The sequence below is a fragment of the Pelophylax lessonae genome, assembly GCF_965119305.1.
Source record: "Pelophylax lessonae genome assembly, chromosome: 1".
NCBI lineage: Eukaryota > Metazoa > Chordata > Amphibia > Anura > Ranidae > Pelophylax > Pelophylax lessonae.
Genome location: NC_138768.1, coordinates 700903408 through 700975496, shown reverse-complemented (window position 1 = coordinate 700975496; position 72089 = coordinate 700903408). Strand labels below are relative to the sequence as shown.

Below are 72089 nucleotides of genomic sequence, written 5' to 3'. Positions count from 1 at the left end.
ACTTGTACTTTTACTTTCAGTACTTGAGTAGCAAAATTTAAAAAAAAAAATACTTGCAATACTTAAATACAAAAAATGTTGAATACTTCTACTCAAGTCACTTTTTGATCGAGCACTTCCACTTCTACTCAAGTCACTTTTTGATCGAGCACTTGTACTTTTACTCAAGTATGGGTTTCGAGTACTTTATACAACTCTGAGCATAGCAGTAAGTGTACAAGAAAACCCCAAAAGAGGGGCGGGGGCGGCGACTGTCGGAGGACTCAGAGAAAGGAATTTTACAGTAAGATTTTACAAAAATTCAGTTTTCTCATACGTCCTCCGACAGTCGCCGCCCACTCATACAGTCTTCACCAATGGAATGTCCCAAAGCAGTGTAGACATGAGGGGTGGGAGACGCAACCGTATAAAAGGCAACGCAGTACCCACATCAGAGAAAGGAACCTTACACACACAGTAAGTGAACCTTCTGGGCAACAGAAAAGGCTCAACAGGAGCAACAGCCCAGGAAAGCAAATAACCCAGGAGAAAAAAACAACCCCAACAGCCAGGGACCCTTAAAAAAAAAAAAAAAAGGGTCTACTATGGCACTGCTGCACAGAGAACTTTGCGGCCAAAGGAGGCATCAGCTGATGCCAGAACATCAACCTTATAGAATTTGGAAAAGGTGTGCACCGACGACCAAGTCGCAGCCTTGCACACCTGGGTCACCGAAGCTTGATGCTGGTAGGCCCAGGACGTACACACCGATCTGGTAGAGTGCTCCTTAACAGGGAAGGGCGGAACCCGTTCCTTCAAAGCATAGGCCTGGACAATCGTCTGTCTGATCCATTTGGCAATGGTCGCCGCAGACGCAGCCATGCCCTTCCGAGGTCCCTCAGGAAGGACAAAGAGGGAATCTGATTTCCGAAAAGGTTCAGTGGACGACAGGTAAACCCTGATCATCCTCACAACATCCAAGGAATGCAATGCAACCTCCTCGGGATGTTTAGTCTTCGCACAGAGCGAAGGCAACACAATGTCCTCATTTAAGTGAAAATCAGACACCACTTTTGGGAGAAAAGATGGTTTAGGTCGCAAGACCACCTTATCCTTATGAACCACCAGGTAAGGAGAGCGGCAAGACAACGCCGCTAACTCAGACACCCTGCAAGCCGAAGTGATCGTCACCAGAAAGGCAACCTTCTTAGACAGCAGAGGCAAGGATATCTCCCAGATGTTTTCAAAGGGAGAACGCTGTAACACTGACAGAACCAAGTTCAAGTCCCATGGAGGTAAAGGCTCCCTCCTGGGAGGGGCCAAATGTCGCACACCTTGAATGAAGGTGCGAATTAAGGAATGAGACGCCACAGGGCATTGAAAAAGAACAGCCAGTGCAGATACCTGGCCCTTTATTGTGGCCAGCGCCAGGCACTGGTCCACACCAGACTGGAGGAAGCCAACACTCTAGTCACCGAGTATGAGCAAGGAGAAAACCCCCTGGACTCACACCAGGCAAAATAAGCTTTCCAGGTACGGTAATAAATTTTACCAGCCGAGGCTTTTCTAGCCTTGATTAAGTTAGGAATGACCTCTGGAGAGAGACCATTGTCCCTCAGGACCTGGCTCTCAACAGCCAGACCGTTAAAGCCAGCGACTAAAGCAGGATGGAAGATCGGTCCCTGAGACAACAGATCTTCTCGCAGTGGCAGCCGCCAAGGAAGTGCGACTGCCAGGTGAACGATGTCCGCTTACCAGGACCGGTGTGGCCAGTCCGGTGCCACCAGAATCACCAAGTTCGGTTCCAAGGCCAACCTGCGAAGGAACCTGGATAACAACTGAATCGGAGGAAAGGCCTACATCAGACAAAAGAGTGAAAATACAAGAGTCCAATTGCCCCCCGAAACAATGCCAGAACAGGTCAGAAGCACAGAGGTTAAGAAATGATAAGCTCAGAGTCCTGTCTACAAATGCTCGCAGTTTAGGTAAAAAAATCAATGAACTTGGGTCAATAATGGAATCTGAGAATGTAGATTTAGTGGCTGTTACGGAGACATGGTTTAATGAAAGAAATGACTGGGACATAACCATACCAGGGTACTCTTTATACAGAAGAGACAGAGTAGGCAAGAAAGGAGGAGGAGTGGCCCTGTATGTGAAAGATAGCATTAAATCTAACCTAATACAAGTTGGTGAGGCCAACATAGAGTCAGTTTGGGTTACGTTGCAGTTTGCTAATCATGCAGTAACTCGTGTAGGTGTGATATATAGACCACCTGGTCAAGTTAAAGAACTAGATGATCTACTAGTTGAAGAAATAGCTAAAATGACAATGAAAGGAGAAGTTATCATTATGGGAGATTTCAATCTTCCAGATATAAACTGGAAAACCAAAATAGCAAGTTCTACCAGGAGTACAGATATTCTAAATTCCCTACTGGGGTTGTCTCTGCAACAAGTGGTTGAGGAGCCAACCCGGAGGGAGGCCATTTTGGATCTGGTATTCACAAATGGGGATTCGGTATATGATGTCATTGTAGGCGAAACCTTGGGATCTAGTGATCACCAGTCAGTGTGGTTTAAAATAAGAACTGTGAAAGAGTCACACCACACAAAAACAAAAGTTTTAGATTTTAGAAAAACAGACTTTTCAAAAATGAAATTAGTCATAAATGAGTCCTTATCAGACTGGAACGGATTACATGGAGTCCAGGAGAAATGGGACTACTTAAAAGGTGCATTATTGAAGGCAACAGAAAATTGCATTAGACTTGTCAGTAAAAGCAAAAAAAGGAAGAGACCACTGTGGTACTCAGCAGAAGTGGCCCAAATCATTAAAAATAAAAAGCTAGCATTTTGTAATTATAAAAAAACCCAGAGCAATGAAGATAAGGAAATCTACAAGATTAGGCAGAAAGAGGCCAAGCAAGTTATAAGAACTTCTAAAGCGCAGGCAGAAGAAAAACTAGCTCAGTCTATGAAAAAGGGGGATAAGACATTCTTCAGATATATAAATGAAAAAAGGAAATAAAAACAAGGAATAACTAAATTAAAAACAAAGGACGGAAGGTATGTAGAAGAAAATAAAGGGCTAGCTGACTGCCTTAATGAATACTTCTGTTCAGTTTTTACAGAAGAAAAAGAAGGAGAAGGACCTCCACTTGAAAGGATGACTAATGAATCATTTGATGCATGTGTCTTTACAGAGGAAGACATTCTAAGATTGCTGTCTAAAGTGAAGACAAATAAGTCACAGGGTCCTGATGGGATACACCCAAGATTATTAAAAGAGCTTAGTGGTGAGCTGGCAAAACCATTAACAGATCTATTTAACCAATCATTAGTAACAGGAGTCGTCCCGGAAGATTGGAAATTGGCAAATGTCGTGCCCATTCACAAGAAAGGTAGTAGGGAGGAATCGAGAAACTATAGACCAGTGAGTCTGACATCAATAGTAGGCAAATTAATGGAAACCCTATTAAAGGATAGGATTGTGGAACATCTTAAATCCCATGGATTGCAAGATGAAAAACAACATGGGTTTACTTCAGGGAGATCATGTCAAACAAATCTTATAGATTTTTTTGACTGGGTGACTAAAATAATAGACGGTGGAGGTGCAGTAGACATTGCATATCTAGATTTTAGTAAGGCTTTTGACACTGTCCCACATAGAAGACTTATCAATAAACTGCAGTCATTGAGCATGGACTCCCATATTGTTGAGTGGATTAGGCAGTGGCTGAGTGACAGACAACAGAGGGTTGTAGTCAATGGAGAACATTCAGAACAAGGTCATGTTACCAGTGGGGTACCTCAGGGATCTGTACTGGGACCAATTTTGTTTAATATCTTCATAAGTGATATTGCAAAAGGCCTCGATGGTAAGGTTTGTCTTTTTGCTGATGACACAAAGATATGTAACAGGGTTGATGTTCCTGGAGGGAAACGCCAAATGGAAAAGGATTTAGGAAAACTAGAAGAATGGTCAGAACTCTGGCAACTGAAATTTAATGTGGATAAGTGCAAGATAATGCACCTGGGGCGTAAAAACCCAAGGGCAGAATATAGAATATTTGACACAGTCCTGACCTCAGTATCTGAGGAAAGGGATTTAGGAGTAATTATTTCAGAAGACTTAAAGGTGGGAAGACAATGTAATAGAGCAGCACGAAATGCCAGCAGAATGCTTGGATGTATAGGGAGAGGTATAAGCAGTAGAAAGAGAGAAGTGCTTATGCCGCTGTACAGAACACTGGTGAGACCTCACTTGGAGTATTGTGCGCAGTACTGGAGGCCATATCTCCAGAAGGATATAGATACTCTAGAGAGAGTTCAGAGAAGAGCTACTAAACTAGTACATGGATTGCAGGAAAAAACTTACCAGGAAAGGATAAAGGACCTTAACATGTATAGCTTGGAAGAAAGAAGAGACAGAGGGGATATGATAGAAACATTTAAATACATAAAGGGAATCAACTCGGTAAAGGAGGAGAGCATATTTAAAAGAAGAAAAACTACCACAAGAGGACACAGTTTTAAATTAGAGGGGCAAAGGTTTAAAAGTAATATGAGGAAGTATTACTTTACTGAGAGAGTAGTGGATGCATGGAATAACCTTCCTGCAGAAGTGGTAGCTGCAAATACAGTGAAGGAGTTTAAGCATGCATGGGATAGGCATAAGGCTATCCTTCATACAAGATAGGGCCAGGGACTATTCATAGGATTCAGATATATTGGGCAGACTAGATGGGCCAAATGGTTCTTATCTGCCGACACATTCTATGTTTCTATGTTTTCTATACTGATGCCAAGGGACCACCAGCGCATCCGAGGCGTCCGACAGAGGATCGCGCATTCTTGCCACAAACCTTTACACCTTGTGGTTTAGCCGAGACGCGAACAGATCCACGTCCGGGGATCCCCACTTCGCACACAACATTTGGAAGACCTCCGGGTGTAGGGACCATTCCCCCTGATCCAGGGTCTGGCGGCTCAGATAATCTGCCTGCCAATTCTCCACACCCGGAATGTGAACTGCCGAAATCGCCGGGACAGGAGTCTCGGCCCAAGACAGAATGTCGGTCACCTCCCGGGCCGCTCGGGCACTCCTGGTGCCCCCTTGGTGGTTGATGTAAGCCACCACGGTAGCATTGTCTGTCTGTACCCGTACAGGACGGCCCCGAAGTCGACCCGACCACTGGAAGAGACACAGTTTGATCACTCTCAATTCCAAGATTTTGATCGGAAGGGAGGATTTCTCCTCCGACCAAGTGCCCTGGGCAGACAGGTTACCCAGGACTCCACCCCAGCCCGACAGGCTGGCATCCGTGGTAATCACTGTCCACAGCAACGGACGGAAGGTTTTCCCATCCGACACAGTCGGGGACTGAAGCCACCACAGAAGATCCATTCTGGTCTGGCGACTCAACGAGACACTCAGATCCAAGGACTGAGGCAGTCTGTCCCACCTGGCCAGGATCTCCGCTTGGAGAGACCGTGTGTGAAACTGAGCAAATGGTATCGCCTCGAAGGCTGATACCATCAACCCCAGGCACCGCATACAGGTCCGGAGTGACGAGGATTTGTTGTCCCTGGAGGGACCTGATCTCGTTCTGACGGGTCCGGAGCCTGTCCTCCGGCAGAAAAACCTTTGCTTGAGCTGAGTCCAGAACCATCCCCAAATAGGGAAGACAAACCGAAGGAGACAAGGTCGACTTCTGAACGTTGATGATCCAACCAAACTCCTGGAGCGTCCGAACCGTAGTGGACAGATCGCGTAACAGGCCCTGACTGGCACTCGATCTTAACAGGAGATCGTCCAGATATCCCAAGACCGCAATGCCCTGTGCCCTCAACAGGCGCCAGCACTTTGGTAAAGACCCTTGGAGCCGAAGCGAGACCGAAAGTTAACGCTACAAACTGATAGTGGTCCTCCGCTATGGCGAACCGGAGGTACCTCTAATGACCCTTGAAAATGGCAATGTGCAGGTATGCATCCTTTAGGTCGATCGAGGCCAGGAATTCCCCTGGACTCAGGGAGGCCACCACTGAGCGGAGGGATTCCATATGGAACTGTCGAACTCGCACTAAGCGGTTCAGAGCTTTCAAGTCCAGGATCGGACGTACCTTGCCCTCCTTTCTGGGCACAGTGAACAGATTTGAGTAAAATCCCCGAAACCTGTCCCGATGAGGCACCGGGACAATCACCCCCTGGGCAAGGAGATCCTGCACCGCTTGATGCAGGTCCTGTAACCGCCCTGGGGTCAAACAAAGATTTGAGGGAAAGAATCTGTCTGCCGGGCGCGAAAGGAATTCGATCTTGTATCCTGATCAAATGATTTCCTGAACCCACCTGTCCGGAATTCGGAGCAGCCAAGGTTGGAGGAAACCGCGAAAAGTCAACCCACCCCTGAAACGGGTGAGGGTGTCCCTTCAGGCAGAGGCGCATTGAGCCGCCGCACCGGCGTGTCTGGTCTTTTGCTTGCCCACCCAGGGCTTTTTCTGGCCACCTTGGCCCTTGAAGGGCTTGCCCTTGTTTTGTGTCTTGAAGGCACGAAAGGACCCCTGATTGGGTCTAAAGGCGGGACCCCGCTTACCGTAAAACAGTGTTAATTTCGTTGACTAAAACGTTTTCGTCGACTAAATTAACACAATTTTAGTCGACTAAAATACGACTAAAACTAAAATGGCATTTTAGTCATAAGACTATAACTAAAACTAAATTGAAAATTGACATCATCAAAATTAACACTCCTCTGCTGGCCATTTTTAAATCGGCAACGCAATTCCATCCAGAGCCTGGAATAATAGCACATTAAAGTTTTAACATGTATTGCACCACCGCATAAGCATAAGTAAGGGGCATCTACTAAGCTGCTGAAAACTAAACAATTAAGAAAAAGGCTTTTCTTATATTTTGCCCTAAAATTTAATGTTGGTAATATATTCAGGTAATATGTGCAATGACATTACAGCCAATGGAGTTTACAGCAGTGTTAATTTCGTCAACGAAAACATTTTCGTCACCGGCATTTTTCAACTGACAAAAAACGAGACGCAAAGTATAACACATTTTCGTCAAATGATGACAACTATGACGAAAATCAAATCCGTTTTCGTTAACGAACGAAAACGAGAATGTGAGGCAGGGACGTTTACCCAACTTCCGGTTTTCATGGAGCTCCGCCTGTGTGGCGTCTGGCGTGCCCCGTGACGTCCAACGTGAGGAGTGGACTACTACAAGAGAGTCGACTCGAGACCAGTCACCTGACCTCACCAGAGCACTGCAGCTGCAGCACTACAGCCAGACGCGCCAGGCCTGACTCATCACACTGCACTGGCACCCGGCCACCACCACATCCAGAGCAGAGCACCCACTGTGAGTTAACAGCCAGGCCAGCTATTACTGCCTCCCTGAGTTCCCTCAGACCACTCGCCAGTCACCACTGGCATCCGATTCCGCCATCCATTCAGGACTGTGTGCGTGCATATAGGCCGGTGAGGCCCGCCCGGCCCATCCTGTTCAACAACTTAGGTTCAGAGTCAGACCAGAGACCACCCTTAAACCTGAGACCCCATCCAGCACTCTGAGCAGCACTGTGTGCACTCACTGCACTGACTGCAGGCAGCAGCATTACAGGCCTCCTCTCTGACCTGACCATTTAGATGACTAAAATGAGTTTTAGTCGACTAAAATGTAAGATGTTTTAGTCGACTAAAATGTACTGGAGTTTTAGTCGACTAAATACGACTAAAACAAACACTTGCAGAAGACTAAAATGGGACTAAAACTAAAATGCCATTTTAGTCCCAAGACTAAGACTAAAACTAAATTGAAATTTGCTGCCAAAATTAACACTGCTGCAAAAAGGCTTGTTCTTCGGATTCTGGGGCAGCAGAGTGCTTTTGCCCCCAGTGACTCCTTTCACCAAAGTATCTAAGGCCTCGCCAAAAAGGCGAGACTCTGCATAAGGAAAATCAGCCATGGTTTTCCGTGACGTCTGGTCAGCTGACCACCTCTTCAACCAGACCAGTCGACGGGTAAGTACCGCGACACTAGACAGGCGCGCGGCCAAAGGGCCTTATTCAAGGCCGCATCGCACAAATACATGACCCCTTGATGAATTTGGTCCACCATGTCCAGCGTGGCAGAAGCAGACGCGAGAGTGCGTCTAAGCACCTTAGTCCAATCCGCCACCATGACAGAAGCGAAGATAGATTTGAGCATGGAACCCGCCACCATGTAGGCATGGCGGGCCAGAGACTCCAACCTCCTGTCCGTAGGATCCCGGAACACCGGGGTATCCTCAGTGGGAACCAAAGTAGCCTTGTTTAGTACGGCCACAGTGTGATCCACCCTGGGAGCCACACACAGGAGCGAATCCGTAGAAGGCGCAAAGGGGTAGAGCAGTTGAAACGGTTTAGGCAGTGTGAAGGGGCGTTTCAAACTGCGCCATTGTTCATTCACTGAGTGATGAAACTCAGCGGGGCAGGGAAAAACCTGCGCCAACTTGCAGGACCTATGTGTATACCAAAGGAGGACACAATGCCTGGAGGATTGGGCTCATCCTCCAGATGTAGTGTTTCTTTAACAGAAGAAATCAATGCATCCGGGGGAGAATCTACCCCCTCCACCTCTGCCTCCCCCTCAGACCCCAGCGGGTCCTGAGAAAAGCGAGACCCTGAAAAGGGCACGCCACCCACAGCAGCCATATCACCATCTAAATCAGAAGAGAATGATATCCTAGGCCTCTTTCTAGCAGCACGTTCAGCCATCAGCACCTCCATTTTGGACACTAAAGTCGCCACCACATCGGCCAAATTAGGTAGAACGGGGGGTTCAGCAGAACTGGGATCCCCCACCAAGGCTGGGGGGAATTTGCTGTCCTGAGAATCCATTGCAGAAAACACAATGTAAAAGGTACTGGCCCTTTAAGAGCGCTGCGGACCATGCAGCCCACCGCTATATATACTGTGTACACAGACCCCCTACAGGGACAAAACTGAGCCAGAAGGGTTAAAACAGAGTTAAAATAGAAAGGACAGTCTGCAGAGCCCCACAGAGTGTTACCACACCGATTGTTGCTCCAGAGGAAAAGGAAGGGAGGTCGCCAGAGGCTGAACTATATGCTGCAGGCTAAGGGAAAATGGCTGCCCATAGGAAGTAATGGGAGGCTTCGGCAAGATGGCCGCCGACATGGGCTGAGAACGATCGTTCTACCACACATAAGATGGTGCCAAAACCACTACATAGCAAGCTGTTGAAAAAGCCCATAGTGAAGCCAGACATGCTGCCCACACCTAAAATGGCGGACCACGCAGTTTTTACCCGCAGCGGCCGCCGCACACATAGTCTGCATCTCCAAACACCGAAGTGACACAGGAGAGGGGCCCCCAAACCCACACAGCGCCAGCAGTGCAATAAAAAAGACCCCCACAGGGATCACATCAGGGAGCCCCAAAAACGCACAGACATGAGGGGACACACAACACACAGGACTGCCACCCCAGACAGAGGCCCCACACAAAGTACTTACCTGAACCGGATGGCGTGGGGTGCCTCTATTAAACGGAAAGCCTCTGTCCTCAGATGACAGGGAATGCCATCAGCCAAAACGCAGGACACTGCAGCACTCGCAGATGCGTCCAGTGAGGTAGCCACCTCACAGGCTGCATCCCTGCTGTGAACAGGGATGGGTCATTCTTAGTGCCAGGGTGAACACATAGCTGAACGCTCGATGGCGGCCTGGGGATCCATCTGACCCTCTGCCCTGGAGAGCCAGGGAGGCCAGTCCGATTCCCAGCTCCGCAAAATCCATCTTTGTCCTACGATCCGACTAAACTAAAGCTGACAAAACAGCTAGTAAAGCAAAGAAAAAAAAAATGACATTCTTGCAAATAAAAACCATAAGCAAAGATTTGAAGGCTGAGACTGTAGCCCCAGCACAGGGAAGCCTATCTACTCCTAACGCTAGGCCGAAGACAAACTGAGTTGGGATGCCTTACTGCAGGGGAGTATTGACCAGTGGGACAGCCCCCATGGGTGTGTCTATGTTAAATGCTTTTGTTTTTAACAAGTCTTATGCCTAGCTACTCCTGTGGAGAGGAAGTCAATACCCATTGGTGAAGACTGTATGAGTGGGCGGCGACTGTCGAATGACGTAAGAGAAATAATTATTAGTTGCAGCCTTTGTGTCCTGTGATATACTCAAAAAAAAAAAAAAAAAGGAACTTTACAGGTAACTTAAAAACTTCCTTTTTTAACCACATCCATACCGGCGCATAGTAATATGACGCCGGCAGGATGGCTTTACCGTTCCGGGCGGCCGTCATATGACGTCCGCCCGCTCTAGCTGCTACTGCGCGCCCCCGGGGGCGCGCAGCGCGGCGATCGGGGGTGAGGCTCGTCCCTCGGACATAGCCCATCCCTGATCAAGGTAAACAGCCAATAGAAATTGGCTGTTTACCATGTGATCGGCTGTGTCAGTCACAGCCGATCACATGAGCGGCTCCTGCACGAGCCGCTCGTTCTCTCTGCAATGCGCGCCCCCGGGGGCGCGCAGAGCAGCGATCGGGGACGAGGCTCGTCCCTCGGACAGAGTCGATCCCCGATCTAGGTAAAGAGCCAATGAAATTGGCTCTTTACCACGTGACCGGCTGTGTCCAATCACAGCCGGTCACAAATGTCAACAGAGAACACGGTAACTAGCTGTCACCGTGTTCTCCTCCTCACACACTGATCCTGTGTGAGGAAGAGATTGTGGTAACAGCTAGTTACCAAGTACAGTGCACCCCAAACACACTGATTGCCCCCCCCCCCCAATAAAGAGTACCTGTCACTAGCCCATCAAAGTACCCGAGTACCTGTCACCAGCCCATCAGGTACTCTGATGACAGGTACTCGGGTACTCTGATGGGCTGGTGACGGGTACTCGGGTACTCTGATGACAGGTACTCGGGTACTCTGATGACAGGTACTCGGGTACTCTGATGACGGGTACTCGGGTACTCTGATGACGGGTACTCTGATGACAGATACTCGGGTACTCTGATGACGGGTACTCGGGTACTCTGATGATGGGTACGCAGGTACTCTGATGACAGGTACTCGGGTACTCTGATGACAGGTACTCGGGTACTCTGATGACAGGTACTCGGGTACTCTGATGACAGGTACTCGGGTACTCTGATGACAGGTACTCGGGTACTCTGATGACGGGTACTCGGGTACTCTGATGACGGATACTCGGGTACTCTGATGACGGATACTCGGGTACTCTGATGACAGGTACTCGGATACTTTGATTACCTGTCAACGGAGTACCCGTCATCAGAGTACCTGAGTACCTGTCACCTACCCATCAGAGTACCCGAGTACCTTCCACCTGCTCATCAGAGTACCTGACGCCTGAAGTACCCGAGTACTTGCCGCCTGCTCATCAGTACCCATCACTACTCATCAGTACTCATCAGTACCTATCACGTATCAGTACTGATCATCAGTACCCATCAGTACAGTATCGCCTATCAGTATCAGTACTATTCATCAGTACCTATCACCTGCCTGTCACCTGCCCATCAGAGTACCCGAGTACCTGTCACCTGCCTATCGGAGTACCCGAGTACCTGCCACCTGCTCATCAGTATCAGAGTACCTGTCACCTGCCCAACAAAGTACCCGAGTACCTGTCACCCTTCATACAGCCACCATGTCCAAGTCCAAAAAGGTTTATATACGTCCTCCGTTTAAACCTAAATACCGGTGTTATGGCAGCAGATAGCTGCCATAACCCTGGTATTTTTTTAAACGGTGGACGGTTGGCTTTCCGATAAGGGTGGTCCCAGCGGCGGATTCGCCGTGGGTTCACCCTTCCGGGATGGCAGAAGAGGTGCCCCCCCCCCTCCCCCCGCGTCCGGTCCTTTTCCCCGCTTACCGGACCCGCCGGCAGCGGGGAAAACGATCCGGTCCCGGATCCTCACAGACAGGATGTCGAGTGAGGGCAAGCTTGCCCTCACTTGACTCTATGGTCTTGGAGGACCGGAGCTACGGAAAATGTTGTTGCCTAGCAACCGGTTTAAATGTCCTTTTTTTTTTTTTTTTTCATTTTATATAATAATTTTTTTTTTTTTTTTTTTCTATCTTTTAGTGTACTTGTGAGATCTGAGGACTTTTTGACCCCAGATCTCACAAAAAAGAGGTCCTGTCGTGCCTTTTTCTATTACTAGTAATGTTTACATTTCTTGTAATAGAAATAAAAATGATCAATTTTTTTTTTTTTTTTTGTTAAACGGTGTAAAAATAAAAAATAATAAATAAAATAAATAGTAAAAAAAAAAAAAAAAAAATTAAAGCGCCCTGTCCCCGTTAGCTCGCGCGCAGAAGCGACGCATATGGAAACCCCGCCCACATATGTAAACGGTGTTCAAACCACACATGTGAGGTATCGCCGCGATCGTTAGAGCAAGGGGAATAATTTGAGCCCTAGACCTCCTCTGTAACTCAAAGATGGCAACCTGTAGAAATTTTTAAATTGTCGCCTATGGGGATTTTTAGGTACCAAAGTTTGTCGCCATTCCGTGAGCGTGCGCAATTTTGAAACATGACATGTTGGGTATCTATTTACTCGGCGTAACATTATCTTTCACATTATGGAAAAAAATTGGGCTAACTTTACTGGTTTCTTATTTTTTAATTAAAAAAAGTGAATTTTTTCCAAAAAAATTGCGTTTGGAAGACCGCTGCGCAAATACGGTGTGATAAAAAATATTGCAATAATCTCCACTTTAATCTCTAGGGTCTCTGCTAAAAAAAAATATATAATGTTTGGGGGTTCTAAGCAGTTTTCTAGCAAAACAACTGATTTTAGCTTGTAAACACCAAATGTCAAAAATAGGCCTAGGCAAGTGGCTAGGATGCATGATGATGCGCCTTGGATGTTAGGCCCCTCTATATGGCTAGGCTGTGAAAAAGTCTCACACATGTGGTATTGCCATACTCAGGAGGAGTGGCAGAATGTATTTTGGGGTGTCATTTTTGCTGTGTACATGCTATGTGTTAGGAATATCCTATAAATTGACAACTTTGTGTAAAAAAAAAAAAAAGTTTTTATTTTTTTCCCACATTTTCCAAAAACTTGTGGAAAAAAATGACATGTTCAAAAGACCCATAATGCCTCATAGAATATACGTTGGAGTGTTTGCTTTCCAAAATGGGGTCATTTTGTGGACTTTTCCATTGTATTGGTGCTCTAGGGCCTTGAAAAGTGTGATAGGTAGTAAGAAAGTTTTATGTGTATTTATGCTCCTAAAACGCCTTATGGTGCTACTTGGACGTGGAGTCTCTTTTTGTGGCCAGGCTGTGTAAAAGGCTCACACATGTGGTATCACCATACTCAGAAGGAGTAACAGAATGAATTTCGGGGTGTCATTTTTGCTGTGTACATGCTATGTGTTAGAAATAGCTTATAAATTGACAACGTTTTGGGAAAAAAAAGAAAAAAAAAATTTTTTTCTTCATTTTCCCAAGAATTGTGGGAAAAAATTATAACTTCAAAAAACTCACCATGCCTCTTACTAAATACCTTGGACTTTCTACTTTACAAAAATGGGTCATTTGGGGGGTATTTGTACTGTCCTGACATTTCAGGGCCTCAAGAAAGGAGATAGGCAGTCAGTACATCTGGTGTGATCAATTTTCAGTAATTGGTACCATCGCTTCTAGACTCAATAACTTTCACACAGACTAAATAATATACACTAATTTGGGTTAATTTTACCAGAGATATGTAGCAGTATAAATTTTGGCCCAAATGTATGAAGAAAAATTAATTTTTTGCAAAATTGTATAATAGAAACTAAAAAAAAGTGTTTTTTTTTCAAAATTTTTGCTCTTTTTTTGCTTATATCACGAAGAAAAAAAAACCCAGTTGTGATCAAATACCACCAAAAGAAAGCTCTATTTGTGTGAAAAAAATGATAAAAATTTTGTTTGGTTACAGTGTAGCATGACTGAGCAATTGTCATTCAAAGTGTGAGAGTGCTGAAAGCTGAAAATTGGTCTGGGAAGGAAGGGGGTCTAACTGCTCTGTATGGAAGTGGTTAATCACAGGACATAGGAGAGTGCGCCGGACAGGGCCCTGCAACAGCAGATCATCTCTGCCCAGTAGCTTCCAAAGGGGCCCTGCTGAAAGACTGCTTAAGACCAATAACCAAGCCCCCCTGGGCCAACGAGGAGCTACGAGGATTAATGAGGTTCTCTCCTAAACCTTCAACAGTGCCACTGGCACAAAAAAAAAAAAAGTGGCACCTTGGTGTTTTCTTTTGTCCCAAAAAGGTCTATCTGGAGAGTACCCCCCCTCTGTTTGACCTCCTAATTTAGCACCCACTCCGCAGCTGCCTCCTGATGAATTTTGCAAATTGATTTAATTCTCCAAGTGTACTGTCGATATGAAATCTACATTCAATTTCGATTCAATTACCCATCTAAGCAGTTCCTCTGCCACCAACCACAAAATCCTGCTTCAGCTGCCCCCCGTTTGTTGACATACGATACCGTGGCGGCCATGTCTAGAAGAACCTCAGAATGCAATTCTCTCCAGTTGGAAGACCTCTTCACCTTTCTGTACGCTCACCTGCTTTGGGTAAACCTTGACCTCAGTTGAGCTTCCCACCCCCAAGTCCTCGAGACAGTAGTTATTTGCCTAGTGACAGGAAGAACCCAAAGGAACCCCTGCAACCACCAGATTGCTCTTTTTACCTGGACCAGGATCCTCAACAGTAAGTCTAGTAACTCCTGCCTATGATCCCATAACTTGAAGATAAAAAGCTGCAAAGGTCCACAAATGCAGACCTGCTCACTGGACCGCAGGGATGGAGGATGTCAGCAGCCCCAGGGAAGACATGGGTGTCCTTATGGACATGCAATGATTACTTTGAAGCAACCCAACTTCTGTGTCCACCTTTAATAATTTTTCCTGTGGTAACATTACCTACTGTTGTGTAGAGTCAAACACATATCCTAGAAAGGTCACTATTTGGGCTAGTTGACTACTGCAGTTTGAAGAGCCAACCTAGGCTTTCCCACTATTCCTGCACTAATTTCAAATCTAGAGCCAGCTGCCTCCCAGAGCAGGTTGTCCAAGTAGGTCACCACCGCAACTCCCTTAAAAGGCATAAAATGCGAACACCTCCGCCATCACATTGGTGAATATTCTGGGTACGAGGAAAGGCCAAAAGGGAAGTGCTTGGAACTGCCAATGAGTTATTCCCTCTTGTCCTGAACACCAGCTTTTGCCACTCTCGACAGAGATTATCTATAGACACCATATAGCAACCTGGATGAAGTATATTTTTGACTGAGAAAATGGAGTTCATCCTGAACTGCCAAGGAGGCTAATGTCACTCGCATTCCCCCTTCAGTACAGCCTCTACCTGGGCAACGAAAAGAGCAGATCCCCAGAACTTCCTCCACATGTCAGCTGGGGTGGCGGCATACCAAAATACAGGTAACCCTTATCCTCCTTGAGGGACCAGCGAATAAGGTATACCAACCACAGTTAGGCTAGGTCTTCTCTGAAGCTCCACTTGCAATCAACCAACTTAGACATTGGTAATAAGCCAGACTGCCCAGAAGAGCAGCCACACAACAGGTTTCTTTGCAGTGTCTCCCCACGAGGAAACACTAGAACTGCTTTTAAAGTTTGATGTGGCAGTGTTTCCTGGAAAAGGGGGAGAAGCCCTTCTCCGAAGTGCTGTCTGGAAAGATGTCTTTGGGAAATTTACCTTCATATTTTTTCTGTCGCAGGTGTATCACAATGCACAGCAGTGTGTAACTGTGTGTTGTGGTGCTTTGTGAAGGTGCACTGAAAATAAAATAGCACCCCAATGTGCATTATGCAGTAGTGTGAAAGGTCCCTTTCTTTAGGTAAAACGTTTTAAATAATTTAGTATCACAAAACAAAAGGTTGATATAACATTTTTTTAAATTAAAGCCATCACAATATTATACATTCAGGTTGATCCAGAGACTTAAATCACTAACATTAACCAACACATGCCAACAATATTTAAGAGACAAAAATCCCCAGAAAAGGAAAGTGCAAATTCTAAAAGCTAATCATGATAGGAGGGCTGTGCAACCTATAGCATTATTACATGCTATTAACCAAATGAAGTTCTAACCTAAGGAAAGCAAATTTAAAGTGGGATTTGTTCAAACGAGTCATGGAATAACATCAATAGGATATGCAAGAGTATCCGTTAACGGTATATTTTGTCAGCATTTGAAACACATAGTGCAGTGTTTGTTGTCGTAAATTTTTGCCAACTTATATATTTGTACATGTATAAAGAAATCATATTCAAACATGTTGACTTAAAGAAGTCTTGCCAGTGCCAATCTTGGCAGTTTAGATGCAGCACATGCTGCATTTAAAACACATAAAATAGTTTATTAAGGCAGTGCAAAGAGCAGCAATTATGAAATCACAATATTTCATTTTGCAGTGGTCAGATAAGCAAGAACACCCGATTGGCTGCTGTAGGTAACTGCACATGACACACACCATCATTATTCTCATTTAAGTGCCTTACAGAGTATGCTAGAAATATTATAGTATAATGAGCAAACTAGGATGTGCTGTTTCCCAGAGCAACCAGTAGGATTTCAGCAGTTAAGTGCTGTCGAATAAATGAAAGATGAGGTCTCATTGGTTGCTATGGGTTACTGCTCCTTGCCTTGTTGAAGGAAGACCACACCAGGTGGCATAATCTCATTCATCAATGAGGTTAAAACAAGTTATACTTTCCATTGTACATAGCTATCCCTTTCCAAAGAAATAGCTGGCCACACTATTAGGTGAGAGTCAGCACTACAATAACCATTGCACGACATCCCTACCACCCAAGTGGATACTGTAGGGTCAACTCTCAGCTGAGAGTATGGTCATCTGGTTCTTGGAAAATAAGCATTTTTGGTCAAATAAAGTTTAATAGAAAATCTAATCATTTATATTAAACCAACTGAAAATATTATATTTCAAAAGGTTCTTTTGAAAATACCATTATAATACATCTTTATACATCTGTATTCCCTCTTCCAACGTGCCGGTCTGGGCATAGCCTTTTACTGCTGTATATACTGTAGAATATAGTGGGCCTAATGTATAAAAGTGCTAAAAGGTCAAAAAATTAAATGAAAAACCTGTTTTAAAATGTCCTTTAGTATTCTTTTTTGTTGTTCAGTATTACAGTACCTGTGCACAGGGGCTGTTGTAGGTTTCTTATTGCTCCTTTTTTTCCTGTCACAACTCCCTGGAACCCTTCACATATGGCACTTTTCCACTGCAAGTACCGGCTCGGCTCCACTCGGCCCTGCTTGGCTTGGTTTGGTTTTCCACTGCTTGGTACCGCATGGTACGGTGTTGGAACGGTTTGGTACGGTATGCTTTTCCACTAAAGTAAAGTGGGTTGGATAACAATGATTCTCTGACAAATCAGTGGCTAGTAGTGACAAACAGTCAAGGCTGCATGCAAAGGATTGTGGGATATGGTACCGGTACGGCCCTCTTGGAACCACAACTGAGGTGGTACTGTTTAAGCGAGCCGTACCATTCGGTTCCATGTAGTGGAAAAGCGCCACCGTACGGTACCGAACCGTTCCAACACCATACCATGCAGTGGAAAAGCACAAAAGCCAGCCGAACCGTTCGGTTCCATGCAGTGGAAGAGAGCCAATAGCTGTGCACCTTTGGTCATTTTTTTTTTGCAGCGTTCATACATTGAGCATTTATACATTTTGGGCATTTTTGAACGGGTTTTAGGCTTTAGCGTTTAATATTTATTATTATTTTATTTTTAGTCAATGAAAAGCTAGTTCCTAGGTAAAACGCCTGCAAAATACGTTATGCACATTTTTCAAGTGTTCCCATTGAAGTGTATTGGGGCCAAAATACATGACTCTGCCCAAGAGAAGTTTTGAGTGATGAGCTTCAAGACACACTACACTCAGGTGTAAACAGGAACCATTAAATATAATGGAAATCCTAGTCTCAAGCGTTGAAGTACTTTTGGTGAAGCTTCCAATGATGCTTCAGAATGCTCAGGTGTGAAAGGGTTCTCTAGAACTCTCTAGATGGCAGATAAAATCTTCTCAGTCAATTGGCTGAAGTTATTTTTTCTTTTGGCTCACAGTTTAGATTTATGCTATAAAAGTAAACTGTCAGTAATAAAAAATATAATTCTGGCCTATAGAAAAAGAAGAGATTTCTTTGTATTTAGGGTATATTTGTTAGACAGGCCTTGTATTTCGGACTTCTGAAGTAAAGTTAATTTTTTACAGTCTCCCAGTTGCTATCTAATTACTAGACAGCTGTGGTATGAGAGAGGGAGCTATAAAAACTGACTGCAACAGCCTCTAAGCACAAGTAGTGTTAGATGGAATAGCAAGAGAAATGGCATGATGGCACAGATACTGTTCCTACAGGAGGTCCAACAACATATATGTTCCAGATGTAAATTTACAAGTTTTGGAAGTCAAAATATAACTAAAGGCAAAACTTTTTTTTTTTTGGAGAGTGGAAAAGGATTAGAACAACTATTAGGTTTTCATTGCCATCTGTGCCACCGTTGGGAACATTCAGCCTCCCCATTTGTCGCATTTACTATTATCATTCAAATTGAAAGTAAAAGAAAATTTCAAATTTGAGTTGTCCCCAGAAACATAATAGAGGGAAAATGTTCCAATGGGGACACCATTCCTGGTGACCTGGGGTGCCCCCAAAAGGTTTCCCTTAATTTGCAGGGGTTTTTTTTATTACTTCCTGTTTTGGCTATGGGACATGAACTCAAGGTAAATCTCTCCAATGGGACACAGATGATAAAAAAAAAAAATAAAAATAAAATATCTGACAGGGGTTAGAACCCTCGATTATTCTATCCAAAATTAAAAAAATATAAAGTTTTGTCTATAGTTCTACTTTATCTTCCACCTTAATATTGTACTTAAATTACTGCCTACCAGGTCAATGATAGATTATATGTCATGAAAAGTGACATTTCTCAACTACAGGCTTAGGAAGTAGAGATACATTTTTAGATGCAACAACGAATAACCTTTTCACAGAAATCACTAAAATAACACTGAATTTTATTTACAACTGTCCTTCCATTCCAAGGCCTCAAGCAAAACGGCAAAACTGTCCATAAAATGGCAGATTTTCTCTAGTGGAGTCCCCCATCAGATTTGTGATCTGCTTTGTTTTTTTCGTTCTTCACCGAGCAGATGAAATATGTTAGTGTGTCCTTTTCATTTACTGGGAGTGTTCTGAAATGGCCTCCAATTATCTAAACCACAAAAACAGCAAGATATAGAAAATATGAAACAAGAGTATATTTGACCCTGGGAAAAGTAGTCAGATGAAACAAATAGCATTGGCAAGAGGTTTTTTTTTTTCGTATTCCACAATAAGCCAAATGATACCAATACAATTAAACTCATTTTTTCTACAAAGTATTTATCTACAATAAACCTATTCTTTGTGCCCTATTAAAGCCCCACTCCAGTCTGAACATTTTTTTTTTTTAGTTTTAGAATGAAAAGGTTTGTCCTGTTCATCTGTAACCACATTGGGGAGAGCTCCCCTCACTAAATCCGGGCATGGATGGTGCAACTTTCTTTCCTGCAATCACGGCTGCTATACCTGTGTAGCTATTGTATAGTCTCTGGCAGGAGGAGCCATCCCTGCCAGGAGAACACACAGTGGTTATTGCCAGTGGTTATAGCTGTTGGCAATATTTGCATGTAAAATCCAACAGGCTGGTTGATTGATCATATAGAGTTTGAATCTCAGACGGTCCCTGCTGAACCGCCGGAGATTTGAACAGTCTATGGCCAGCTTTAATTATCATTGTGACACCAAGACAAGGAAGGCACATGGAGCAATTAAACTGGACACATTTGCTACGTTTTTCATTTTTATCAGAGGAATTCTTGAATTAAGATATTAAGGAATTCTTGCTCAGTGAGTGCACCTATAGCTGTACAGTAGTGCATCAACTTTTGAGTACATGTTAGAAAGCTTTCAATTAAAGCATAAATAATGTTCCATACACATTTCTTTTTTATCCCCTGCACTCTACTATTAAATTATTTTTAGTAATGGTCTTGAAATAAAATGAATGATAACAGAAAAGAAACACTGGCTGTGAATATATATATATATACATACATACATACACACACACACATACATATATACACACACATACACACAAACATTTAATATTCCTAATATGTGCCTGCTGTATCATGTACTTGTATGAAAAAGTATCCTGTTCTCTTTGTATTGCTTCCTTTGTTTTAAATACATGTTGTTCCTGCCAGTCCCCCTGATCTTCTATTGCCGGTCAGGAGCTTGGTTCCTTCCCTATACGGTCCTTTGTCTCGGTAAAGGATCTCTAGCCAATCTTGAACTCCAGTTGTCCGCATTTGGAGACACACAGCCGGGCAATCATCTGGTGAATATCAGCTATTCCCCTCCTTTTCAGGCCACGCATCACCAGTCAGGTTCTAATCTAACCTGTTTGATTTTAAAGTCTAGCAAGCACCTCATTTTTACAAACAGCAAACCATAAAACCACCTAAAGTTACCCCTGAAGAAGAAGCTGCTCAGTCACTTTGAAACGCGTTGGGTACTTACCTTTGTGCTGTGTGGTTGGTTTCTGTAACAGTGGAATGTTTTTTGCTTGCTTATGTTTTAATTGTTCCCATGTATTTATTCAATAAAATGTATGTTTTCTATACCTTTTTGAACCATACTTTTATGTGCCTTTAAAGTCCCACCCCCAGGGGAACCCCATACTTTTTTTGTTCCATTAAAAACTGACCACACTATGCAGGACAGTACAGGGGTGGTCAGTGTCCTAGCTATGCTGGGAACTCAGCCTGCTCTCCTCCAATGATCAAAGTTGTGCAGACATGCCCCCCGCACAGCCATTCACTGGGAAGGCTAGTGTGCCGCTTTTTTCCTCCATCAGTTTCTTATGCAGCTGAGAACACAGGTTGTGTGATACACAAATGTTTTACATTTCATTTCTATTTTAAAAATGGCATGGGTTGTTTTACAAGGAGAGGATTTATACTTAAAATCCATAGTCAGTGTAGAAGTGCCCCTTGCACTGTTGGTTAGTGTAGGCAGGAGATCAGCTTGTTATTGCTCTCTGATAAAGGAACCCCTAACTACCTGATGAGGAACCCTGGCTGAGAAAGGCTGGCCTACCCACAATAAAACTGCCTAAAGACAGTTAACATTTTAATTCGTAACCTACGTTTAAAAAATGGGTAATAAAAAAGGTCTACTTAGACCTTCAAACTTCAGCTGGGATTTCTAAATGTATGCATGTTCAAACCAACCCCTGAGCACAAGCTAAATTACATTTAGAATGTAAATGATATAATATACATCTAAAAACTTTATAACATACAGGCAGGGCCGGTGATCTGGCAATACAGCCAGCACTCCTGTACTGGGCCCTGGTCCTATCAGTTCAAAAGGGGGGCCCAGGCACCTGCTAAGCAGGAAGGCCAACTGTACTGCCTTACTGCTGACACTTGTGGATCCAGTGCAGCTGAGGGTGCAGAGAAAGGTACTGATGAATCTCTGTCCTCTGTCAAATGTGAGACATCAGGGGTCTGTTTAGACAGGGCAGGGCAGATAAAAAAAAAAAAAAAAAAAAAATTCTAAAAACAATTTAAAAAAAAAAAAAAAGATTCCAAATGTTTTATATTGCTTCCTCACCGCCTGTTTTAACCCCAAATTAGCACACCATAACTGCATGCTTTGCACGTAGTTGCGGGGCACTTGCAGAGCAGCACTATTCAATTCAATGGGTATTTATTGATGAGGGTATATTTTCTGCCACGGGTGCGAAGTATAGCATCATAACATCGCAGCCATGGCATTTTAGCAAAAATATCATTTTAGATTTTCGGAGGTGAGGGCGCCTGTTAGGCAGGCTGTTAGCCCTGCACACAGGTATAAAGTGGTGTCTTTAGCGCTAATCAAGTTTGTAGAGTCAAAATTGAGCAAGAGATGCTTGTTCTCAAATCTGTATAGTATAAAAATAAGATGGAGTATAAAAGATGTTATGCAACGTTCATCTCCTGTATTTATCACGAGCAGATCTTTGTGTGCTCCTGATAAGACCAGCTCTGTGCACACACTTGGGAACTTTGCTCAGGAAGAAGAGAAGGTGGTGGAATTTTTTTATGAGTGATGACCTCCCATTATGGTGACCGCCTTTTTCATGAACAGGTCAATGGGTCTTCAGGCACTATTTAAGGTTTTTTATAACACAGTGCTTTAAGAAAGGTATTTTTTTTTTTTAAAGTGGCTGCTTCTCATAGCAGGATAAATATAATTTCACAGAAAAGGCACATATCCTTTCTGCTTCCCCTTAAAATAAAGTAGCTGCCCCTTGCATGATGCAAATGTATATTTACCCCATCCCACAGCCTTCTGCAATGTTAACATCTCATGGGGAAATCATCTCTGTGCTAGATGCACCTGCCCAGTCAATTCCCATAGACATCTATGGGGCCGTCTTCCTCTCCTTTTAACTTTGGGAGCTGGCCCCATAGAAGTCTATAGGGAGCAAGCGCACAGACACTGCCCTAGCAAAAATCATTTCACCAGCTGATGTAAACACTGCAGCAGGCCATGACATATAATTAAGTACACATCTGGAGCAGGCGAGGGTGGGCTACTTTACGTCAGGGGGCACTCATCCTTTAATCCATTCTTAGACTGGCTTATATGGGTTACTTCACATTTTTACAGCATTTTTGCTTTTGTTAAAAAAAAAAAAAAAAAAAAACCTGTAATGTCATAAGGACAAATGCCATTAAAAATGTGACGACCATTCTTTCAGTAATACAAATATACTATGCATTTCCATAGCACAAACAGTACACTCACTTCAACAAGCTGTGCTTTATTCAGTCCAGGCCTTGCTTGTAGTTTGAAATGCCTCTTATATCTTCTTAATGTGTTTACTTGCAACTGGAAAAGGTCCACCTAGAACAATTTAAAAGCTATATAAAAATCAAGGTTGCTGCAAGGATTATTTTTACAACTTCTGACTACGATACCATCTGAATTTTTTTTTCAGTTTCTGAAATGGCCTTCAAAACAGTTACCTACAAAATTGCTTTCTTTAGCACAGACATTCTTGTCACAACAGGAGATAAGATGTTCGAGACTCTATCTTGTAATTTATGCTTTATTTTATAGGACTATAAAACAATATTGGAAAATATAGGTCTAGAGAGGCTGTTTTAGATCATTTATTTGTTATGACTGAAAAGCCATTGAGTACACGCAAAATTATTTCCTAAAGACTTTTTGTACACATAAATGCCATAAGAGAATGTTCAGGACTTTCTGCTGGGCGAGACCATGAACGTGAGACACCAACACCGAGAACAGGTTTAGTCTGAAGCTCAACTGCCAGTAGGAGCAGACATGTTTGATCCCACATTTCTTACAAAAAAATGGGATTTTGTACTTACCGTAAAATTAATTTCTCTTTCTTTAATCGACGGACACAGCGCTCCATAAAAACTACAGGGACTGGGCAGAACAAAAAACACCTGGCTACACCCATGGGCTGTCCTCAGCTTGGTATATAACTCTCCCTCTGCTCTAGGTGATCAGTTTAGTAGAAAGCAGTATTAGAAGAAGTATCAGAACTCCATAGACGGGTGGGTGCGGTGTCCGGCAAACTCAGAGAAAATAGATTTTACGGTAAGTACAAAAATCCAATTTTCTCTTTTGTTCATCAAAGGACACAGCCCTCCAAAAATGATAACTACTGGGACATCCAAAAGAAGTGTCAAAAGAAAAATGAGGGGTGGGGAGAACCCAAGGCTAATCATAAGTGCCCTTAACCAGGACACATGAGCCTTAACCTGGTCACAGGAGACCCATCTGAAAAATAAAAGTTTAAAGAAAGAAGATTGTCAAAGCAGACACCTGGCCCTTGATGGTACTCAAGGTCAACTTCTGATCAACGCCCCGTTGAAGAACGGTTAAGATCCGAGCCACAGAAAAGGATCGAGGATGAGCGCCTATCGACTCACACCAAGAAATGTACACTTTCCATCTACGATGGTATATCTTGCTGGAAGACTACTTCCTAGTTTTTACCATAGTAGGGAATCACTGATACAGACAAACCTTTATCCCTCATTACCTGGCTTTTAATAGCTAGGCTATTAAAACCAGCGACTGTAAAGTAGGATGGTAGTATTGACCCTTGGGACAACTGGTCTTCTCTGAGAGGAAGCCCACAAGGGACGTTTTAAGGCCACCGGGATTATTGGAAGATCGATCCTCGCACTTGATTCCTTGCAGGAACTACGGAAGAAGCCTGAGCCGAGGATGATACAGCCCTTGGCCTTACCGTGGCCCTTGGACACCTGCGGTGTCTGCCAGAGGAACCTGTGGTCTCCCACGCACTTCGGTATCCTTCAGTGGAGCCGAACCTGCTAAAGGAGCTGCATGTAGGACTGTTCAAACAGAACTGTCTTAAAGGTGGATACCACCAGACTCAGAACCTGTATGCAAAAATCGGGAGAGAGAACTATCTGTGTGCCGTTGTATCACGGCCTGTGGTTCCTGAAATGTGCCCAGAGGAAGAACCTTGGGGACCTTAGGTAGTTCGGACATCACCTGACCCTTTGCAGGAATTAAATCCGCACAAGGAGGCTCAGGACCTAAAAAACCTGAAAAGAACAAACTTCCCCCAAATGAAACCCCCAAAAGAAAAATTTTGCGGATCTCCTTGACGCTCCCAAAAGAAGTCCACGGGGCCGGAAACCAGCGAAGATGTTCCCCCACCCCAAAAATGGGTGAGTGCACACCTTTATGCTGAAGGGGTCTTGTCTGGGGGTCCAGAGCAAATAGCTCTAGGTTTACCAGACCAAGGTTGCTTGGAACCTCCCGGGGAAGATTTAAAAGTTCTATTTCCCTTATTCTCCGTCCCAGAAGAACAAAATAATTTTCTTTGGGCTGAGAAGGAGGGCCCCGATCTGCAACGAGGCTCCTTCCCTTTCCTTGACTGTAGCAGGAAGGTACTCTTCCCCCCCCCCCCCGTGATACCCTTAATGATGTCACCCAGGGTAGCCCCAAACAGGTGATCGCCTTAAAAGGGCAGATCAATAGAAGCTTTCTTAGAGGTTAGTCTGCAGACCAAATCTTAAGCCAGAGCACGTGCCTAATTACCATCACTGAAACATAGTTTGGACAGCACAGGAGCTGTATTCAAAACTGCATCACAAATAAAGTGCAGCCCATGGTTAAACTGGTCCATTAAATGAACATAAGCAGTGGGGACCTGCTCACTCCCCAGGCCCTGGCGAAAAAGCTTGGCCCATTCAGTTAGGGTCTGAGACACCAGGGCTGAGGCAAAGACTGGCTGCAATGCTGAACCAGCTAGTAAACATGCTGCGTGCCACAGCCTTTGCTTTCCTGTTAGCCGGGTCCTTAAATGACGGAGATTCCTCTACTGAGATTATGGTTGCTTTATTTAACTTGAAAACAGAAGGGTCCACCACTGGTGAACTAGTCCACTTTTTTTTTTTTTTTTTTTTTTTTTTTTTAAAGGGACTCCTCAAAAGGGTAAGGTACAGCAAAACGTTTTGGGACCACCAATGGTTATTTTGGTTGTTCCCATTCCTTACAGGAAAACCTGTCAAAATAAGGCACATAAAAAAGGAAAAACCTTTGGAGTATGAGGCGACTTACCCATACTAAAACGACACAGTCACGTCAGTGGCTACATCAGCCGCATCCTTCATTTTTAAAGTCTCACGCACTGCAGTGAGAAGTGCGTCTACCAGCGCTTTTTCATTCGCTGCTGGGACCATGTTGGAATCATCCTCACTACCGAATGGATCTGGGGAGGTTTTATTAAGTCCATCAGGCTCAGAATCAGATGAGACAGACTGAGCAGGGGAAGGTGGGGGACACTTCCTCCTGGGCCTTTTCCACCCGGGACACTAAGGACTGCAGGGCCGCTGTCAGTGCAACAATGGTATGCTGGGGTTCCGAGGGACGTGCCACCTCCATAAAGGGGGTCAGTGGGGGAGATGTGATCATGAGGTTCAATAGGGAAAGGAAGACCTTGCAGTACAAAAACAATCTTTTGGCACCACTAAAGGTTCCCCTCAAGGCTCAGGGTACCTATCAGCAGAAAGAGAGATAACAGGGACCCCCAAGGACACCCTACTGACCGGAGGAGTGCCGAGAATTCGAACCTAGCATTATGGACACCATCCATATGTCCCAGGCACAGGAAGAGCAAACTGAGGAAGGAAGAGCTTCGCCATCCCCACGAAGCTTCGGTCGTTTCCGTCTGCCGTACAAAGGGATAATGGCTCCCCCACCCCCCCCCCCGTGACGTAATCGGGCTACACAAACATGGCCACCAGCCAGACGAAGGGAAAATGGCCCCCATGACATCGGACTACACAAACCTGGCCACCAACCATAGACCAGCCAGACTAAGGGAAAATGGCTGCCATCAGCTACACATTCTGCCAGGATCTTCCCTCCGCCCTCTGCAACGCTGCACCCTCAGGAAGGTGACCCCCTCCTAAAAGGTAAGACATACGTTAGGGGAGTCTCCGCTGCACACTCTGCACTGGGACCCCCCTGTACTATACCCACACTGCAAATAGTGCGGCATGCTCCTAGGGGTCTCCTACACTGGGACCCCTCCAGACTACCAGGGCAAGACACACTATCCAAGGACCCTCACAGAGTGTGGGGATAGCGGGGGAGACCCCAAGGGTCCCCGCCCAGACTCCAGGTCCAGACAGGGGGGGGGGGGGAAAGCGAGTGGGGGAAGCCCAGCTCACTGAGGGATTTTAAAGATAGGAGGAGGGAACTTGTAGGCAGGTCCGACCGACCCTGGAAGTTACCAGCGTCCACCCCAAAAAAAACACCAAAAGGGGAGAGGGGGGGGCTGTACTTACCCTTCCATGATGGAAGTAACGCTCCAGACAGAATCCTCACCACTGAAGTGCGGGAGCTGTCGGCCAAGGGACCACTGCGACTCGGACCCAAGTCCGGTCATATGCGACCCTGCAAGACATTTAACTCATGGGCCAGCCTCTGTCCGTGAGGCTATGTCGCGGCCGACCTAGCGTGTAGCTGCAGTCTGTACGCGCTTTCTGGCTGGGCGGACCACTGGATCTAGATTATCCAGCTCGTCGTCCAGGACGGCGATTGATTGTAGATCTCCCGAGAGAAAAAAAAAAAAAAGATGTAAGGAGAAAGGAGAAAAACAAATTGCTAGGACCAGAGATCCCAGCTGGGAGCCTAGGTCCTTACTCCTGACTAGACAGAATAAGCATAGCCAGGTGTTTTTTGTTCTGCCTAGTCCTACTCCTTGAGGAGGCAATATAACCCAGTTATGATTTATGGAGCGCTGTGTCTGTCGATGAACGAAAGGGAAATCACAATTGATGGAGGGTAATAAGCGAGTGTATGACTCCGATACTCAGTGTTGTTGTTTGCACTTTCACCAGTGTATTCAAAGCATTGATTCTCAAACTGGGGTGTGCCGTGGCACATGTACATGGATGCCACACTGTCCCCTTTCCAGCAGCACCATCCTCCAGTGTCTCAATGATCTGATAGGAAGTTGGTTATGTGACACGGCTTTGTCCACTGGAGAGTCGCAGTAGGAAGAAAAAGAAAAAATATTGGATAGACCAATTGTCTAAGCAGCTATGGACTCTGCTGTCTATTTTGGGGGAGTCCACCTACTGTTTCAACATAGTGCTTTTGAGGCAGACTTAGGGAGCCCAAACATATCCATTAGCATTGTACTGATAATGGTTATAGTATTGCTTCCTTAGATAATAAATTCACCTTTCATAACATGTTACAGGCTACACCCATATTAAAAGGGTGTAACATGTAATCAATGCACCAGCCCTTGTAGGATCACCTAATCCCCATGGTGACAGCAGACCGGGGTATCTTCTCCCAATGCCTGCTGCCACAATTTAAAACAGACACGCCAGAGCGGGGCTCTGCCCACGCCACTCATTCACAGTCCTCTGTGAATGGAAAACTACAAGGTCCAGCAGTCTTTGCAGCTGTCGGCTTGTAATTGTCAACTACCACGGCACTCTGAGCGCTGATCACTGGAGCAATGCTTTCAAAGCTCCCGAAACAAAAAAATATAAATGCACATTTTTTACCTGCAAAAAAAAAAACAAAAAAACAAAAAAAAATGTTAAAAAAGGTGAACTTATCCTTTTAAAGGGTAACTCCACTTTCATGGAGTAAAAAATAGCAAATAAAAAAATAAATAGCATATACAATTGTAACACAAGTCATATTGTAATTTAATGTTTTTAAAAATTACCTTTCCTTTTCAATCTGCAGCTCTGTCATTTTTGTAAAGTGCAATGCAATATGGCTACCTGGAGGGGTTTTGTGCACAGAATGTGTACAGAACATCCCCAAGAAATATAATTTCCTGCTTGTGTGATTGGCTTATGGATTTTTCCAGAAGGCTACACTAAGATACAAGTCAGATTTTTGGCATCCCCTGCAACAAAAATGTTGTTGTTTTGGTGATACTTCCAAAGGTCTAAAAAGATGCAGACCCAGCAATTTTCCTTATTAGAGCCCTAATTCTGCAGCAGCTGGTTGATAATTACAAAACCACTCCCATCGGCACAAAGGAGCAAACAGTTTTTTCTTCAGAATAACAAAAAGGTAGGAATCTCCCACAAAGTTTGTTAAAATCCTTAACACAGATCTTAGTGGAGTGGAGTTACGCTTTAAGATGTATGTCCTGTAGGGTGGGGGAAAATAAATGGAAAAACAAAAAAGGACAGTTTTTTTTTAACCTAAAAGGAGAAATTTTGCCTTACGAAAAAATAAACCTACATATTCACCTCCATGCTGCAGCATGGGTGTGATGCTACAGCTGTCCCACCTTGGCACTAAGACCAAAAACGGAGAAATCACATGACTGCTGATCACTCAGTGATCAGTCTATACTCCAAGCAGGCAACAGTCACCGCTCAGCTCTGCCACTTAAGCGTTCACTGGAGCACAGGCTGGCAAGGGGATGGGCACAGCAGGCTCTGGCTCTCAGCCATGTACCAGCTGTCAATCAGGCAGCCGGGTGGATCCCAACAATATTGTCAAGATCCTTTCAGAGCCTGGCATAGCAGTGCCCCTTCAACTGATAGCAGACAACAGCCCCCTATTAGCCGACTCTGGGTCACAGGAGACCAAACGTAAGTGTACTTCTGTGACAAACAAAAGGCGTATGGCCAAAAAATTTGGGCCTGAAAAAGAAGTTTGAGAACCAATGATTTTTAACATGTTACTAATCACAATGAAAGCAACCATATTGTCAATATTTTTGATGAGACACTGCTAAATGCTGATGGATGGTTTTACAGCTTAATGATCTAATGCAGCTTATTAGAAAGCCTTGCTGCGTGTCAATAGACGCAGATAGCCTGGCTCTGGGTTGAGCATGCATGGATCCTGCATAGCAAGCAGCAGAAGTGAGGAGCCAGGAGCACTGACAGGGGACCCCAGAATAAGAGGTTCTGGGCTGCTCTGTGCAAAACCATTGCACAAAGCAGGTAAGTATAACTTGTTTATTAGGTTATTAAAAATCACTGTAATAGATAGCGAGATCAAACACAATACCAAATCAGTCAAATTTAAATAAACAGGTAATCATTAACTGTATTTTTTTGCTTTTTACATAGTTGAGAAGGGATAGACCTTTGATCAGGTTTTTAGGCCTGTTTGTACCCCAATGGGAGAGGTTTTGCCATTTCCTGCATGGTTGACGCTCAACACATTGCTGTTAGTGGAATTCCTCTTAAGCCCTTTCTCTTTATATTGCTATGGAGAGCCAGTAAGCATGAATGTTTACCACTGTACTCGCTGATATTTAATTTACAAAGTTAACAAAAAAAATATAGAAGGCGTTTTTGAGGGGTGGGTAGGGGTGAAGAACAGAAAGTTGGGCTCAAGGCAATGCCCAGGCTGGCAAGCAGACAAGAAGTAATAATGTATTTAGTCACACTTCAGATGGGAACAGAGAAATTTCAAAATCGACAACATTCTGACCGTAAGAACAATGGCTACGTATTGCACTTAAGATTCTGTGCTATGACCAGCAACTTATAATAAATCACAAGACTACTCAATAAAATGGGAATGCTCTACAAATTTGAATTGCTGTTTGTGTAGTATGTGCATTTACCAAAGGATATGTATAATTATGGAGGGAGTACACGTGGTAAGGGCAATATGCTAAGAACTTGATTTACCAAAGTGTGATTTGCTTTGAAGAGATATACTATAGCCAAAAGTATTGGGACACCTGCCTCTACACACACATATTATATATATGAACTTTAATGGCATCCCAGTCTTAGTCCGTAGTTTTCAATATTGAGTTGGCCCACCCTTTGCAGCTATAACAGCTTCAACTCTTCTGGGAAGGCTGTCCACATGGTTTAGGTGTGTGTCTATAGAACATTCCTATGACCATTCCTCCAGAAGCACATTTGTGAGGTCAGGTACTGATGTGGACGAGAAGGCCTGGCTCGCAGTCCCTGCTCTAATTTATCCCAAAGGTGTTCTATTGGGTTGAGGTCAGGGCTCTGTGCAGGCCAGTCAAGTTCCTCCACACCAAACCGACTCATCCATGTCTTTATAGACCTTGCTTTGTGTACTGGTCCAAATCATTTGGTAAAGGGGAGATTATAGTGTGGGGTTGTTTTTCATGAGTTGGGTTTGGCCCCTTAGTTCCAGTGAAGAGAACTCCTAAAGCGTCAGCATACCAAGACATTTTGGACAATTTCACACTCCCTACTTTGTGGGAACAGTTTGGGGACGGCCCCTTCCTGTTCCAACATGACTGCGCACCAGTGCACAAACAAGGTCCATAAAGACATGGATGAGCGAGTTTGGGATGGAGGAACTTGACTGACCTGCACAAAGTCCTGACCTCAACCTGACAGAACACCTTTAGGATGAATTAGAGTGGATACTGCGAGCCAGGCCTTCTGCTCCAACATCAGTGCCTGACCTCACAAATGTGCCTCTGGAAGAATGGTCAAACATTCCTCCGGATTAAGACTGGGATTCCATTAAAGTTCATGTGTGTGTAAAAGGCAGGTGCCACAATACTTTTGACAATATAGCCTATAAAGTGAGCCTGGATCTGATTCACTAATGTGGAAAGGGAGCTAAAGTAAGCCTGTATTCACTGCACACATCCAGTCATGTGAAGGGGATTTATTTTTCAAGTCCACAGAATCACTTTAAACTGAACAAATCAGGCCACAGAAGGACATTAAACTAAGTGCCCAGCAGCCAGCCCTCATTAGTACAGAGTGGCCTAGTTACAGCACCTTAGTAAAAACAGATTATACAGTAAGTGGAAGCAATGCAGCACATCAATCTACCTCTGCAAAGTGTGCTGAAATAAGAAACCCTACATAGGTTAGAAATGCTGTAAGTTCTTGGATAGTCTATGAATTTAAGGAACACACGCTGATGTCTGCTCAGTGATGATTAATGACTGGTTACATAGTTAGTGAGGTTGAAAAAAAAGACATCCGTCCATCCAGTTCAACCTATGAGGTGTGTGTGTGTGTGTTTGCTGTTAACCGTACATTGAATACCCCTGTATGTTGTGGTCTTTAAGGTGCCCATCTAATAGTTTTTTGAAACTATCGATGCTCCCTGCTGATACCACTGCTTGTGGAAGAGAATTCCACATCCTTACTGCTCTGACAGTGAAGAACCCCCTACGTACTTTAAGGTTAAACCGCCTTTCCTCTAGTTTTAGTGAGTGGCCACGTGTCTTATTGTATTCCCTTTCTCTGAATAGTTTGTTTCTTATGCTAGGGTCGCCAGTACAGTATTTGTACATTGATATCATATCCCCTTTCAAGCGTCTCTTCTCCAGAGAGAATAAGTTCAGTGCTTGTAGTCTTTCCTCATAGCTGATGCCCTCCATTCCCCTAATTATTTTTGTTGCCCTTCTCTGGACTCTCTCCAGTTCCAGTACATCCTTTCTGAGGACCGGTGCCCAGAACTGGACAGCATTAATGTATGCCGGTGATTAATAAGACCAGTGATTAATTTATCTTTGGGTGAATGAGAAGGCTCTTTTCGATCAGGAGATAGATTGGGGACTGTGGAAGACAGGGAGGATCAGAAAAAAAAAAAAAAAGGATCAAACAGCCTTTTTACACAATGCGGAGGATAACCTACAATGAGTATAACAAGCATGCCTTACTGCAGATACAGACTGATTTTACTGTTGTGGGTTTAGTAACACTTTAATGTTCTACATGTGCCATTTGCCTGTGAAAAATCGGCTTAGACTTAAACAAGACCATCACTCAAAATTGAGTGTACCGCTCATTTCCCCCCTCCACTCCCTACTGCATTTGAAGTTTCATTTTTGGGAGGGGGGCGGGTATACCTTTTCTTGACATGTACTCACTCCCACTGCCTCAATTCTTGTCTAGATGAGAATATGGCCCCTAGCATTCAGTGGGGGTACCATGGGGCAGAACATGGGGCGTTCTGCTGTCTTTGTCTTCCCCCTTCCCTCTATTGGCAGGTTTCTATGGGCAATAGCACTGAAGAACTGCACAGCAACTGCGCTCCTATTGGGGACTTTTGGCAGCTACAGCAGCAGCCGCTGGAGGGTATAAGTAGCGCCGCTCCTGCTTCTGCAGCCACCTGAGGGGAGCATCAATCTGCAGCTCCCCCCTATTTATATTATTACCTTATGTATGTCTGTCATGGTGTTGTTTAGTGGGGGGGTTGTCATCCAGTCTAGTTCTGGGTGGACAAGGTCATATTATCTGAAAGTGGTCTGTGCCCATAATGTTAGATCTATTCCGTTGTGAAAGGACACAATAATTGTATAATTTGGGTCACCCCTTAAAATTAACGTTGTGGCCAATTCTAGCCCATTAAACTCATTTGTGTAGGCCTCACAGGGATGCAGTTTGTTCCACACTCCTGTGACCCGTTTTCAGCAGACAGTAGCCTGAAGCCTGCTGTCGGCTGACATCACAGAGCCAGTCCAGGCTCCCAGAAGATCGCGACAATGAAGTTGGGATCTGCCCACATGCCTGGACCGGCACTCAGCTCCACCTCTCAGTGAGCCGCTGAGAGCCTGAGCCGGCCACTCCCGCCCCATCCATAGCCCCGCCATCCAGTGAGCGGGGGTTGGGGTGGCGTGGGGCAGAGCAGACAGACAGTGACTGACAGTCACCAGCTCTCTGCTCAGAAAGCCCTGAGAACCGAGTGAGCAGCGGTGTTTGATCTCTCAGTTGAGTCTTAAGAGCCAGCGGGGGACAGATGCAACATCTGACCCAGGTAAGTAGGATTCTGAAAAAAAAAAAAACACATACTTCTCTTTTAATGTTCATATTACATTGCTCTTTTGTGCTGTCCCATGAGGTCTGCTTGGGCCATCGGTGAATTGACAACACTGTACTCCATGGTCTGGTAAGGGTTTGTTTCTTAAAAGTCAGCAGCTACAGAAAGATTGAAAATTTATTTCAAAAACGTGCAACCTCAGATTGCCCAAAATTGTGTCTTCATGGCTACAGAGGTTGTCAGAAGAATAACAGGAAACATTCCCGACACATCCTCATAGAAAACAAAGGATGAGTCAAAGAAATCATCACCAACCACTATTGCCCCAACACTGGGTGGCCAAGAAAGTCTTTTCCATTCAGTTGTATGCTCTGGTAAAATGATTCCATTATTTCACACACAGAAAAAAAATCCCCAAGTAACCTAGTGTTTGGAAACAGGAGAATAAAGGAGATATACTGAGAAAAATATTCCCTGGCTGCCTTTGGCCTCAATGAATGGTAAGTAGTAAATCCCCAAAAAATCTGCATACTTGCTCCTGGTCTATGACAAAGCAGGGCTTGACAAATTTTCTTTAAATCTAGGAGCCATTTTTTTTACCTAAAAAATCTTACGAGTGGAACATGTAACATGTTCCCAAAGGTGAGCTTATCCTTTAACAAGCCAGAGCTGTTTTTCGTTTTTTTTGCACATGTTTAAAAAAATAATTTTAGGCCTGAGGATTACATAAAACCCCCAAACATTAAATGTTTTCTGAAAGCAGACCCTAGAGCACATGTGTCCAACACAAGGCCCTGGGGCCGAATCTGGACCTCCAGGCCATTTCATGTGGCCCTTGTATCTCTCCTGCAGCTACGGCACCACCCTCCTCTCCACCTTGTCTTAGCAGTCAGTAGCAGAGAGGAAAAAACTCCCCCGCCAGATCCTACACTTCTCCCTGCAGCCACAAAGAGGCTCGTCTTGACCCCCCTCCCCTTCTCAGCAGTCAGCAGCAGAGAGGAGGACAGAACTCTTCCGCCAGATCCTACACTTCTCCCTGCAGCCACAGAGAGGCTCGTCTTGATCCCCCCTCCCCTTCTCAGCAGTCAGCAGCAGAGAGGAGGACAGAACTCCTCCAGATACTACACTTCTCCCTGCAACCACGAAGAGGCTCGTCTTGACCCCCCTTCCATTCTCAGCAGCCAGCAGCAGAGTGGAGGACAGAACGTCTCCTTTCTGTGCAGCTGAAGCACCCCCTCGTCTCCACGTCCCCTAATCTCAGCATTCAGCAGACTCTGGAAGCTGACTCCAGCCCTCCCCTGGACCTCCTTCAGACCCTGAATTTTCTGCATCGCAGCTTTGCAATAGCACAAAGTAAGTGGGGTGCACTGTGATGGAAGGGAGGGTGGGGGGGTCCTTTACTTCTGATGGTGGGAGGCTCTTGACATCTAAATATAAGGGGGTGGTGGGGTGCTCTGGAAATCTAGTCCTACAGATACAACTGGCCCCTTGAAGGCAACCATAATGCTGATACGGCCCGTGATGACCCCCCCTCCCCTGCCCTAGAGGATAAAATAGTGGTAGTTCCAATGCAAGAAATTACCCAATTTTTAAGTAAAATACAAAAGCTGAGGTTTTCCTGAGTAAATAGAAACCCAACATGTCAAACCTTAAACATGTCAGTACCCTATATATTATTTTCCATAGGCTAGGCTTTAAAAGTCACCTATAAGTCATCAGCTAAGCATTACAAAGAAGGTCTGGCGCTAGAGATATTGCTCTTATTCCAGCATGCGCCGCGATAGGTGCCTCGTCACGTGGGGGATTTTATGTGCTTGGGTGTAACTTATTTTTTACGTTTTCAAGCTCCCCGGTGTGAAAGGGCTCTAAAATCCCTCAAAAAGGGATGTATTCACCAGGGTCACCCAAACTAGTGCCCCCCATGGGAAGATTTCCCTCTATTACTGTTCTGGTGACAACCCATAATTTTGGAATTTACTTTCACTTTTGAGTGAAATAGAGAGGGGGAATCTCCATAATGGGGGTTCAGACAGCAATGAAAACCTGGCAGGTGTTCTATTCTCTCTCCATCAAATCTAAAACAAATGCTATACTTTAAAGTGATAATAAACATACACATACTGTTTAATTTATATTGTCCCTTCTTTTTCTGTATGTGGATGGTGGCAATGTCATTATTTTAATAAAAAAAAGAAAAACAAAAAACACACACATCTAATGTTGGCCATACGCTATATGAAATTCGGTAATTTGGACAGTTTGTTCGTTTTTCGGCCAGTTAATGGGCACAAGTTGGCAATCGGTTGTGACGTTTTTTGAGCCAAAAAAAAAACCACATCTGAAATTTTCCACATTTGTCACGTTACAACCCAAAACATAAAATGTATTTTATTGGGATTTTATGCGATAGACCAACACAAAGTGGCACATAAATTGTGAAGTGGAAGGAAAATTAAAAATGGTTTTCACATTTTTTTTTACTAATAAATATCTGAAAAGTGTGGTGTGCATTTATATTCAGCCCCCTGAGTCAATACTTTGTAGAACCACCGTTTACTGCAATTACAGCTGCAAGTCTTTTTGGGGATGTCTCTACTAGCTTTGCACATCTAGAGTGACATTTTTGCCCATTCTTCTTTACAAAATAGCTAAAGCCCTGTCAGTTTGAATGGAGAGCGTATGTGAACAGCAATTTTCTTGCCTCAGATTTTCAATTGGATTTAGGTCTGGACTTTGACTGGGCCATTCTAAAGCTGGCCATACACTAGCCAAAAATCGTTCAAACTCATTTTCAAAAAAATCGGAAGTGAGAGCAGACGATCGTGCCAACATGTTAATGACCGAATTTCAAATGATAAATTGTTCAATGGACATAAATGAATCAGTTTTTCGTTCAGGTTTGTCACATATGCCTAGTGCAAACAGTTCGGGCGAGAAAAACATTTTTTAATATACATGTCTTTTGGTTCATAGCTGCAGCAGCTTTAGAAATACATGGGTATGCTCCCCCAAATTTTTTGCCTGAGAAAAACATTAACCTTTCAATTTATTGTTCATTCAGCAGAATTTTCTAAACTGTTCCTTCGATTTTTCGGCTCTGAAAAGTTAAAATCAACTTTCTATTTGTGCCCATTAACTGGACGAAAAATGAACGAACTGACCAAATGACAGATTTTCAAGTGATTTTTCGGCTAGTGTATGGCCAGCATAACACATGAATATGCTTTGAACTAAACCATTTCATTGTAGCTCTGGCTGTAGGTTTAGGGTCGTTATCCTACTGGAAGATGAACCTCTGCCCCAGGTTTTCTTCTAAGATTGTCCTGTATTTGGCTCCCTCCATCTTCCAGTCAACTCTGACCAGCTCCCCTGTCCCTGCTGAAGAAAAGCATCCCCACAACATGATGCTGCCACCACCATGTTTCACGGTGGGGAGAGTGTGTTCAGGGTGATGTGCAGTGTTAGTTTTCTGCCACACACAGCATTTTGCTTTGAGGCCAAAAAGCTCAATTTTGGTCTCATCTGACCAGAGCACCTTCTTCCATGTTTGCTATGTCCCCCACATGGCTTCTTGCAAACTGCAAACAGGACTTTTTATGGCTTTCTTCTTACCACTCTTCCATAAAGGCCAGATTTATGGAGTGTATGACTGAAAGTTGTCCTGTGGACAGATTCTCCCACCTAAGCTGTGGATCTCTGCAGCTCCTCCAGAGTTACCATGGGCCTCTTGGCTGCTTCTCTGATTAATGATCTCCTTGCCCAGCCTGTCGGTTTAGGTGGACGGCCATATCTTAGTAGGTTTGCAGTTGTGCCATACTCTTTCTATTTTCAGAGGATGATATTTTTTTTTTTTTTTTTTATATAATCTAACCAACAACTTAATCCCTGATCTGTCTGGTGTATTCCTTGGCCTTTTTGATGCTGTTTGTTCACTAAGGTTCTCTAACAAACCTCTAGAGGCTTCAAAAAACAGCTGTATTTATACTGAGATTAATCCCTCGTTCACAGGAAGGGCGGGTTTTAGTTCCGCTGAACTCGGACAATTTCAAACCCGCTTGTCAGTGCGAGTTCGGGGACGATCTGACAGACATCTGTGTGCGTTCCTGCACTGATGTCTATTGAAATCGCCCTTGAAGTTGCCAAAAGTAGTGCAGAAACTACTTTTGGGAATGAATTCAGACGGTGCCGTTGCGGGTGATAGGCTCCGATTTGGCATGCGATCTGAAATGTCAAATCGCATGTCAAATTGGCCCAATGTGAAGGGGGGCTAAATTACATTCAGGTGAACTCTATTTACTAATTAGGTGACTTCTGAAGGCAATTGGTTCCACTAGATTTTAGTTAGGGGTATCAGAGTAAAGACAACTGAACAAAAGAATCGGGGGGCTACACTAACCCAGCTTGTAAGGCCAAACTAAACAACACAGGAAATACCGCCATGGCTTACAGAAGATAGACTTAGAACTAAACTAGAGAAACTTAACATAAATAAATCACCGGGACCGGATGGCTTGCACCCGAGGGTTCTAAAAGAGCTCAGCCAGGTGATTGCCAGACCATTATTCTTGATCTTTAAGGCTAGTTTACAGACGGGTATGGTGCCAGCTGATTGGAAAAAAGCCAACGAGGTACCAATATTTAAAAAGGGGCCAAGATATATCCCGGGTAACTATAGACCGGTCAGCCTAACATCTGTAGTCTGCAAGATTTTGGAGGGGATGTTAAGGGACCACATACAAAACTTTAGTAATGAAAACTGTATTATTAGTAGTAATCAGCATGGATTCATGAAAAATCGTTCTTGCCAAACCAATCTATTAACCTTCTATGATGAAGTGAGCTGCCACCTAGATAAAGGAAAGCCTGTGGATGTGGTGTATCTGGACTTCGCAAAGGCCTTTGACACCGTTCCCCACAAACGCTTACTGTTCAAACTAAGGAAGGTAGGTATGGACCATAAGGTGAGTACCTGGATAGAGAACTGGCTCCAGGGGAGATTACAGAGGGTGGTGATTAATAGGGAGTACTCGGATTGGGCGGGTGTGGAAAGCGGGGTCCCCCAGGGTTCTGTCCTGGGGCCAATCCTGTTTAATTTATTCATAAATGATCTAGAAGATGGGATATCAAGCAAAATCTCAGTATTTGCGGATGATACTAAACTAAGCATGCCAATATGTTCTGGGCAGGATGTGGAAAACTTACAAGCGGACCTGAACAAAATAATGGGGTGGGCAACTACATGGCAGATGAGGTTTAATGTTGAAAAATGTAAAGTAATGCACCTGGGTGCCAGAAACCAGAAAGCAAGCTACTTACTAGGGGGGGAACCTCTGGGTGAGTCTAGGATGGAAAAGGACCTGGGGGTACTGGTAGACAACAGGCTTGGCAGTGGCATGCAATGCCAAGCCGCTGCAAGCAAAGCCAACAGAATACTGGGATGTATAAAAAAGGGGATTCACTCCAGAAATAAAGAGATTATTCTTCCACTCTACAAGACTCTGGTCCGGCCACATCTGGAGTATGCTGTCCAGTTCTGGGCACCGGTCCTCAGGAAGGATGTGCTGGAACTGGAAAGAGTCCAGAGAAGGGCAACAAAAATAATTAGGGGAATGGAGGACATCAGCTATGAGGAAAGACTACAAGCACTGAACCTATTCTCTCTGAAGAAGAGACGATTGAGGGGGATATGATATCAATGTACAAATACTGTACTGGAAACCCTAGCATATGGAAAAACCTATTCAGAGAAAGGAAATACAATAAGATGCGTGGCCACTCACTAAAACTAGAGGAAAGGCTGTTTAACCTTAAAATACGCAGGGGGTTCTTCACTCTAAGAGCAGTAAGGATGTGGAATTCTCTTCCGCAAACAGTGGTATCAGCAGGGAGCATTGATAGTTTCAAAAAACGATTAGATGGGCACCTTAAAGACCACAACATACAGGGGTATACAATGTGTGGTTAACAGTAGACACACACACACACATCATAGGTTGAACTGGATGGACTGATGTCTTTTTTCAACCTCACTAACTATGTAACCATGTTACTATGTAACAAAAATGCACGCCACACTTTTCAGATATTTATTTGTAAAAAAAAAAAAAAAAAAAAAAAAAGTTTTGAAAACCATTTATCTTTCCTTCCACTTCACAATTATGTGCCACTTTATGTAGGTCTATCCCATAAGATCCCCAACAGAATACATTTACGTTTTTGGTTGTAACATGACAGAATGTGGAAAATTTCAAGGGGTATGAATACTTTTTCCAAGGCACTATAATACAGCATTTATTGATAGTTTTTATGATGTGGGTTTAATGACACTTTTAAATGCCTCAATAAACTGTCCTTTGAAGACTTGTTACACATACAAAACCATAAATCAATAAATACACAGTCCCATTAGTACACTAATGACTGTACACTAAGATAAAAACGTAGATTTGAAAAGTATACCTCCGGAGTATCCGTGTCATGGACTGGGGAGTCCCCTTCATCATCATCACTACCCTTCCGTTTTCGTCTGTTTCTTACACTCTGAATTAAGTTCTTGTGGAAGTCGCAAATATAAAGATGCCTTGCCTAAAACAGAGAAAATTATGCTGTATAAGTAAAAAAATAAAAATTTATAAATGGGCTATTACAGATGGGCTGCTACTCCTGCACTGCAATAAATACAAGTGTCCTTTCATTAAAAGGCAAGCTTAACTGTTAAATCAGGGGTCTTCAAACTACGGCCCTCCAGTTGTTTAGGAACTACAAATCCCATCATGCCTAGTCATGTCTGTGAATGTCAAAGTTTTACAATGCCTCATGGGATATGTAGTTCCGCAACAGCTGGAGGGCCGTAGTTTGAGGATCCATGCTTAAATGCTTGTCAAGTCTATGGGTACAGGGATGAGCTACAATAGGTACTTTATTCCTTGCTCCAGCAGGCTTCCTCCATGCTGTGCATCCTGCCCACAACTTGGACCGGTGGAAAGAAAAGATGAGAACCGATAGTCTGCTACAGCGAGGAATGGGATAATTATTACAGATTATTCCTCTACCTTTAACTACTTCAATACTGCACACTTTCCCCCCCTTCCTGCCCAGGCCACTTCTTAGCTTTCAGTGCTGTGGCACTCTGAATGAGATTTGCGCTGTCATACAGCACTGACTGTACCCATATGAATTTGTTATCCCATTCTTCATACAAATACAGATTTCTTTTGGTGGTATTTAATCACGGCTGGGTTCTTTATTTTTTTGATAAAAAAAATATGGAGAAAAAAAAAAGAAAAAACATTTTGAAAGAAAAAAGTTTTTGTCAGTCTCCTACACTAATGCACGCTAGTGAGGCTGCATTGATGGGCACTGATAGGCAGCACTGAAGGGCAGTGATAGGTGTCACTGATGGGCACTGTTGTGGCTGCATTGATCAGTGCCCTGATTACCTTTACAAGATTTCCCTGTGAGGAGACGCTGCCTATCAGCTCACCTCACCTCACCTCACCCTCTGTCAGTGTGAGAGAGAAAAAGCCAATAAACGGCACTTCCTTTGTTTGGCTGTGATTGGACGCAGCCGATCACATGGGTAAAGAGCCGTGGCTAAACTGGGAGCCATTATACAACGTCGCCCTAGAGCGAGAGACGCACTGCTCTGTCGTCATTTGACAGCGGGCAGGAAGTGGTTCTACTGGTTGTAAAGGCTAAAGGTTTTTTTTTTCTCTTCTTCTTGTCGACCAACTGCCGGACTTACTGTGGCAGGTTGGCTCTGTCTCGTGAAACGACGTAGCTGTACGTCGCTTTGTGAGACAGCTAGTGGGGGCGCACGCGCGCCGACTGGCCACAGGGGAAGCCAATCAGCGGGTTAGGCAGACGCGATGTCCGCCGTGCACCTGAGATCGCTCCCCGTGTAGACAGAACTGCGGTCTGCCGATGTAAACACGGCAGACCGCTGTTCTGTCAGTGATGAACACAGGGATCATGTGTTCCTCCTATTTAGGAACACAGGTCTCTGTGTTCATCCAGCAAGTCCATCCCCCACAGTCAGAAAGCACCCCCTAGGGACACATTTAAGCCTTTGATCTCCCCTGGTGTTAACCCCTTCCCTGCCAGGGCCATTAGTGCAGTAACAGTGCATATATTTAGCATTGATTACTGTAGTAATGTCACTGGTCCCCCCAAAAGTGTCAATTAGGTATCTGATCTGTCTGCCGCAATGTTGCAGTCCCGCTAAAAATCGCTGATCGCCGCCTTTACTAGTATTTTGTAGACGCGATAACTTTAGAGCAAACCAATCAATATACACCTATTGGGATTTTTTATTTTAACAAAAATACGTCGCAGAATACATATTGGTCTAAAACGATGAAAAAATTTGATTTATAAAAAAAAAAAAATTGTATTGGGAATGTTATATAGCAGAAAGTAAAAAATATATATATTTTTTTTTTTTCAAAATTGTCACTCGTTTAAAAAAACACAGGTGATCAAATACCACCAAAAGAAAGCTTGATTTGTGGGGGAAAAAAATGTCATCAATTTTATTTGGGTACAGCGTCGCATGACCGCGAAAATTGTCCGTTAAAGTAACGCAGTACCGTTTCGCAAAAAAAAGCCAGATCATTAAGGGGGTAAAACCTTCTAGCCCAGAAGTGGTTAAGGTTTTCATGCTCAGCCCCCCTTAATATTTACCTATTTTGATCCAGCATTGCCATTGGCTCCTGCTGTTGTCAATTAAATCCAATAAGGAGGGAGCAGGGGCTGGGCTGGGCTGAGCTGCCCTGCCCCTACATGTGTCTACAGAAGCACACAACCGGACTTGGGATCGAGCCCGCATAAGTGTCCCCATAGCAAGCAGGAAGAGAAGCCTAGGATGCCAGCAGGGGACCCCAATAGAGGAGGTTGGGGGTCGCTCTGTGCAATACCACTGCACAGAGCAGGTACAGTGCATTCATAAAGTATTCAGATCTCCTTCACTTATTTCAATTTTAGTGCCATGCAATATTTCTGTCTATGCTGGCCATACACTATACGAAAAATCATTTGAACTAATTTTTCGATCTCATTCGAAAAAACAAACACTCGGCCCTGAGAAGTTTACTTCCTCTTTTCTTTGACCCCTGAGTATTTGGCTGCTTAATGACCAGGCCCTATTTTGCGATTCGGCACTCCCTGAATTTAACGGACAATTGCGCGGTCGTGCGACGCTGTACCCAAACGAAATTGACGTCCTTTTTTTCCCACAAACAGAGCTTTCTTTTGGTGGTATTTTATCACCTGTGCGATTTTTATTTTTTGCACTATAAACAAAAAAATAGCGACAATTTTGGAAAAAAAAAAAAAACATTTTTTTTTATATGAAATTCTCAAAAAAAAAAAAATATAAAAAAAAAAAAATCAAATTTTTTTTAACATTTTAGGCCAGTTTGTATTCTGCTACATATTTCTGGTAAAAAATAAATAAATCGCAATAAGCGTATTTTGTTTGGTTTGCGCAAAAGTTATTGCGTTTACTAACTACGGGAAAGATTTATGTAATTTTTATTGTTTATTTTTTACTAGTAATGGTGGCGATCTGCGATTTTTTTTGCGGGACTGCAATATTGTGGCAGACAGATCGGACCCCTAACTGACATTTTAGACACTTTTGGGGGTACCAGTGACAATACTACAGTAATCAGTGCTATAAATATGCACTGTTACTGTAATAATGACACTGGCAGGGAAGGGGTTAACTGTACTGGTGATCAAGGGGTTAAATGTGTCCCTAGGGGTGTGGCTTGTGAAGTAATCACAGAGACATGCGATTCTTTATAGCAGGATCACATAGCCTCTGTGATCACTTCAGGGAGAATGACAGACGGCTGTGTTTACATCAGCTGTCTGCCCTTCTCTCTGCTGCGAAGAAACGCGAGTGGCCGGCGCCCATCGGAGCTGCGGGTCACACACGCTGGCTCCCCAGGTAATGAGCGGGGGTGGGAGCGCACCCCCTACAGTCTCCTGAGCGAGCGACGTAGGGCTACGTCGCTTTGCCCAGCAGCGGCAGAGTGCCGCAGTAAATGTACGCTGGGCGGGGCGCAAGTGGTTAAGTCCCGATTCATACATATGCGATGTCAGACATTGCATGTGATTCGCATCGCACTGCCCTTCAAATCACATGTGATGCCTGTGCGTTGTAAATTCAGCCATACAGATTGTATGGCTGAATTTGCATCGCATTCAGACCAAAGTTGCACAGGAGCCTTTTTTTGGACTGCACCAGATTCGGATTGTATGGGTGTTCACGCCTATGCAATCCGATTCAAGACAACCCCAGCGATTCGCATATGGCAGTGTGAACTGCCTGCGAGTTGAGTGCGATGCGGGAACCCGCAGTGGATTTGCAGAGTCCCCGCATCGCATATGTGTGAACCGGCCCTAATGGTGACAGTCTGCATCAGGTCTCCTTTTATATTTGCCTGTAGTTACCTATCAAATAATTTTATGTTTTCAAAAATTTGTTTACTTTATACAGATTTGTACAGCATGTGCATATAAAGACCTTTATTTATCGAAAGTATTAGGCTCCGTTTCCACTATTGCGACTTGTCAAGTCGCACAGCAAGTCAAAAGCCATTCATTTAAATTTGGCCTGTTCTAACTGCTGCGACTTGAGTCGCAGCGACTTGAAAAATAGTTTTTGCACTACTTTTGGGCCGACTTCAGTGCGACTTGTCCCTCATAGAAGGAAGGTCGCACTGAAGTCCCCAGAAGTAGCCGCAAACAAGTCACACTACAAAGTCGCGCTAGAAGTAGCACGACTTTGTTGCCGCAATAGTGGAAACGTAGCCTTAAAGAGATGGAGTGTAACAACAAAAGATTGCCACCTTTCCTTGGTAAAATACCAGTTTTATGATCTCATTCCTAATAATAATATTGGCAACTAGTCTGATGTGTACCCGCCAGGTGACAACCCTAGTAATAATAACCCCAGGCACTAATCATCAAACAACTTCCAGGCTACACTGCTGAGATCTAACATCTGATAGCTTGTACTGGAGACTCTCAGTGACTGCTAAGTGAACCGTCTGCCAGGTGCTGGGGGAATTCTCCCGTCAAAGTACATCAGAAAAGTGCGTTTAATTTGTAGCAAATAGTAAACCATACGTAAAATTGTTTTAAAATATTTGGTCATTAAAAACATCAGTTGAAATCATTTGAGAAAAATGCGGAAACATTGCATATCACCATCATGAACGCTTAGAAAAATGTATTCCCAAATGTGGTTTTCTTTTTATTTTGCATTGGTAGCATATTTGTATCATGAAAGGAAAAGTGCTTAAAAGCTGTCTTTGATTTAGTACTGTTTGGATACAGAACATGTGTGCACATACATACTTGCATAAAAATAATACACACTAGCCTAAAGAATATAGAGTAAGCTGATAAAACAATGGAAATCTCATCTGGAGAATGGGTTAGCTGTGTGTGATCACAAAATAATCCAGGCTTGGCAGAACAGACAAAACAAGTTCCCTTTCTCATGCTCCTTATGCAACTTCCTTCTGACTGAGCAGAAACCTCAGTGTAAGTACTGGTGTACCGTATATAAGCCATATACAGAGAGGACAACCCAGTCCCTGTACTGGTGTACCGTATACAAGCCATATACAGAGAGGACAACCCAGTCCCTGTACTGGTGTACCGTATACAAGCCATATACAGAGAGGACAACCCAGTCCCTGTACTGGTGTACGAGCCATATACAGAGAGGACAACCCAGTCCCTGTACTGGTGTACGAGCCATATACAGAGAGGACAACCCAGTCCCTGTACTGGTGTATGAGCCATATACAGAGAGGACAACCCAGTCCCTGTACTGGTGTACAAGTCATATACAGAGAGGACAACCCAGTCCCTGTACTGATGTACAAGTCATATACAGAGAGGACAACCCAGGCCCTGTACTGGTGTACGAGCCATATACAGAGAGGACAACCCAGTCCCTGTACTGGTGTATGAGCCATATACAGAGAGGACAACCCAGGCCCTGTACTGGTGTGTACGAGCCATATACAGAGAGGACAACCCTGTACTAGTGTACAAGCTAAATACAGAGAGGACAACCCTGTCCCTGTACTGGTGTACGAGCCATATACAGAGAGGGCAACCCTGTACTCGTGTACAAGCCATATACAGAGAGGACAACCCTGTACTCGTGTACAAGCCATATACAGAGAGGACAACCCTGTACTCGTGTACAAGCCATATACAGAGAGGACAACCCTGTACTCGTGTACAAGCCATATACAGAGAGGACAACCCTGTACTGGTGTACGAGCCATATACAAAGAGGACAACCCTGTCCCTGTACTGGTGTATGAGCCATATACAAAGAGGACAACCCTGTCCTTGTACTGGTAGCGGAGCTAAGTACACAAAAGGACAACCCAGTCCTTGTACTGGTGGAGGAGCCATGTATAAAAAAAAGACACAGAGGGGAACCCCAGAATTCGTACTGCTGGAGGAGCCATACAGAGGAGAACCCTGGACTTGTACTGGTGGGGAAAGAAGGCACACAGAGGGAACCCCAGACTTGTACTGGTGGAGGAACCACTATTACAGAGGAGAATCCTGGACTGGTACTGGTGGAGCGGCAACGTATACAGAGGAGAACCCCAAACATGTACTAGCAGAGGAGCCACATATACAGAGGAGAACCCCAGATTGTACTGGTGGAGTAGCCATGCATACAGAGGTCCCCGGACGTGTACTGGTGGAGAAGCCAGGTACACAGAGGATAACTCCATCCGTGTAGAGCCATGTATTCAGCAAAAATCCCAGTCCTTATACTGGTAAGGTAAACTAAACAGAGGACACATCAGCACTTGTAAAGATGTACAAACCATACACACAGAGGACACGAAACTGATTGGGTACTGTAAGAAATGTACCCAGGGGACACCCCAGTCCCTACAGTCCTGGATGAGCCATGTACACGAGACACCACAGTCTTTTACAGTTGGAAAAGTCATGTATGCCAGAGACAACCCAGTCCTTGTACTGGTGGAGGAGCCATGTACACTACCACCCTAGTCCTAGTGTTGTTAATAGAGGAGCCATGTATAATGGAAACACCACAAGCTTGTACTGGTGGAGAAGCCATGTATGCAGAGGACAACCCAGTCCTTGTACTGATGATAGATCCACATACACAGAGGACAACCCAGTTATTATACGGTGGAGGAGTAACGTATACTGAGGACACCACGGTCCTTATATTGGCGTATAAGCCTCATAAACAGGGACACCCATTCTCTTTACTTGTGGATGACCTGTGTACACAAAAGACACCCCAGTCTTTGTATTGGTAGAGGAACTTTGTACACAGAGGACACCCCAAGTGCATATATCACCAGCACACCATGGATCTTCAGAATACTGTCTAAAAGTTATTCAAAGTAATCAAACCACTTACTAAATTGTGACATTCCGGGACCACGCAGGAGCCCTTCATCAGAAATTTGGATGGAATTCTGAAGATGCATGGCGTGCAGGTGACATATGCTTTGACAAGTGTTGATGGTTCTGGTTTCCAGCTGACAGTTGCTACAGCACCCTCTTACTGCTCACCATCAAGGAGTGTTTGCCAAGGGAACATTTTACTTGATTGTAGACAGAGGACACCCCAGTCCCTGTAGTGTACAATGTACCCATTGGACACCACAGTCCTTGTACTGGTGGATGAGCTGTGTACACAGAGGACACTCAATTGCCAGCACACCATGAATCTTTAGACCCAAAACCAAAATAAATCCAAAAGTTTAAAAAAGTGATCAAATGACATTTTGGGACCCCTTCATTGGGCATTTGGATGCGATTCTGAAGATCCATGGTGTGCTGGTCACATATGCTTTGACATGTGTTCATACCAGTTTCCAGCTGACAGCTGCTACAGCACCCACTTACAGAAAGCCATCTCCAGGAGCATTTACAAAGGGAATTTTTTACTTGATTGTACACATAGGACACCCCATTCCCTGTAGTGGTGGAGGCATCACGCACACATAGGACACCCCCAGTTCTTGTACTCATGGAAGAGCCCTTTACACAGAGGACACTTCAGTCCCTATACTGGAGTATAAGCCAAACACACAGGGAGCTTCTGTCCTTGTACTGGTTGGTAGTCCTTATATTGATGTTTAAGTCATTTACACAGAGGACACCCCAGTCCTTGTTCTGGTTGAGTATACATGTACACACAGGACACCCCAGTCCTTGTTCTGGTTGAGAATACATGTACACACAGGACACCGCAGTCCTTGTTCTGGTTGAGAATACATGTACACACAGGACACCGCAGTCCTTGAACTGGTTGAGAATACATGTACACACAGGACACCGCAGTCCTTGAACTGGTTGAGGATACATATACAAAAGCAGAAATCCCACTACTGGTAGAGGCACTATGTACACAGAGGTCCTATAAACACACGTCATTTCTCATACTCCACATTCAACTTCCTCCAATCTGAGCAGACAGCCCAGTCCCTGTAGTGGTGGAGGAGCCATGTATACAGTAGAACTTCCAGTCCCTGTAGTGGTGGAGGAGCCATGTATACAGTAGAACTTCCAGTCCCTGTAGCGGTGGAGGAGCCATGTATACAGTAGAACTTCCAGTCTCTGTAGTGGTGGAGGAGCCATGTATACAGTAGAACTTCCAGTCCCTATAGTGGTGGAGGAGCCATGTATACAGTAGAACTTCCTGTCCATGTAGTGGTGGAGGAGCCATGTATACAGTAGAACTTCCAGTCCATGTAGTGGTGGAGGAGCCATGTATACAGTAGAACTTCCAGTCCATGTAGTGGTGGAGGAGCCATGTATACAGTAGAACTTCCAGTCCATGTAGTGGTGGAGGAGCCATGTATACAGTAGAACTTCCAGTCCATGTAGTGGTGGAGGAGCCATGTATACAGTAGAACTTCCAGTCCATGTAGTGGTGGAGGAGCCATGTATACAGTAGAACTTCCAGTCCATGTAGTGGTGGAGGAGCCATGTATACAGTAGAACTTCCAGTCCCTGTAGTGGTGGAGGAGCCATGTATACAGTAGAACTTCCAGTCCATGTAGCGGTGGAGGAGCCATGTATACAGTAGAACTTCCAGTCCATGTAGTGGTGGAGGAGCCATGTATACAGTAGAACTTCCAGTCCCTGTAGTGGTGGAGGAGCCATGTATACAGTAGAACTTCCAGTCCATGTAGCGGTGGAGGAGCCATGTATACAGTAGAACTTCCAGTCTCTGTAGTGGTGGAGGAGCCATGTATACAGTAGAACTTCCAGTCCATGTAGTGGTGGAGGAGCCATGTATACAGTAGAACTTCCAGTCTCTGTAGTGGTGGAGGAGCCATGTATACAGTAGAACTTCCAGTCTCTGTAGTGGTGGAGGAGCCATGTATACAGTAGAACTTCCAGTCCCTGTAGTGGTGGAGGAGCCATGTATACAGTAGTACTTCCAGTCCCTGTAGTGGTGGAGGAGCCATGTATACAGTAGAACTTCCAGTCCCTGTAGTGGTGGAGGAGCCATGTATACAGTAGTACTTCCAGTCCCTGTAGTGGTGGAGGAGCCATGTATACAGTAGAACTTCCAGTCCATGTAGTGGTGGAGGAGCCATGTATACAGTAGAACTTCCAGTCCATGTAGTGGTGGAGGAGCCATGTATACAGTAGAACTTCCAGTCCCTGTAGTGGTGGAGGAGCCATGTATACAGTAGAACTTCCAGTCCATGTAGCGGTGGAGGAGCCATGTATACAGTAGAACTTCCAGTCTCTGTAGTGGTGGAGGAGCCATGTATACAGTAGAACTTCCAGTCCATGTAGTGGTGGAGGAGCCATGTATACAGTAGAACTTCCAGTCTCTGTAGTGGTGGAGGAGCCATGTATACAGTAGAACTTCCAGTCTCTGTAGTGGTGGAGGAGCCATGTATACAGAAGAACTTCCAGTCTCTGTAGTGGTGGAGGAGCCATGTATACAGTAGAACTTCCAGTCCATGTAGTGGTGGAGGAGCCATGTATACAGTAGAACTTCCAGTCTCTGTAGTGGTGGAGGAGCCATGTATACAGTAGAACTTCCAGTCTCTGTAGTGGTGGAGGAGCCATGTATACAGTAGAACTTCCAGTCTCTGTAGTGGTGGAGGAGCCATGTATACAGAGGCGGTGTCATGCTGCATTCAATAACACACAATGTCCTGGATACATGTCCTCCCCAGTGTGCACACAACACACAAGTTATGCACTGTGTAGCCCGCCTGCCTGTCCCTGCTCAGTGTGGACGGTGCAGGAAATGTCCCTTCAATGGCTGACATTTCTTCTGTCCCCAACAGGCAACAACCTGCCACTTGACTGATTGCATGCAGCAGAACAAAAGCAAAGTCCTTCCCCGGCCCCGCCACACACTGTACACCCGATCCCCCCTCCTCCTCCTCCCGGGGAGCCGCCACGTATCACCGACATACACACAAAGGGGAAATCTATGCTGATTGTTTACATCGCAGTGATAGCAGACACAGCACTGAGCACACTGCACCGAGCAGCACACACAGACATTGCATGAAGTTTCAGATGACAGGAAGCAGCTGTGTGTGTGATCCAGGCATGGCATTGTGTGTGCAATGTGTGATCGTGTGTCTGGTGTTGTGCAGTGTGTGGATCATGTGAAAAGTGTGTCTGATCGGTGTGTGCATTGTGTGGGTCATGTGTAAAGTGTGTCTGATCGGTGTGTGCATTGTGTGGGTCATGTGTAGAGTGTGTGATCGGTGTGTACATTGTGTTGTGCAGTGTAGTGTGTGGATCATGTGTAAAGTGTGTGCATTGTGTTGTGCAGTGTGTGGAGCATGTGTAAAGTGTGTGACTGGTGTGTGCATTGTGTTGTGCAGTGTGTGCATTGTGTTTTGCAGTGTGTGGAGCATGTGTAAAGTGTGTGATTGGTGTGTGCATTGTGTGGTGCTGTGTGTGCATTGTTGTGCAGTGTGTGAAGCATGTGTAAAGTATGTGATTGGTGTGTGCATTGTGTTGTGCAGTGAGTGGATCATGTGCAAAATATGTGATCGGTGTGTGTCTGGTGTTGTGCAGTGTGTGGATCATGCATAAAGTGTGTGTGGTGTTCTGTAGTGTGTGGATCATGTGTAAAGTGTGTGTGTGGTGTTCTGCAGAGTGTGATCGGTGTGTTTGTGGTGTTATGCAGTGTGTGGATCATGTGTGAAGTGTGTGTAGTGTTGTGCTGAGTGTGATTGGTGTGTGTGGTGTTATGCACTGTGTTGATCATGTGTAAAGTGTGTGATCGGTGTGTGTCTGGTGTTGTGCAGTGTGTGGATCATGTGTAAAGTGTGTGGTGTAGTGCAGAGTGTGATCAGTGTGTGTGTGTGTGTGTGTGTGGTGTAGTGCAGAGTGTGAGGTTATGCAGTGTGTGGATCATGTGTGAAGTGTTGTGCACAGTGTGATCGGTGTGTGTGTGTGTGGATCATGTGTAAAGTGTGTGTGGTGTAGTGCAGAGTGTGATCGGTGTGTACCCGGTGTAGTGCAGAGTGTGATCGGTGTGTACCTGGTGTCGTGCATTGTGTGGATCTCATCACTCATGCAATGCGGATGACTTGTCTAGTTTGTTGTTGTTCCTGGTCGCCGGCCTCCTCTGCAGCCCGAACTACACAATAGCAGCAGCGAGTGTCAGCATGCCATGGCAGGGACACGGACTCACCGATCCATGGCCACTTACCGTCTTATCTAGATCGATCTTGACTTTCTTCTGGGAGATGCTCTTCTGGATCCTCTTGCTGAAGCTGGCATTGCCCGCAGGCCGGGTGCAGCGCTCCCCCTCGTCCCGCAGACAGCACAGTTGCCCGTTGAGGGGACCCAGAGCCCCGGCGGGGATGGCAGCTGTCGGGGAAGTGACCTCTCCCCCGCTATCCCGGGCTAAGTCCTCGGAGGGGAAGCCGTTCATCATGGTGTGTGGATGCAGCTTGTTGGGCGATGTGTAGTATGGTGCAGACATACACCCAGCTACCAGGCATGTGTCTGTATACACTGAGAGCTTCACAGCATTACATTCATTGCGAAGCTTATCCTGACTCCGCCCTGATCCCTGCAAACCCCGCCCACTGTCACTCCCCTCCAAACTCTGCAATATAGCACAAGACTGAATAACAAAGTTGTGCGGAGTGCAGACTTGGCACACAATGGGAGGACATTGTTTACATGGCTGTCTGCAGGAATCACAGTCCTGTGTGTGTGATTCAGGAGCTGGGGAAGGGAGAAGTCACACAGCTCTCATGACATGACTACACAATCCATACTAAATAACAAGCTAACCTTTAGGGATCATTACACCGCAATCCCTGCGTTCGCCATGTTTCAGCATGCATGCTCAAGGTGCAATTTTAATTGTTTCTATTTATCTCAATGTATTTTCTCTACTAAATTGCATTCACACATATTGCAGAATAATGCAGCATGCAGTACGGTAAGCGCGATGCAATGGTGTAAACTAGGCTCATTGAAATACATTCATTTTTCTTGCATATACGTTCATACAGCGTTTATGCTATAATTAACCACTTGCCGATCAAACAACTTACATTGACGGCGGCAAAGTAGCACTGCTGGGTCTAATCATGTATTTAGTATGTGATCCAACATCTCTGGGTACAGGGCGCGCCTGCACGCCACCGGCGATCTGCTTTCGCTGTGATTATACACAGCAGGAGCTCATCACCAGGTACTACGGACTTAATGTCTGCCGGCACCCGCTGATCCTTCAGTACAGATTGAGAACAGCGGTCTGCCTATGTAAACAACACAGATCACCGTTCTGTCAGTAGGCAACGCACGGATCCTATGTTCCTGCAAAGCAGAGACACAGATCCATGTCTTCCCCTAGTAAAAGCACCTCCCACAGTACACATAATTACTAGCTAGGCACACAGTTAACCCTTTGGTCGCCTCTGATGTTAACTCCTTCCCAGCTAGTGTCCTTAGTACAATGACAGCGCATATTTTGTAGCACTGATCACTGTATTAGTGTCACTGGTCCCCAATATGTGTCAGAAGTGTCAGTTAGTGCCCAATCTTTTTTGGGGACCACATAGTTGCCAACATTTAAAAAAAAATTCCAGGGACTCTTTGGAGCACAGCTATCAATTACCACACCCACTTCCCTGAAGCTCCGCCCACTCTGCATAATTAATCTCGCCTATTTATCAGATTATAAAGTCTACTCCAATATAGAGAGAATTACAGGAGATTAAAAGGGGAATTTCAAATTTAAGGCCACAGTAGCAGAGTTGGAATAATTCTCCCATTCAGCTGCACTACTTCTGCGTAACATTTATGGGCAGCCCGATAAACAGGTGCTTCCAGGGACAATATAAATTACCTTGGACAGGCTCCGATTTGCAGGGACTGTCCCAGGAAAAAAGGGACAGTTGGCAAGTATGGGTCCAGTGACACTGCTGGGACCCACTGACAAATTACAGCACAGCCAGGGCTGCGGGCACGCGCCCCCCTACCCAGAAGTGATTGATCATATATTAGATACGTGATCCGGGGCAAGAGAGCTGACCAGCCACCATACTGCTGCGTAAGGCAGTTGGCAAGTGGATAAAGCTTGTGTGAGTGCAGAAAAAAAGGGGTGGAGAGCTAAAATTACATTCTGCAGAGCTCAGTGAGGAGAGCTCTGAGAGCAGATTGGAGGAAAGGGACACACCCCCTTCACACAGCTCACAAGAACAGAGCTGAGGCAGTCAATCAGCTGGAGGTCCGTCCCCTGTCACCATTTTTCTTTTGGTGTCAGGAAAACTTGTCAGAAGTGAGTCATACTGATAGCAGAGGAAAAAAGCAGCAGACAGAAATGACACTTAGTGCTCTTCATTGAAACAAGTACACACTATAGAGGGATATGCTTTGTTCATATTTTATGTGTGAGGTTTACAACCACTTTAAAACTGAACTAAACTCATCAATTTAACAATTTCAAAAAATGGGGAACATGCCGGGAATGTAACATATTGGTTGCACTCTCAACTAAACCGTTAAACCATCAAAGGGCTGGAGTCCTAACTGATCACATGTGAAGCATCATGGCAGTTGAAGATCAAATGGATACCAAGATGGCAGCTTCTTTGGCTGAAAGCGATAGGAGAGTTTAATTCCGTTGTAAGAGGTTTGAGGGGACTTCAATTACAAACATGTGTGATGTGTTCCATCCAGAACTATTATTTCTGAGAAATTCCAGTGTGCCATACTATTATTAGTAGTATTACTATACTACAGCTTTGAAAAAAAAAACAATAGTTTTTAACTTTCTGCTATAAAACACATCCAATAAAAAAAATGAAAACATTTTCTAATTTCTTCTTCAATTTAGGCCAATATGTATTCTGCTACATATTTTTGGTAAACAAAAATACCAATAAGCATATATTGATTGGTTTGCGCAAATGGTATAGCGTCTACAAACTATGGGATATTTTTATTTATTTATTTTTTTCTAGTAATGGCTGAGATCAGCGACCTATGGCGGAGATCAGCGGGACTGCGATATTGCAGCGGACGATCAGGACACCAACTGACGCTTCTGAGACATTTTGGGGACCACTGACACAAATACAGTGATCAGTGCTAATAAATGCACTGTCACTATACTAATGACAATGACAGGGAAGGAGTTAACATCAGGGGCGATCAAAGGGTTGTGCTTATACTAGGGGAAGGCATTGATCCTGTGTTCCTGCTTTGCAGGAACACAGGATCAATGCCTTCCCTATTGACAGAACAGCATTCTGCTTTGTTTACATAGGCAGACTGCCGTTCTGCCTGTGTAACAAACGATCACTGGTGGACATCAATCTTGCGGTACCTGACGATCAGCTCCTGCTGTGTATAATTAATCACAACAGGAGCAGGCCACCAGGGCCGCACCTGTGCGCCCCCAAACCAAAAGTGCTGGATCACGTACCAGCAGAGATGTATAGTAACAAAGTAGAACTACTTAAGTACTGTACTTAAGTACCGAAATGCGGTATCTGTACTTTCCTAGAGTATAATTTTTTTCTCCTACTTCTACTTTTACTTCACTACATTTTTTCGATGATTTCGATACTTCTACTCAAGTATTTTTTTTTTGTGCTGCATAGTTACTCGTTACTTTTAAAAAAATTACCACTGCCAGAACAGTAGATGGCAGGTTGCATAAAGCTCAAAAAAATGTGTATAATGTCATTTGTAAATCAGCGCATACGAAAATAAAGGCTGTGTATAATAAAAGCTGCTATACCAAATCTTTCCAATAAAAAGAAAATATGAAACAAACAAATAAATGGTGCTACAGCGCTTAAAGTGCATCAAGAAACTACTAACAAACACAGGTTAATCATTTGAATAAATCATTTGAAATAATAAAAAACAATATGATGTTCAAACTTTTGACTTCTTTCTTTAATAACTACATAACACAGTACTTGTACTTCTACTTTCAGTACTTGAGTAGAAATTTTTTTTCAAAACTACTGGTACTTTTTACTTTTAGTACTTAAGTAGCAAATTTTTTGAAAAAACTACTTGCAATACTTAAGTAAAAAAAATGTTGAATACTTTAGTACTTCTACTTAAGTAACTTTTTCTGCGAGCACTTCCACTTCTACTTAAGTAACTTTTTGATCGAGCACTTGTACTTTTACTCAAGTAGAAATTTCGAGTACTTTATACAAGTCTGCGTACCAGGTACGTGATCCAGCACAGTAGAGCCTACTTGCCACTATATATGTAAGTGATACGGCTGGCAAGTGGGCGTTGACAGTGGGCGTTGACCTAATGCACAAAATGTAAGTGGCTTCTTCAGGATACAAGGACTTGAGATAAAGGGGCAGAGCCTGAGCAACAATTAACACTGCTTTAATGGGTTATGCCCTCAAGTTAAATTTTGGGTTAGTCTAATGTAGGGGTGGGGAACCTGCGGCCCGTGGGCCGCATGGGGCCCGCATGATCGTGACGTCCGGCCCGCGCGATCGTGACGTCCGCCCCCCCTCCCCGTGCCGCTGTGTCAGAAGGAGCCGATGGCTCCGTCCTGACACTGAGTCTCCGAAAAGGGTGGACCCAAAGCGCAGAGCAGTGTGCCTCGAGCCCGCCCATTTGTGTGACAATAGCGAATGAAAATTCGCTATTGTCTCACGGATCCTCCTCCTCCTCGGCCCTGATCGCCCTGACAACATCCAAGGAATGCAAAGCAAACTCCTTAGGATGCTTAGGCTTCGTACAAAGCGAAGGCAGGACAATGTCCTCATTAAGGTGGAACTCAGAGACCACCTTAGGAAGAAAAGACGAATGTGGTCGCAAGACCACCTTATCCTGGTGAATCACCAAGTAAGGAGAACGGCAAGACAACGCCACCAGTTCCGACACTCTGCGAGCCGAAGTGATCGCCACTAAAAAGGCAACCTTCTTAGACAGCAGAGGCAACGATATCTCCTGGATGTTTTCAAAGGGAGCGCGCTGTAACACGGACAGAACCAAGTTCAAGTCCCATGGAGGTAACGGCTCCCTCCTAGGAGGAGCCAAATGTCGCACGCCTTGAATGAAGGTGCGAATTAAGGAATGAGAAGCCACAGGGCGTTGAAAAAGAACAGCCAGTGCAGATACCTGGACCTTTATCGTGGCCAGGGCCAGTCGCTGGTCCACCTCAGTCTGAAGGAAAGCCAATAATCTCCGCACCGAGTACGCGCGAGGGGAGAACCCCCTGGACTCACACCAGGCGAAATAAGCCTTCCAGGTACGGTAATAGATTTTACCAGACAAGGTTTTCCGAGCCTTGATTAAAGTAAAGAAAAAACTGACATTTTCAAATAAAATCAAATAAAAAAGATTAGAAAGGCTGAGACTGTAGCCCCAGCACAGGGAAGCCTAACTACTCCTGGCAGAAAGAAACTGAGTTGGGAGTGGTCACTGCAGGGGGGTATTGACCAGTGGGACAGCCCCCATGGGTGTGTATATGCAAATGCCTTTGTTTTTTTGACTAAGTCTTATGCCTAGCTACTCCTGCGGAGAGGAAGTCAATACCCAATAGTGATGACTTAGAGGAGGCGGCGACTGTCGGAGGACGTAAGAGAAAATAGGTTTTGCCTTTAGTTATACTTTAATCATTTGTGCCATTTTTGGGCAAGGTATGGTTTTTAGTTAGTTGTAACCAAATCTATGCCTCTCAGGTGGTCATGCAATTTTAGCAATAAAAAATAAATATGCCACAATCCCATTGCAAATGCATGTAAAAATACATATGGAATTGCACACTGAACACAGGGATTGCAGCGTTAGGGCTCTTTTACACTCATGTTATGTCACCTCCTCACCACCTATTTTAACCCCTAAAAACCTGCATTGCACAAAGATGCAGGGCGGTTGTGGCATAGCCCCATTCAGGTAATTAGGTCATGTTCTGCAGATGGTACTGCCCGCCAAGTGCGTCAGGTTGGATACTTCGTGCATCTTGGCCATGGCATGTGTACACCCCACACATTGCCTTTTAGGCTCAAAGTAGATGTAAACTTTGCAATTTTCCTTTATTAAATGGACCCCAGGAGCTTTATGCACCAAACATTAGCACATTATGGCAGATTAACGTGTCAAATGATGGCTGCCAGTGGTCCCACGGGCCACAGGCACTTCCATCTTCTCCATGTCTTCCTTCCAAATCTGCTCTGTTCAGCTGCTTGAATGGTCAGGCCGCAACAATGTCACTTTCACACATGTGCATAGGAGTCACATAATCACGCCGCAGATTGGTTTTGTAAATGTACGCTAAGCTGCGCATGCACAGCTCAGTGTTTATTACTGTAGCACTGCCCCCTTGAGGGCTGCTGGATTTCTCGCCTTTTCGGGTCCCTCTGGGTCCCTTAGACACGATCCCCTGTACTCACGATACTGTTTTTCCAGGTTCTCCAGTGTCTCAGCCCCTCTAGTCAGCTCTGCTGGACCTCTGGGTTCAGCTCCTTCTTTCTGGTTCACCAGGCCGATTTCCTGTGACCATACACCAACTGCTGCAGAAGAGAAGGCAGCTTCCACCCTACTTCCGGGACTCTGCCTACCAGCCAAAGACCCCGAGCACATGTGCTCCTGGCTTTTATACCACACCTCACAATGCACCGAGACAGCAGTCTGTGCCAATCACTGGGGCTGTATCCAAGCCTGTGTACCCATCGGTCTTGGTCAGGTTTTCTCCACTGTCCAACATGCCTCCCTATTGGACCAGTGTGAAACACTCCCCTAGACCAGAAAAAATAACACACTGAGCACCATGAGCAGACCTAACTAACAGATCCTGCTCTCTGTTAAGCAGAAAGCAAAATAGAATTTGCCTGCTGCTCCTCTGATAGGCAGACAGAGCCAAAACTATACTCACTCTCTAGCACCTACCTAGGAGGGTGCTACACTCACCCCCCACCCCCCGTCAAACCAAGCCATGTCCTCACTGGCTCTGGGGCAGCCACCCCCTACAAAAATTATTTTCTCAAAATTTTGAGAAGTATCTCACAAACCTGGAAAGGAGAAAAGGGAAATAACAAATGTACACAATCAATAGACATAATAAGTTACGTGGAGCAATATATATATATCTGCTGTACAAATATTCACAAAAGGCATTTACACACAATAGGTGCATTAAACTTAATGCACCCCCCGCCAAACAAAAATCTGTTTGAGCAGGTGAAAAATGTCATCCTAACTGACTAACTATACACAATATTTATATTGCAAATGATAGAGGGGCTAGCCAGACCGGATATCCAGTGCAAGCCTGCAAAGAAAAAATGTAAGTTAGGCACAATATTATTATGACTATCTGAACCAGTGAGACTGCCCTCTCCTCAGAGGCGACCTTCGCACTGGACAATCTCCATCTACACTTACATGTAGAAGTCACTCCTGACATGCTTGACTCAACGTTTGATGGTTACTCCTGGAACAGGTAACACCCAAACCCTAACAAGCTAACTATCTACCTGACTTTACGTGTCACATTTTGTGACACCTCTCCCAGGTGGGGAATACAGGGTCTCCTCTCTTTTGATGAGGGAGGCATAGGCCTTGTTTTGCTCCCGAGCCCTTGTTTTGCTCCCGAGCCCAGGCATAAGTTTGAGGTGGCGATAGGTCTGGACTGGGACCCGCCAGATTCTTGGCACACTGTCCACGTACCAATGAATCCCTTGTCTCCTCATCAGGAATGCTTGGACTGGCTGAACTTCTCCGATCATCCCTTCCCCAGTCCCAATCTGTCTCTTCCTCTGACTCCCAAACATCGATCCCCTTCTCCAAGGATCCACAACGATGTTGGAAGCTAGGAGACCCCACATCAATGGCCCCGGCCTCTTCCTCACTGCTCACACTCAGTCTTCCTCAACGCAGGCCATTGACTCCCCTCTGCCACTCTTGAAACAGTGCTGGTATCTGCCGCTGCAGTCTTCCATGCATCAGGTGGCCCCCACTACCTCCATGCACATTGCCTCTGTAGTGTGAGTCTTCCTTGGCACACTGTGTTACAAGCAGGTGCTACTGGTCCCTGCCCCAGCAACATCTTGAGTACTCCTCTCCCTCTGCCCACAGGGATTCCCGGTTCAGAAGCTGATAGGATACAAGTGACTCCAGTCTCCCACAACACATTCAATCTTTTGGGCTGACCATCACTCTTCTCCACCCGCAGAAGCAGATTGCCACAGTGCCTGCACTGGCTCCACACTTGCAGCCGCATGGCAACATTCAGACACTGCCTACATAACAGGCCCAGATGTTCCGTGCCGACTCCGGTACACAACGCCAGTCATCCGTCAGGCACAAGTCGCACCCTTGTGTCCCACAGGGTCGACATCGGCATTCCAGTCTGCTCCGCAAGAACTCCGCCTACACGTGGGATAGCCTCGGCGTTCTGGTTCACTTCACCTTCCGGCACCCGACATCTTGCTCCTCCACACATGTGTCTCCCTCTCAGCTACACCCGAAAGCAGAATTAATTTATAGGCTCTTTTCCTCTTGCCGGATTGGCTATTTGTGGGGGGCGTCTCTGCCCACAACTCCAGATTAGCTAATTCTCCGCCGGGGGGTGATCCTGCTAGGCAGATCTCTCCAACGCGTGCTTTCCCGCATGGTACAGTAACCTCTTCACTGCAGCCCTAACTCAGCTTAGCCAGCATGAAGATCACTGTACAGCAGACCGTGCTCCTCAATCCGCACGCATCCGCCATCCTTGTCTGTACCCGAGCCTCAGTTGCACCTCCATCTTACCAGGCCAACTGATCTCCCTTACTATTTTGGAAAATTGTCCCGCTGTCAGGCATTGCACGGTCGACATTTTTCTTTATAGCACATGTACAGACAACACTCGCAATACTGTCTTGGAAAAATGTCCCGCTGTCATGAATTGCACAGTCAACATTTTTCTTTACAGCATCTCCTCCGATATCACTCTCCGCACTATTTGGGAGAACTGTTCCGCTGTCATAAATTGCACAGTCAACATTGTTCTCTATAGTGCATGTCCAGACATGACCCCCGACACACCGATCCCTGTGTCCCGGGTGCCCACCTTCTCCATTCACACTTGCACCGATCACTGTAAAGCAGACACAGTACTTTTGTACAGTACGATGCATCTCTTCTCCTCTAACTCTCCTGCACATTTCTTGAAAGAACAGATTACTTCTTTGACAAAAGTCCATCCGTTGCCGTTGGCAACCAACACTGTGAACCTGATTCTTCATCCCACTCTCCCTAATCCCTGTAGAGCAGACATCACTCTCTTCGCTGACTCCAGCACATTTCTTGAGAAAGCATGATGTTATTTTGCAAGATTTCCCGTTCGTTGCCGTTAGCAACCGTTGCGGTAACCCAGAGCGAATTCCAGATGATGCCCCCAAATGTAGCACTGCCCCCCTTGAGGGCTGCTGGATTTCTCACCTTTTGGGGTCCCTTTGGGTTACTGATAGCAACTGCATGCAGAATCTTAAAGAGGTTGTAAACTCTTTTTTTTTTTTTCTTTCTTTCACACCCTGCAAGACAAACACATAATGAGCTAGTATGCATCGCATACTAGCTCATTATGAAATACTTACCTTAGAACGAGCCCCCGCCGTGCCGCTCACTCACCTGTATGACGGGCGACATGTTCCGGGATCGCGGCATCCGGCCATCTGATTGGCCGGAGCCGCGGTGTCGTCACTCCCGCGCACGCGCGCGGGAGCCGACAGTCACGGCACGGGTCTCTGAAGGAACGGCACGATCGGCCGTTCCTTCAGAGCGCATGCGCCAGTGACATCACTGGATGCATCGAAGGTAAATATCTCCTAAACGGTACATGTTTAGGAGATATTTACAGTACCTATAGGTAAGCCTTATCATAGGCTTACCTATAGGTACAAGTGTCAGAGGAGGGTTTACTTCCTCTTTAACACTTTACTTTCTAGCTCAGTCAATGAACAGTCTAGAGATTGTTGTTTTTGTTGTTTTATTGTATATGGGGATAGGAGAAGGGATGAGTAGGATACTCCAGAACTTGAATTATTCACAAAGTTGAGGACTTCTATCTGAGGATACGGCTAGGCCACAGTTTCACCTTGCCACTAGATGAATCTGAGGTAAAGTTCCTGAATAAACACTTGCTTAGCAGTCTTCAGGGTACTCGCCTAGCACCCCCTTTCACTCCACCAGCTGACACCCATCCTTTGACTACTCTACTCCGGGGTGGCCCCCTTCCTGGTCAGACCCTTAGACACAATCCCCTTTACTCACAATACTGTTTTCCAAGGTTCTCCAGTGTTTCAACCCCTCTAGTCAGTTCTCCTGGGCCTCTGGGTTTAGCTCCTTCCTTCTGGCTCACCAGGTCAACTGCCTGTGACCATACACCTTCCTTCTGGCTCACCAGGTCAACTGCCTGTGACCATACACCAACTGCTGCAGAAGAGGAGGCAGCCTCCACCCTCCTTCCAGGACTCTGCTCACCAACCAAAGACCTTGAGCACATGTGCTCCTGGCTTTTATACCACACCCCACAATGCACTGAGATAGCAGTCTGTGCCAATCACTGGGGCTGTATCAAAGCCTGTGTACCCATTGGTCAGGTTTTCACCACTGTCCAACATGCCTCCCTATTGGACCAGTGTGAAACACTCCCCTAGACCAGATGGATCACACACTGAGCACCATGAGCAGATTTTTAATTCAGAGATCCTGCTCTCTGTTAGGGCCCTTTCACACGGGCGCTCCGTATGTCCGCAAATCATCCTATTTTTTTGCGGATGATTTGCGGACATAATGTAAGTCTATGGCATTGCGGATGTCAGCGGAATACCATCCGCTGACATCCGATTTTCCTCCTGTCAGTTCTGTTCCGTTTTTTGGAACTGAAAAAATCCTATTTTTGTTCCGTTCAAAAAACGGAAAGGAAGGAAAATCGGATGTCAGCGGTGTCATCCTCTGACATCCGCAATCCCCATAGACTTACATTAGGTCCGCATATCATCCGCAAACGGATGGGATGATATGCGGACCTACGGAGCGGATGACAGAAATGTCATCCACTCCGTGAAAAAAAAAAAAAAAAAGTCCCGCAGCGGACCTTTCACACGGAAAGCCCGTGTGAAAGAGCCCTTAAGCAGAAAGCAATATAGAATTTGCCTGCTGCTCCTCTGATAGGCAAACAGAGCCAAAACTATATTCACTTTCTAGCACCTACCTAGGAGGGTGCTACATTACCAATGACAGGCAAGGAGAAGCATTAGTGACAGATCAGACCAAGAGTCCATATTGTCATAAAAACCCTACTGTTTTTTTTTTTTTTTTGCTTTTTTCTTTTTCGAAGTTTAGTTCTCTTTTAGGGGGCCCAACCGTATGTTTTTACCCCCCACCCCATCACAAGTGTAAATGAGGCCTAAACCTGGCTTATGTATAGCAAATAAGTGAATCTTGTGATTCTTCATAATCAGTATTTTAAAGCGGAGTTCCACCCTGGAATTTTTTTTTTTTTTTAAAAATACCCCCGGGACAGTCAGGGCTAGTGCATTCCACAATGGCTAGCCTCTGATCTGTCCCGGGTTGCACTTACCTGTTAGGACAAATACTTACCTTGAAAAAGTCTTGTCCAGCGCTGCCATCTCAGATGTGGGCAGCTTGAAGCCAGCGCGATCCTCTTCTGTGTCCTCTTCCGCCTTCTTCGGTCCCACGATGCCCTGCGCCGGCCCCGCCGTCACTTCCAGGCGCGCGCGTCATCCCTCCACAGCTTCTGGGCATGCCCAGAAGCTGTTTAGAAGGGGATGAAGCGCGCGCCCCGGAACTGATGTCGGGGCCGGTGCAGGCGCAATGATTCCTGGGAGCGATGACGTTCAGCTCCCAGGAATCATTGCAGAGCCAGGAAGTGACGACGGGCCGCGGCCGAGGAAGGAGAAAGAAGGAAGTAAGGTAAGTATATTTTCTTCGCTACGAGGTAAGTAAAAAAAACTGCGATTAGCCATTTGTTTTTCAGGTGACCCGGAGCGAGAAGATGGAGGTAAGTATAAAATTAGGGTGGAACTCCACTTTAAGTTTTTAAGTTTTGCAGCATAGTTCAATGAATGATGAATGAATCAATGAATATGACCGCTATACAGAATGCCGGGACTTGCAATAAATTTGGAATACCTATGATACTGCACAACCACTTTTAAATAATTGCAGGTCTCAGTGACCCGAGCAGCAGTCATATTCACTGACATTTGCTGCAAAGCCTGCAATCAAACACAGGGGAATGGAGGAAGCTTTGAGTCACACAGTTGAGCTATTATCATCCATAAAGTATATAATACTTAGGTATCTGGCTTTAACTTTAATAATCATGGCAGGATCAGCAGACACACTTCATCAATCATTGGATCATGAGGTTTTCAGGAGGATCACTATAGTTCCTCGACATTAGGAGACTTGGGAATGTCTGTTCAGTCCATAAACATGTAAACTCACCCAATACAAGATGTATTTCTATACATTATTTTATTTATTATTATTATAGGTATTTAAATAGAGCCAAAAATGTACACAGCGCTTTACATAAATTGTACATTCCCATCAGTCCCTGCCCTCAAGGAGCTTACAATCTAAGGTCCATACCTCACATGCATGCACACACCTAGGGGCACTTTAGACAAGAGCCAATAAACCTACCAGCATGTCTTTGGCGTTTAGGAGGAAACCCACTAAAATAGAACTATAGGCAAAACTTTTTTTTTTTTTTTTCATTTTGGATAGAGCAAGGAAGGGTTATAACCCCTGTCAGATTTGTTTTCATAATCTCTGCTCCTTTGGGGAGATTTTCCTTCACTTCCTGTCCCATAAACAAACAGGAAGTCATTGGAAAACTTTGCAAATCAAGGGAATTCCTTGGGGACCCCCAGCTCACCAGAATTAGTGTCCATGTTGTAAGATTTCCCTTCTATTTCTTTTCTGGGGACAACCCATAATTTGGGATTTTCTTTTACTTTTTTTTTTTTTTTTCTTTTTAAACAGTTTTTATTGAAGGCAAAAGAAACATGGTACAGTAACATGCAGTAGAAAGCTTAGGTACATGCCGTGATATAACAAGTCACAGTAAATATAGAACTACAGCATATAACATTCAAGGAATAGGTAACAATGTGATACGCATAAGAGATCGACCTGGCATCCCGACTGAGAAGCAGTAATGGCACGTACAAATTCAAGGTGTGACCGAGGTCACAATGCGTAAATGGGCCCCCTCATAGAAGGGGCCTCAACCAAAACAAAGGTATAACACTTAATGTGATATGCCAGGGGCCGAGTGGGGAGAGGGGGCTGGGAAGGCAGGGTTGGGATGAAATCAGGGTAGGTGGGAGAGGGTTATGGGGGTTTGGTAACAGCTGGTAACTGGAGGGAGCCTCGAACCCCCCAGGGGCCCAAGTGGGGAAAGAGGGTCGGCAAGGAGGACTTCCCAATCAGGTGAGTACAAGGCTGTCGTCAAGGCCTGGTGGTAGGCAATGGTCAATCCAAGGCCGCCAGAGCCGTTCATAGGGGGTCAGTTTATCCAATAAAATTGCTTCTGTTTTAGCATGTAGCATGGCTTGGGTAACTCTGTGTTGCACAGCCAAATGACAGAGCGTGGGGGTTTTCCATGCTTTCGCGATGGTTTGCTTTGCAGCCGTCGTGACGTATAGGTAAAGTTTGAATTGACGGTGTGTAAGGTTAGGTGGCTTGCGATTCAGGAGAGCTGATGCCGGGTCAGGGGCAAGAGAGGTGCCAAACATGGTAGACAGGGTATCGTGTACTTTGGACCAGAAGGCTCGCACCACAGGGCATTCCCACCAGATATGTGCGTGAGTACCTGGGGAGTCGCATCCCCGGAAGCAACGGGGGGAGTACTGAGGTACATATTTAGAGATCCTAGTGGGAACCAAATACCATCTGGTAAGGACCTTGTAATTGGTTTCGAGTGCTACAATATTCGGGGATGCCGATTTGGTAGCCTGCCAAATTTGCATCCAGTCTTCATCGTCAAGCGTAATATGTAGGTCTCGTTCCCATTTGGCTGTGTATGTGGGCGGGGTGGTCTCCTGAGCTGACAGGAGGTGGGCATAGAGGTCAGAGAGGAGCCCTCGTCTGTGAGGGTCAGTATTGCATGCGCGTTCAAATGTCGAGAAGGTGGTGGTGTTCTCTCTAACGGGAGTAGCTTGTGTAAAGAAATGTTTGAGTTGTAGGTAGCGGAATATTTCCCCAGATGGGAGATTGTGAGTTTCTCGTAGGGTAGGGAATGGGTAGAAGGTGCGTGGAGTGAAGAATTGATGGGCCCGTATCAGACCAGCACTAGTCCAGGCGGAGAAGGAGGTCCGAGAGGACCAGGCCGGGTAGAAGGATGGATTGCGGAGAAAAGAGAGTAGGGGGTTATGAGGAGATTGCAGGTGGAAGCGTCGGCTAAGTCTATCCCAGATAGTCAAGCTATGTTTCGTGATTGGGTTAGTAATACTCCTCCGTTGCGAGGGCAGCAGCCAGAGCAGGTTGGCCACAGATAATGGATCGCTTTCCACTGCTTCAAGGGAAACCCACAGCGGAATTTCCTTTGTGGCATGGTATTTAGGGAGCTGAGCCAGTTGTGCTGCGTAATAATATTTGGCGAAATGTGGTACCCCCAACCCGCCGCGAATACGTGGGCGGTATAGCGTGGGATTTTCTTTTACTTTAAATGATAACGGTAAACAGGACAAATATAGAGGGTGAATCTCCTTAACGGAGGCACTAACAACAGTAAAAACTGGCAAGCATTCTAATTCCACTCCACTCTATCCAAAACAACAAAAAAATAAGTTTTGCCTTTAGTTATACTTTAACCACTTCCATACAGAGCAGTTAGACACCCTTCCTGCCCAGACCAATTTTCAGCTTTCAGCACTCTCACACTTTGAATGACAATTGCTCAGTCATGCTACACTGTAACCAAACAAAATTTTTATCATTTTTTTCACACAAATAGAGCTTTCTTTTGGTGGTATTTGATCACAACTGGGGTTTTTTTTTTCGTGATATATGCAAAAAAAGAGCAAAAATTTTGAAAAAAAAACACTTTTTTTTAGTTTCAATTATAAAATTTTGCAAAAAATTAATTTTTCTTCATACATTTGGGCCAAAATGTATACTGCTACATGTCTCTGGTAAAATTAACCCAAATTAGTGTATATTATTTAGTCTGTGTGAAAGTTATTGAGTCTAGAAGCTATGGTACCAATTACTGAAAATTGATCACACCAGATGTACTGACGGCCTATCTCCTTTCTTGAGTCCCTGAAATGTCAGGACAGTACAAATACTGCCCAAATGACCCCTTTTTGTAAAGTAAACCGTCCAAGGTATTTAGTAAGAGCCATGGTGGGTTTTTTGAAGTTGTAATTTTTTCCCACAATTCTTGGGAAAATGAAGAAAAAAAAATTTTTTTCTTTTTTTTCCCACAAAGTTGTCAATTTATAAGCCATTTCTAACACATAGCATGTACACAGCAAAAATTACACCCAAAAATACATTCTGCTACTCCTTCCGAGTATGGCGATACCACATGTGTGAGACTTTTACACAGCCTGGCCACAAAAAGAGACTCCACGTCCAAGAAGCACCTTCAGGCGTTCTAGGAGCATAAATACACATAAAACTTTCTTACTACCTATCACACTTTTCAAGGCCCTAGAGCACCAATACAATGGAAAAGTCCACAAAATGACCCCATTTTGTAAAGCAAACACTCCAACGTATATTCTATGAGGCATTATGGGTTGTTTGAACATATCATTTTTTTCCACAGGTTTTTGGAAAATGTGGGAAAAAAATGAAAACTTTTTTTTTTACACAAAGTTGTCAATTTATAGGATATTCCTAACACATAGCATGTACACAGCAAAAATGACACCCCAAAATACATTCTGCCACTCCTCCTGAGTATGGCAATACCACATGTGTGAGACTTTTTCACAGCCTAGCCATACAGAGGGGCCCAACATCCAAGGCGCACCATCATGCATCCTAGCCACTTGCCTAGGCCTATTTTTGACATTTGGTGTTTACAAGCTAAAATCAGTTGTTTTGCTAGAAAACTGCTTAGAACCCCCAAACATTATATATTTTTTTTTAGCAGAGACCCTAGAGAATAAAATGGAGATTATTGCAATATTTTTTATCACACCGTATTTGCGCAGCGGTCTTCCAAACGCAATTTTTTTGGAAAAAATTCACTTTTTTTGGAAAAAATTCACTTTTTTTAATTAAAAAATAAGAAACCAGTAAAGTTAGCCCAATTTTTTTCCATAATGTGAAAGATAATGTTACGCCGAGTAAATAGATACCCAACATGTCATGTTTCAAAATTGCGCATGCTCACGGAATGGCGACAAACTTTGGTACTTAAAAATCCCCATAGGCGACAATTTAAAAATTTCTACAGGTTGCCATCTTTGAGTTACAGAGGAGATCTAGGGCTCAAATTATTCCCCTTGCTCTAACGATCGCGGCGATACCTCACATGTGTGGTTTGAACACCGTTTACATATGTGGGCGGGGTTTCTGTGTGCGTTCGCTTCTGCGCGCGAGCTCACGGGGACAGGGCGCTTTAATTTTTTTTTTTTTTTTTTTTTTACTATTTATTTTATTTACTATTTTTTATTTTTACACCGTTTAAAAAAAAAAAAAAATTGATCATTTTTATTTCTATTAAAAAGAATGTAAACATTCCTCGTAATAGAAATAGGCACGACAGGACCTCTTTTTTGTGAGATCTGGGGTCAAAAAGTCCTCAGATCTCACAAGTACACTAAAAGATAGAAAAAAAAAAAAAAAAATTATTATATAAAATGAAAAAAAAAAAAAAAAGGACCTTTAAACCGGTTGCTAGGCAACAACATTTTCCGTAGCTCCGGTCCACCAAGACCATAGAGTCAAGTGAGGGCAAGCTTGCCCTCACTCGACATCCTGTCTGTGAGGATCTGGGACCGGATCGTTTTCCCCGCTGCCGGCGGGTCCGGTAAGCGGGGAAAAGGACCGGAACGTGGCGGGAGGGGGGGGCGCCTCTTCCGCCATCCCAGAAGGGTGATCCCACTGCGAATCCGCCGCTGGGACCACCCTTATCGGAAAGCCAACCGTCCACCGTTTAAAAAAATACCAGGGTTATGGCAGCTATCTGCTGCCATAACACCGGTATTTAGGTTTAAACGGAGGACGTATATAAACCTTTTTGGACTTGGACATGGTGGCTGTATGAAGGGTGATAGGTACTCGGGTACTTTGTTGGGCAGGTGACAGGTACTCTGGTACTGATGAGCAAGTGGCAGGTACTCGAGTACTCCGATAGGCAGGTGACAGGTACTCGGATACTCTGATGGGCAGGTGACAGGCAGGTGATAAGTACTGATGAGTAGTACTGATACTGATAGGTGATACTGTACTGATGGGTACTGATGATCAGTACTGATAGGTGATAGGTACTGATGAGTACTGATGAGTAGTGATGGGTACTGATGAGCAGGCGGCAAGTACTCGGATACTTCAGGCGTCAGGTACTCTGATGAGCAGGTGGAAGGTACTCGGGTACTCTGATGGGTAGGTGACAGGTACTCAGGTACTCTGATGACGGGTACTCCGTTGACAGGTACTCAAAGTACCCGAGTACCTGTCATCAGAGTACCCGAGTACCTGTCATCAGAGTACCAGAGTACCTGTCATCAGAGTACCCGAGTACCCGTCATCAGAGTACCCGAGTACCCGTCATCAGAGTACCCGAGTACCTGTCATCAGAGTACCCGAGTACCCATCATCAGAGTACCCGAGTACCTGTCATCAGAGTACCCGAGTACCCGTCATCAGAGTACCCGAGTACCCGTCATCAGAGTACCTGCGTACCCGTCATCAGAGTACCCGAGTACCCATCATCAGAGTACCCGAGTACCTGTCATCAGAGTACCCGAGTACCTGTCATCAGAGTACCCGAATACCTGTCACCAGCCCATCAGAGTACCCGAGTACCTGTCATCTGAGTACCTGATGGGTTGCTGACAGATACTCGGGTACTTTGATGGGCTAGTGACAGGTGCTCTTTATTGGGGGGGGCAATCAGTGTGTTTGGGGTGCACTATGATTGGTAACTAGCTGTTACCACACTCTCTTCCTCACACAGGATCAGTGTGTGAGGAGGAGAACATGGTGACAGCTAGTTACCGTGTTCTCTGTTGACATTTGTGACCGGCTGTGATTGGACACAGCCGGTCACGTGGTAAAGAGCCAATTTCATTGGCTCTTTACCTAGATCGGGGATCGACTTGTCCCCGATCGCTGCTCTGCGGGCCCCCGGGGGCGCGCATTGCAGAGAGAACGAGCGGCTCGTGCTGGAGCCGCTCATGTGATCGGCTGTGATTGACACAGCCGATCACGTGGTAAACAGCCAATTTCTATTGCAAACTCCCTGCATGTCCTTCCCCATTTTAAGAGCAACTCAAGTCAAAACTTTAATTTCACTTTTAGAAAGAGTTGGAAGATTTAGATTCCCTGTCAGGTTTTCTTTTCAATGGTTTTTATTTGAATTTTCAACAACATAAAAGTGTAGTACAGTACAGAATCCATTCTTTGGTCCAGCGTATTACAAAGAACAAGGTACATAAAAGATAAAAAAAAAGGGCAAAGTTAAGGTTAAACAGCCTAATCTTCACGGGCTTCTGTGTGCCCACCGATTCACTGGTCAAGTAGTTAGGCTTCTGATGACCTAAAGTCCAAATAGTAGACAATATACCTGAATATCATATTCACCATCCTCAACAGGGGGAACTGTTAAATAAGAAAAACAAATGAGAAGTAATAATACATACAGGGCAATCTGTGCTTAACTTGGAACATATTCTTAATTGCATTCTGTTCACTTATATAGACTCCTGCGAGCCCTTCAAAGTTTTATTGAGTGACTAGGTCCCTCAGGACCAAGAATGGCTTAGAATTAATTCTATCTTGTAAAAGAGAGAAGAGGGAAATCAGGTTTTTCATCCAGGGATTCCCCTTTCAGTTTTTAAATGTTGTCTTTTTCTCCATAGAGAAGATTTATTGTTTCCTCACGTTCTGTCTCTGCCACTTATCTGGACAGGAAGTAGAAGTAAAAATCCAAGTTAACCTCCCTGGCGGTATTCCCGAGTGTGGCTTGGGGTTCATTTTCAGTACCAAAAGTGGTAACCCCAAGCCACACTCGGGATTACCCCACAATGTTACGCACCTTCCCTGCGATCCCCCCGTCGTCCTCCCCTGCATCCTTGTGCTCTCTCCCCACTCTGTGCACGGCCGATTGCCAGCACTTGCCTTCCGGTTCTCTTCCCTGCGAGCGTTGCGACGCAGGGGGGAGGAACCGGTGGCAAATTCAAAAGTGTAAAAACACAAATGACATGATACAAAGCTGTGATCCTAATGGATTATACTGTATCATGCCATTTCAGCACAGGATTGCGCCTGGATACTTTTCCAATGCCCTGTCTGTGCTTTTTTCTAGTGCTTTGTGCCTGGAATATTGAACGACTATGGTGTCCAAAAAGCGTTTTTTTTTTTTTTGCACAAGAGCTCTTTTAGACTAACTGGAAAATGGTAGCAGTGAAACTGAGTTACTTAATGATTGAGCAATAGCGATTCATGGGAAAATTCGTCATCAGGTATGGAAAGTGACGACAGCGTCGATTCTGATGTCTCTTTCTGGCACATAGCTTGTGGAATTTGGGAAGTATATCAAATGATTCTTCAGAATTTCCAATGGAGCGATGTGCCAGAAATAGACATCAGAATCATTGCTGTCCTCACTTTCCGTACCTGATGATGAATTTTCCCACAAATCGCTATTGCTCAGTTCTTTAAGCAACTCTGTTTCGCTGTCGCTGTTTTCTAGTTAGTCTAAAAGAGATTTTGCGCAAAAAGAATGCTTTTTGGACGCCATGGTTGTTCTCAATTTTCCAGGCACAAAGAACTGTAAAAGCACAGGCAGGGCACTGGAAAAGTCACCAGGTGAAATCCTGTGGTGAAATGGCATGATACAGTGTAATCCGTTAGGATCACAACTTTATACCATGTTATTTAGTATATTTACATTTTTGAAATTGCCGCCAGTTCGACCCCCCTGCGTCGCAACGCTCGCAGGGAAGGGAACCGGAAGACAGGTGCCGGCATCGGCGGAGCACACAGCGGGAGGACAGCGGGAGGACGGCGGAGGAGGACAGCGGGAGGACGGCGGGGGATCGCAGGGGAAGGTGAGTTTTAAAGTGTACAGAACAGATTTCCATGCAAAGTAATGGTACCGCTTTCAGCACCTAAAATCTGAAATAATCATAATGCCAGGGAGGTTAATTTGGCCCAGCCCCCTAAACTTTCCCAGGCTGAAACCACCATTCCACCCACCCCGGTTTATTTACCATCTCTCTGCAGCAGCAGCGGCCCACTTTGCACCTCATGCGGAAAAATCAGTTCAGGTTTCTGTCTTTAAACAGAATAGATAATTGGACAATTGATCAGACATGGGGGCCGGATTTAAAGAAACTGCAGCTTCAAACCTCTATGACGTGTTTCAGTTTCGCCGCGTTCAAATCAATTAACTGGCGCTGCGGCGAATTGGCGAGTAAAACAGCAATAATGAATTCCGCCGTCAGCGGGATTCACTTACGATCGCGGCTTCGCCAATTCGCAAACTTATGTCTTCGTGCTTATAGCAGTTTCACATAGCGATGTGGGCTAGTGGATTAGTGCACACATCACATGTCTGTAATTCATCTCCCTCTGCTGTAGGTTCGAGGCTTACCATCTCCACCTACTTTTTTTATTTTCTTTTTTTGTTTATATTGCTAAAATGTAACGGATTACATCATATATATTGCTAAATAATGTTACACTCAGAAGCGCTTGCAAGCTTACACCATTTTAAGTGTTTTTTTGATCTTGTCTGTGTGTCGAATCGATCTTATGAAGGAAAGTACCAAAGGCAAGTGACCAAACCCCTACCCTACTTCAGGGCAAGATGAAACCTCACAATTTTACCATGGTCTTCTTCCCACATTCCATACAATGTTTAGTTCTTTAGCTATATGTGCTTTTTAGCCTTAACACACTCCTTTTTTT

The 72089-nt window shown here is 44.8% G+C and overlaps 1 protein-coding gene across 1 annotated transcript; it reads right to left on the bottom strand.

Moving 5' to 3' along the window:
* Window positions 1-19105: 19105 nt before the first annotated feature.
* Window positions 19106-51514, bottom strand: SAP30 (Sin3A associated protein 30). Its single transcript, XM_082243893.1, has 4 exons — window positions 51181-51514; window positions 39903-40028; window positions 22956-23054; window positions 19106-19323 (listed from the first exon to the last, which is right to left on the bottom strand). Exons 1-4 carry the CDS (start codon window positions 51454-51456, stop codon window positions 19201-19203), a joined length of 624 nt encoding a protein of 207 aa, XP_082100019.1. The 5' UTR covers window positions 51457-51514; the 3' UTR covers window positions 19106-19200.
* Between the last annotated feature and the right edge of the window lie 20575 nt (window positions 51515-72089).

Coding starts and splice junctions, on each gene's coding strand:
- SAP30 (XM_082243893.1), bottom strand. CDS start 51,456: ATGTCTGCACCATACTACACATCGCCCAACAAGCTGCATCCACACACC. Junction 23,055..39,902: donor ATGACACGGATACTCCGGAG/GTATACTTTTCA, acceptor AAATTGTTCTAG/GTGGACCTTTTCCAGTTGCA. Junction 19,324..22,955: donor ATAAAGCACAGCTTGTTGAA/GTGAGTGTACTG, acceptor TTTGTGGTTTAG/ATAATTGGAGGCCATTTCAG.